The 69,720-nt window shown below is 60.5% G+C and overlaps 1 protein-coding gene across 1 annotated transcript; it reads right to left on the bottom strand.

Moving 5' to 3' along the window:
* Window positions 1-7,079: 7,079 nt before the first annotated feature.
* FOXO6 (forkhead box O6) lies at window positions 7,080-35,801 on the bottom strand. Its single transcript, XM_027444080.3, has 2 exons — window positions 34,672-35,801; window positions 7,080-11,642 (listed from the first exon to the last, which is right to left on the bottom strand). Exons 1-2 carry the CDS (start codon window positions 35,116-35,118, stop codon window positions 10,230-10,232), a joined length of 1,860 nt encoding a protein of 619 aa, XP_027299881.2. The 5' UTR covers window positions 35,119-35,801; the 3' UTR covers window positions 7,080-10,229.
* Window positions 35,802-69,720: the final 33,919 nt, after the last annotated feature.

Genomic DNA, 69,720 nt, shown 5'->3' on the forward strand with positions numbered 1-69,720 from the left:
GTGCTCGATTCCCTGAGCTGCTGGTGCTGGAGATGAAGGCTGGGAGGAGGGAGGGTCCCTCTTCACTCAGGTGCTGCAGAAACGTCTCCTTCGATGATATTTCACCTTACCTCTCCTTGCCACATCTGTCAACTTCTGCTAATTACCGAGTTTGCTATCACCCTCCGCACTGATGTGAAGGGTAGGAAAAAGAGAAAAAGGAGGTTAAGGGATTCTACAATTATAAATGATGTCTGGCAGGCTAAGGTACCATATAATGCATTATAAGCACTTAAAAAGCTAACCCATTCTGTCTTCTTTCTTTGGCATAAATAATGGCTTTTTTATGAATAAATCATGCAGCCAAGGTCTCTGAAAATAGCAGGAACCTGGAGCAGAATGTCTCCATCCTCATTTTTGCTAGGACAGCAGAGAAGTCAGCAATCCACTCCATCACCGCTGATAAACTGGGGCGAGCGCAACTCCCAGTAATGAAATAGTGAGATAAAGTTTCGGGAGGGTGAGCGGGGCAGGGGGATTTTTCTGCCAAAGCACCGATCGCACCCGGGCTCCAAATGAAGCATAATGGACTCTTAGGAGATAAGCATTTTTTCCTGCCCCATGAATAAAGCAAGACCTCATAACTCATAGACAGGCAAAGCTGCCAGCAACTTAAAAGTGCTTCCTTCTGCTTCTGGTTTGTGTTTCCTTTTAATGAAGCTCCTCCGAGCCGAGGGGGGGCTTAGAAGTGGGGCTGGAAGCGCGCCCTGCCTTTGCGTGTGTGCAGTCCGGCTGGCGGCCGGCACCACCCGGCCCTCGGCACCATGGCTCGCGGCCGCGGCGGGGGGCTGCCAGCCTCCAGGGGGGCAGCGGTGCACAGGGGGGGACTGCAGACCCCTGGCTCTCCAGGGGTGGGCACGCAGGTGTCCCCCTTGCCAAGCCCTGCCTGGCTCCCTGGCTGGGGGTGTCCCTCTCCGGCCACCCGCAGGGGCGGGGGCACGGCACGGTGCTGGGGAGGTCTCGTGGCCCCCTCCTGAGTCCCAGCTCAGGTTCCCAAGAGCACGCAGCCCACCAGGAGCCCCCGGGCAGGGGGACACTGGTGTAAGTCTTGCCCTGTGCCTGGAGGAAGGTGGCACAGTGAGGAGTGGGCACTACCCCCAGGATGCCGGGGGGGGTGGGAACATGGGTGTCACCCCTCAGTTTGCACCCAGACAGGAGCAGCCCACACTCCCTTTTCGGGACATTTTTACTGCTGGCTTCACCACCCCAGGACTGGGGACATGTGTGCAATCGAGCCCTTGCCATGCAGGGCAGGGCAGCTGGCCAGGAGGAGCAGTGAGAGGGGCTGGTGCTCGCCGTGCAGAGCAGGTTTGCTCCTCCTGCAGGTGCTCTGCAGCTGCCAGGTGTGTTCGTGGCCAGGGGCTGTGCACCAGAGCTGCACGCACAGGGGCTGAGCACCTGGACACAAAGCTGAATGCCAGCAGAGGCTTCTGCCTCGTCCACCTGGCTGTGGCCCCGCAGCCCCCCCGGTTTGGGAAGGGCAATGCACTGCCACAGCACCAGGCACATCACCAGCACTGCTCCCCAGCCCTGTGCAGGCAGCGCTCTGTGGTTCTGCATTAAAGTCTGCGCCACGGCAGCAGCACAGGGCAGCCAGGAAGGCCATGAGCCCGCAGACTCACTGGCTATTAATCAGCCGGCCACAAGCCCCGAAGCCCTGCTCTCAGGTCTGTGGATTAAATTACGGCGTGGTGAGGAGCCGGAGGGCACCAGCCCCGCTGCTGTGGGAGCTGGGGCTGCGCTCGGGGCAGCGCTGAGCAACGCTGCCGCAGCCAGCACGGGCAAAGCTGCCCTGAGAGGAGGACTTGGGGTCGATGGAGGGAAAAACCGGTGGAAAAAAAAAAAAAAAAAAAAAAAAAACTGTTAGGAAAATGGGTAGGGCTGTACTTAGCAGGGACAAAGCCTGGCCTGTGTCCTTGGAGGGGGATGGAGATGCAGCACCGCAAGCTGACGCTCCCCAGGGGATAGCGTGGTGGGGACAGCAGAAGCCTGGCAGGGACAGCAAATGGGCACCGAGCGGCCAGACCTGACCCAAAGGCCGCTCGTGTCCCTGCATGGGTGGCCCCGGGGTGCCTGTGGCACTGCTGCTCCTGGCAGGCTGCGTCTGTCTCTGCACGGAGCTGAGGGCCCCTATCGAGCCCCCCCGGGGCGAGCAGCCCCCGCTCTCCAGGCTCTGGTGCCAGGGGACACCTCGCCGTGCCCCATGCCCTGCACCGTGGGTGCACAGCGCTGCCGGCACCAGCTGCCAGCCAGGCTCCAGCTGGGGCTCGAAGGGCTTCGAGCTGCCTCTGACCCCACTGGGCTTTCCCAGCAGATTTCTCCCTCTCTGCCTCCTGGCCCTCACTGCGGGGGTTTTCAGGTTTCCTGGGGACAGCCCAGCGGGAGGCTCCTCGCTCCTCCTCCGGGTCTCCCAGCCCGCAGCTCACTGTCAGCAGCGCTCGCGGCGTTCCCATGCCGAGGAGGCGCAGGGGAGGCTGCAGCAGGGGAAGAAGCTCGCCTGCCCTCCCGCTGCCTCCTCCGTCCTGCCTGCGCACGCAGCCCCCGGGCCAGGTGGTTGGGTTGCTTCCTTGGGCTTAATTCAGCAAAAGCAGCTTGTGATGTTTCTCCTTCTCCCTGGGGTGGGCTGCTCATTTTTGCCCCATAAGACAATGCCCTCTTTGAAAAACAAAGAAATTATAAAGTACATATGAACATATGGTAACATATATTCTAGGCTGCCTATGTGGCCAATTTTCTGTATGTTACCATATGGTGCCGCGTATTTAGCAAAAATATAACTTGACTGTTTCTCTTTCCATATGGGGATTCTTTTGCCTTAATTAATAACATTGAGCAAAAACTCTTTCTAAGGTTTCCAAGATTTCTGCAAGGGAATATCTTATGACAGACACATGCTCCTGAAGGCTTTCCTCCTCGTTTGTCTCTAGCCTTCTGTCCTCATCCTCTTCCACATGCTTCGAGGGCGGCTGTGGATACATCTGCCCGCGGGATGCGGATCTGCGCCCAGCCTCGGCTCTGCCCTGTGTCCCGTGGGTGCCCACAGGCACCACTGTCCCCTCCCCAGGGCCTGGCACTCAGCCCTGGTGACAAAGCAGCGCCGTGCCTGGGTCCCCCGGCTCGCCCAGGGGCTCTGAGGAGCTGAGCTGACGATGCACGGGGGTAGCGGGGAGGCCGCTGGTGCAGCCGAGCGAGCATTCATGGCCACGCGGGGACTGCTTTCTTCACAGAGTAGGAAGCAGCACACTTCTGCAGCTCTCCAAGTAAGCCTCTCAAGTGCCAGTTATCTCATGCAATAGCAAAATGTGTCAAAGCATCCTCTCAGGACAAGCCTGCCGCCAGCAATGGTGAGCAGGAACCAGTCCCAGCTCCACCGTGGCACCCTGGCTGCCTGGTGGATGAAGGCAAACCTGTCCCCAAGGCTACGTCCCAGGCACGCAGGGCACTGAGGATGCTCTGCTCTGGTGCCCGCAGCCTGCCCCGACTTCCCCTCTCCTGGATCCACGAGGCCGATATCCCCGTGCCACTGCCTGGTGCCACCGGGCTGCAGGGAGGGGACGGGGCTGTGGAGACCCCTGGCTGGGCGTGAGGGAGATGGGGGCACAGCCCCTGCGGGGGTGTTTTTGTGGCAAAAAATGAAGGCTTTGGGGTTAGTGGGAAGCACAACCTCCTCGCTGGGCTGCCCTGGGACCCTGGCTCCTCACATCTCAGTGCTCTGCCTTGGAACAGGCTCCCCAGGGAAGTGGTCACTGCACCGAGCCTGTCTGAATTTAAGAAGAGATTGGACTGTGCACTTAGTCACATGGTCTGAACTTTTGGGTAGACCTGTGCGGTGTCAAGAATTGGACTTGATGATCCTTAAGGGTCCCTTCCAACTCAGGATATTCTAGGATGTGACCAGGGGCTCCTCCAAGCCCTCCTGCCCCTGCTCCGTACATTTCCCCATTTCCCATCCTGTTCCCCCCAGCACTGCCCCCACCCACCCACGGCCCTGCAGCACTGCAGGATGCCCACAGGCCCACAGGGAGGGGATGTTTTTTGAGTCCTTTGGAGGGCAGGGCCTGGGCAAGGATCGCCGAAGAGCGATCTCTTGTGAACCCTTCCCAAGCTGCAGGAGAGGCAGCCGTTCTTGTCTCTCCTCATGCAGAAGGAAGGGCTCTCATGGACCTTGTGCTTCTTACAAGGTCTCGGAGGGCTCCCTGGGTAGCCGGGGAAGATGTGCGTGCAGTGGCCACATCAGCAGGTGGGATAGCTCCTGGTCTCTCAGCCTTTCTCGCTATCCCCAGAGCTTTCCTCCTCATGACCCTGGGCTTAAATCCCGCTCAGACTTAAATCCCACCCAACCCACTGCCATCTGTCGTGCTCTTCTTGTCCACCCCAGGTCCATCTTGGCTGAGGGTCTCCATGGTGGTCCCTGCAGACCAGGACGTGAGGAGAGCATTCGGAGCCGTGGTCCCAGGAGCCGTGGGCGCAGCTCCCCCCTGCCACAGCCACGGGAGCCGGGCGCCGCCAGCACCTTGCCTGCAGCTGCTCCCAGCTCAGGGCCGTGCAGCTGCTCGTGGTCCTCCTCCAGCATTTCCTTCCGAGCCCCAGAGCAAGACAGGGGGTGGGACATGTGCAGAGCATCTTCACAGCCAGATGGAAATCATGCATAGCCTGAGAGGGGACCGCTGCCTCCCGCCAGGGACTGTGCGTGGTCGGCGGCCCCTCCATTTGCAGCAGGGCTTTGAGCTCCTGGCTGGGAAGGCACAGCCACAGCCAGGGCACCGGGGCATCATCAGCTGGCTTCCTAAACCTGTGTGGTAGCTGGCTGCATCCCCACGTGCCATGTCAGAGGTACCAGGGATGCTCCTGGGATCAGCCTTGCAGGGAGGAAGCCACCATCCAGAGGCCTTGGCTTCTGCACTGCCGTTGAGTTTTGGTAAGGTGCCAGGCACACGGGGGTTTCCAGGGCCCTGGGAGAAAAGTGGAGGTTGGCCCAATATTTTAAAAGGGGAAACAGGACGACGCAGGTAATTACAGGTCTGTCATCCTGACATTGATCCCAGGCAAAATAATGGGACGGCTGATACGGAATGCAATGAATAACGAATCAGAAAGGGTGATATAATTAATGCCAATCAACAGGGATTTATGGAAAATAGATCCTGTCAAACCAAGCTGATGTCTTTCTTCCTGTTTTTTGTGTGTGTGTTTTTTTTTTTTTCCCCTTTCTTTTTTAAACTGGGTTTACAAGTTTCCCTGTTGAGGTAGTGGGGTTTGCTGAGGACACGGGTAACAGCAGCAGGGCACCTGGGCACAGCGTGAAGCTTCCTCACAAGGCTATGAAAATGTGGGGGCTTTGGGTGAGGCAGTGCTGGGCTGGAGAGCTCCCAGTTTGTGTGGACACCACAGGCTGTGCATGGTCCCACGGGGGACTCTTCTCCTCGGCAGGTCCCACTGGATGCCAGGGTCCCAGCAGCGCCCGCTGGGGTCCAACCATGCTGCAAAATCCGGGTAGGGACCCTGGGGCTGGCAGCCTGAGGGTGAAGGTGCTGCTCGTGGTGAAGGTGCATCCTGGCTTCATGTCTCTGGAGCAGCAGGAGCACCGGTGACACGGAGGAGCTGGTGCTGTGCCCCTGACACGCACTTCTGCTGGGCACCCCTGGGGTCCCCATCCCTTGTGTACGAGTGGGAGAGTGGTGCTGGAGGGCAGCCTCACCTCGCGCAGCACACGGAGGTGCTGCAGCACTCCATGGGACACCAGGGGAGCTTGTGCTTGGGCATTCGGTCCTGGTGGACTTTGGTTTGGATCAGGATTGAACCAAAGTTTTGCTCTGGCCTTGGAGCCCCTTGCTCCTGCAGACTGCTGAGCTCCCCCTGCCCGGCAGAGACCTGCACCGGCTGGCTTGCGGCCACCACCACGTCCTCACCAGGCCCTGCAACCCCTGCGGATGCCTTCAGTGGGCACCGGGAGCTGCAGTGCAGGGTTCCTCATGGGGCACGCTGGGCAGCTTTGCCTCAAGCAGTTTCCTACGGAAAGCTGTGAGAAGAACACAGCCCCATGTGCCCCCCAGATAACACCACGGGTCTGCTCCTTCATGTCCACCCAGCCGTTCAGCCCCGTGTGACAAACGGGTCCCCAAGGTGGCACTGCGTGCTGTGCTGGAGCCTGTGAGCTGGGGACAATACTGGACCCACCAGAGCAGAGTGGAAGATGCTCGACCAGCAGCCAGTGGGGGTGGCTGAATGTCACCTGGCTCAGGGACTCGGAGCAGGGGTCCAGGTGGCCTGGCCCATCCCTTGGTCCCCAGGTGCTGCCCTCCCTGCACAGCCCACGGAGAAACCACCTGAAAATCTGCAGGAGGAGGATGGGCACGGGGTTTTGGAGGGGACCTCTCAGCTCAGCGGCAATGTTCTGCTTTGGGCCTCTGAGAGACCCTCGGATGGGTTTAAGCTTCTCCAGCCTGCTTGGATGAGTGGTGAGGAGCCCCTCGGGTGGCTGAGTCCTGCTTTTGGGGACAGCTGAGGGGTCTGGGAGCAAAGACCCACCCCTGAACTGAGACACATTGCCCCAAGACCCTAAATCACTGCCAAAACCAGGAGCTGCATCCACTTGGGAAGTTTCAGGAATTTTTCCTGGGGCAGGAAATGAATTCACCCACTGAAGGGGAAGTTCCAGCCCAAACTGCCCAGGCAGCTGCACAGAAGGGGATTTCTGGGGCTGCACCCAGGGAACCCCCACACGGGGCAGCGGGTGCAGGGTGTGAGCATCCCCGTGTCCTGGGCAGGGCAGGGCTGGCCGTGACGCTGCAGCTGGCCACTAGCCTCAAAAAATATTGGCACATTCAGTAAATGGATCTATTTGCAGGCTGCCAAGGAGTATCTCCAGAGGCGTTGTCCAGCGAGGATTGCCTGGACCCCCCAGAGCCCAGCGGGGGGACAAGCCCTGCTTCCGCAGACATCGCGGCTTCTCTGTGGGTGTCCCCAGGTCCCTCCGGTCCAGCACAGTCCCCGCCATCCCAGCCCAGACACACGCAAGCACCGAAGCCAGCAGCCCAGCCTTGTAATATTTAAAACAATTTTATTCATGAAAATATGCTGTACAATGCACTATACACAGTTCTTTACATTGCCACATACACAAACTCTAATAGCACAACCAAGAAAGTTACCATTGCCTACGATAGATGCGTGGTGAGAGATGACGCCTGTCAGAGACCCTCCCCCCCAGTCTGTACAGTTATAAATACGAGGGAAAGGACGGACCGAAGCCGCCATATGAAGCAAACCGGTGGGCCCCCCCCCAGCGTCCCCTCGATGCCGGCTCCTGGCTCCAGGCAGGGCTGGGGCTCGGTGGGCGCAGGGCCAGGAGCAGCAGGCGCTCCTTGCCCCATGGGCTGTCCCGTGGGGCATGGACGAGGCTTGGGGGACAGGAGAGGCTGTGGGGGGGAGGGCTGGAGCTGGGCGAGGTGGGAGGCGATGGGCTGGTGCTTGGGGAGCTGTTGGTGGAGGTTCCAGAGCGAAACCCAGCCCTGATTTCCATCCGGCAGCAGCACAGGCCGGGGGGTGCTTGGAGCATCCAGGCTTGCCAGGGCTCTGCCGGCCCCATGGGCATCATCAGCTCCCCCCACGCCGTGGTCCAAGCACCCAGGTCCAGCCCATCCCCATCCCCTCCACCCAGAGCCCCCCAGCTCCTGCCCACCCCTCCCCGGGATGCTTTTTGGGGGCCCCACTCCCCGCCGCCCGCTGTCCCTCGCACCGCACCGCACGACGACTGTACACACGACGCTTACCAACACGACTCCACCGCACACACGACAACCCCACGGTCACGAACCACAAAGACAGCTTCGCAATGGGACCTGCCCCGGGGGTGCACGCCCGGGGCCACCGCGCCGCGGGGCAGAGGGAGGCGAGCGGGACCGGGGCTGGGGGCTCTTCTCTTCCTGCTGGTGTGGAGGGGGGGTCCCTGGGCACGGGCACCCCCGCCTGCAAACGCCCGCGTGCCAGGTGCTGGTGAGCTGCTGGGTGTGCCCATCATGCAGACACCCCCCCTGTTTCTCCCCTGCTCGGGGGGCACACGGGGCAGGACCCCCACTCTCTCCCATGGCAGCCCCAGTGCCTTCCCTGCCTCTCCTCGCCAGCTCCTTCACACCCCCATGCAGAGCTGGGGGGCCGGGTACTAAATAGCCATTTGCAATCGCAATCGGTTTCTGATGATTTAAATACGCCTGAAACAAGAGGTGGTGTATAAAACGAATGATCCTGACCCAAAGAATAATTCTTTTTAAAAAAGCATTCAAGAAAGATTATATATAATAGAATATATTAAATTCTGTACATGATCAAATAATGTAAACATAATTAATTAACCTGTAAGAATGTCTTTAGAGACTATGCCCGCTGTGTGCCCAGGGCGGACGTGAGCGGTGGCACGTGGGGCTCCCCTGGCACGCTCTGCCACAGACCCAGGGCCAGGAGAGGAGCAGGGGGTGCCCACCCACGGGTTCCCTTGCCCCAGCTCCAAGCAGCCATGCTGTCCCTGTGGCTCGGTGGGACCCAGCACCGACACCACGGTGGGAAGGGAACAGCCTGGCTGGGAAGATGCGCTGGTTCCACACAGCAGCCCTCGCTGCTTCCCAGGGGCAGGGTGTACCAGAGAGCCTGCAGTGCCCAGGAGGAAGACAAATCCCATGGGACAGAGCAGCGGCTCCCACTGCCCTCTCCTCCCAGCCCCTCCATCTCCCCTGGACCATGCTCCTGCCTGGCTGCCCCCCTCCAGAAACCTCACTGTGCCCGGGCTCAGCAGGGCAGGACGCAGCGGTCCAAGGGCTCAGCCCTGCTCCGTTCGAATTGTGGTCCCTGTCCCCACCGAGCACCAGCCCCTGGTAGACTGGTGCACCGGGGCTGACCTCTTGCTGACTCCTCCAGCCCGTCTGCCCAGACCACCTCTCCAGCACCAGCGAGCCCTTGGGGTAGGAGCTCCTCCTGAAGCCAGTAACGACCCCAGGAGCTCCTGTCCCAGCTGTGAGCCCCATGGCACCTCCCTGAGCTCTGTCCATGGGGCCAACAGTGTGGGTCACACTGGCCTGGGAACCTGGAGAGGTGAGGGCAGGGTGAGCATCACGTCCCCCCTCTCACACACAGACAGAAACACATCCAGGGTGACCCACACCACAGCCCCCTGCTTCTGCCCACGGCCCCAGCATCCAACACCACGGCCGAGCCAAGCTGGGACGTGCGATGGGCGCAGCCCCCACTGAGCACGCGCTGCCCCTGGCCTCTCTCCTTGCCCTAAGCTCGACCCTTCCTTCCAATGCAATAACTCAATGGCAAAAGAGTGCATGAAATCAAATAAATACGCCCCCCTCCCCGACCCTGTGACTCCCCCTGGCCTGCGCTGGCACAGGGCACGTGGCTAGCAGCACGTCCTCTGGCACAGCCACTGCGGCACAGCCCATGCCAGTGACCATGGCACTGCAGCACAACCACGGCACTGCAGCATGACCATTGCATTGCAGCATGACTGCGGCACTGCAGTGTAACTGTGGCACTACAGCATGACCTCTGGCTTGCACAGTGCACATGTGCTGCTGCAGCTTGCACACCCTTCCCTCCATCACCGACCCTTCCTGTTGCTTGGTAGACAAACCTGCCAGAAGTGCAGCAGCGGAGGGGGCCTGGGCGCACGGGTAGCACTCAGGTCCCCAGAAGGGTTTTGGGGGTGATGAACTCCCCGGCCCGGGGCAGGCTCCCTTCTCCTGACACTTCTACTTGGAGGACTCGCTTCCTAAGGTGGTTCTGAGAAAAGGGTCCCCTTCTGGAACATGACATGCACAGAGCAGGTCCCTGCACCACCAGCTGTCCCCGCTCCACCACCCAGCCCCAGGACCTCTGACACAGGGCTGAGCCAAGCCGGCACCGGTGTTCGGACCCCCTGGAGAGGGCTTCCCCTCCCACTGCCCTGCCCGCCCTGGGACCGCCTGGCTCCACCACTCCTGCCTGCCCCGTGTCCCCTGGCGCCGCCGTGCCCATCTGGGGCCGGCCCCTGCCCCGTCTCAACGTTTGACCCTAGGGTTTGTGTTTCATCGCAAGTTTGACCCGATGGCTCTAGCCCATCTGAACAAATAAAGGCAGAAGAGAAAGGAAAAAAAAAAGTTTGTCTCGGCGTTCCCCTCGCGACGTCTCGGTGGCGGGCGCCCGGGCGGGCATCACCCGGGCACCCAGCTCTGGTTCGTGGGCTGCGGGCCCCCGGGCAACACGGGCACGTTGAGCGCGTTCTGCGGCGGAAGCGCCGAGTCGAAGTTGAAGTCCATCTCGTCGCTGTCCATGAAGTCATTCAGGATGATGGACTCCACGTCACACTCCAGGCTCCCGTTGAACATGTCCAGGTCCAGGTCTGCTGGGAACCTGTCTTGGCCCAACACGGGGGGGTGGACGGCCCCCGGGTAGGGGCCCTGCAGCGAATCCAGCAAGCTCATGTGTGCCCCTTGGTTAGTAGCGTAGGAATGCAGGTGCCCGTGGTGCGGCATGGCCGTCATGCTGCACGTGTCACTGGGCAGGCTCATAAGGCTGACAGGATTGGCTAAGGCACTGGTGTTGACCGCAGGGTGGTGGCTGGCTGGTGACGGGTGGTACAAAGCGCTGCTCTTCATGAGCGAGGCCGAGTGGGCCGGGTAGGAGGACAAGCCCTGCTCCCCGCCGCCACACAGCAGCGGGGTCTGTCTGTGGCCACGGGCCGGCACCATGGGGCCAGCCTGCGGCAAGGGCAGGTCCCCCGGGACCATGCTCTCCTTGTGCGCGTAGGAGATGGAGGAGAGCAGGTCCTGCAGCGAGGCGTTCCTGTAGGAGCTGACGGGCGAGAAGGTGGCCTGCTTGTTCTCCTGGATGGTCTGCATGGGCAGGCGGCGCATGAGGCTCATGGCCGGCTGGCTGTAGATGGTCCCGCAGTACGTGTTGGTGGCAGCCCCCATGCTGGAGCACTTGGAGTTGAAAGTGAAGCTGGAGCTCCGCTGCCGCAGGGCGGCCGGGGGCAGCTGCTGCGAAGGGCTCATGTTGTAGCCGTCCTGCAGGTCCTCCAGCAAGCTCTCCCCGAGGCTCTCGTTCAGGCTGATGGTGCCGGTCAGGTCGGTCAGCCGGGGCAGCTCCACGGAGCAGCGGGCGCTCAGGGAAGGAGACATGGTGCTGGAGGGGCTGGGGTACATCAGCGGGGAGGACGGAGTGCCATCGTCCTCCTCCAGCTCATCAGGCTCGTGGTTGGACATGATGGGCGAGAGGCGCCCACTCAGCGTGCTGGCCGAGGAGTTGGCCCGCGTCCTGAAGTCCGCCCAGGCATCGTACTCGTCGCTGGCGTGGGACGCAGGGCTCTCCGACCACTTGGCCTGCTGGGAGGACGGGCTGTCCTCCCCGCGCTCCTGCGTCACCTGCAGCTGCTTCTTCTTGCTGGCCTTCCCCTTGATACGCAGGAACTTGCTGTTGTTGTCCATCGAGACCGCCCGCCGCCGGGGCGTCTTCCCCGTCTTGCCGCCCTCGGGGTTCAGCATCCACCAGGAGCTCTTGCCCGTGCCCTCGTTCTGCACGCGGATGAAGCGGGTGTGCAGGGACAGGTTGTGCCGGATGGAGTTCTGCGGGGACACAAGCAGAGGGGGTGGTCAGACGTGGCCGGGGGCAAGGGCAGCTGGGGGGGGGGGAGTAAGGGCTCCATCTCCTGGGGCTGACTGGGCCAGAGGGGCAGAGGCAGCTGCAGCAGGTGCCCTGCACTGCACCGAAGACAGCGAGGTCCATGCAGGGGTTCCTCTCTTCTCCATCCCCCCTGCCCCTACCACCCACATGCCCAGCAGAGCCCAGCGGCACTCCCAGCCCACAGGGAGCAGCAGCAGCAGCCGCCTGCTGCCCCCACCACCCCACACCCTGCACCTCCACCAGCTCCATCAGGGATGCCCTCCACCGGGCACACCCTTGGGTGCCAGCCCCCTGCACCCTGCCCGAGCCCGCTCCCAGCAGTGAGCTCCGAGAGGCGCTGGTGCCACAGCGCGGGGGCTCTGCAAGCCCAGCTTCATCCCCACGGGCACGCTGTGCCCACATCCATAGCCCCTCAGGGTGATGGGTTGGGTGGTCCTGGGGCCTTCCTAGCGCCGGGCAGGGGAGGAGAGGGGCCAAGGACACGTGCTGGTTTTTGCAGCCCCCAGGGAGCCACTGCAGCTCCCTGCTTTTCCCAGGAGGACAGAGGGATGCGGAGGGGGAAGGAACCAAGGTGCTGGGGAGAAAGTTTGGTGCCGTCGCCAGCGTACAGTGGAATACTAATGAAGAGGCGAGTGAGCTCCAGCCTCATCTATCATATTATGTAATGGCTTACTTCTCTGCACTTCATTTATTTGGAGATTGCTCCCAGGCTGGCTCCTCGCCAGCAGCCACCAAATCCAAGTCTACAGAAATCAATCTCGCGCTGACTGATTAAGCCGTGTTTAGAACTAATTGCTCCTTCGTGTGTGGGGAGAATAAATTACGGGCTTTAATTTCACATCTTTAAAATGCAACTGCAGGTATGGGCTAGCCATTAACCCCTTCCTGCATGGCCCCACGCGCAGCTGGGGAGGGGGCAGGCAGTGGCTGGGACAGCTCTGGGACAGGCTGGGACGCGGCGGTGGCTGCCCGCACCACCCACCAGCACCTCCAGCTGCAGCAAAGGGAGCAGGGCAGAGAGAGCTCCCCCTGCCCCTCCTGCCCCTCCCTGAGGACACCTGATGGCCCAAGCTCCCCTCCGTGTAACCGCACCGCAGTGCAAGCTGCAGGGGAACACAGTAGAGCATGTGGTTTTCACCAGGTTTGCAGAGCCAGCAGCCAGCTTGGCCCCGTGGTGCCACCTCGCACGCACATGTGGACACCTGGGGACGGGGACACCTGAGGATGGGGACACTTGGAGTTGGGGAGCAGGACTGGCTGGATGCTCCCAGGGGTCCCAGCATGGCCCCGCTTCTGCCCTGCCAGGCAGGTGATGTAGCAGCCCTCAACTGCCCTGCACAAAGCAGGGACAGGGACCAATTTCTGGGGTCCTTGCCTTCCCCTCAGCTGGCCATGGGGGACAGTCAGCACGGGGCCAGCCTCCTCCCCAGCTCCTGCCTGCCTCCTGCTCTCAGCTCAGGGCAGGACCCCCAGGGGCACCTGCACCACCCGTGCCCAGGCTGGCATCAGGCAGGGACCTGGCTGGAGGGAGGAGGCTGGCAGGGGGAGAGGAGGCGAGGCTGCTGCCTCTTCTGCAGCAGAGCTTCATTAAGAGCCAAAAGACAGCAGCAATTAAGCGCGAGGCGCAGCGAGTCCGGCTCTCTCCTCATTAGCACCCCGACGCGCCAGGCCCTGGGTGCAGGGCGCAGGGCAGGGGCAGGCAGGAGCTGATTAGCAGCGGTGGGCAGGGAGCTGCTGCACCAGGGGCAGGGAGCTGCTGCCACCTCCCCGCTGCCCCCACCACCCCACTGCCACCAACAGCACCCAGCCCCGGGCCTGATCACCTGCCCCAAAACGTGGGGCTCAGCGAGGCAGGGATGTGCAGGGGACATCGCAGCCTGCAGGGCCGGCAGCCTTCATGTCAGCACCTGCCTGGGGCGTACCGGGGCTCTGGCAGGTTTTGGCAGGGCGCAGGGGTGCATGCAAAGGCCAATGCCATTCGCAGGGACCCCACTGTGCCCCCTGCACTGCTCTGCCCTGCTTTGTCCTGTATAACCTCTCTGCCCAGCCTGCGCCCCCTCCCTGTCCCCACATGTGCCAGCTACACCTTTGCACATCCAACACCCCATGCCCCTCGCCAAGGCTCAGCATCCTGCCCCCCAACAGCCCCACGGCAGAGGGCAGGGACCCCCCATCTCCAAAGCTCATCCGCAGCATGCCAGGGCTCCCCCCGGCCACAGCAGGCCCCTGACATCTCGGGCAGCAGCCTGGAGGGGCAGGAGGCGCCCTGGGCTGTGCACCTCGCTGCCCAAACGCTGCAGGCAGCCCCAAGCCCTGTGCACCCCGGGGGGGACGATGCCGGGGGCTGCCCCAGCGCCGCAGAGCCCCGAGCCCGGCTGCCGGGGCTGCTCCCTGCGCCCTGGTGCGGGGTGGGTGGGTGCTCCCTTGGAGCATCCTCGCCCCCTTCTCCGCCGAGCCTCATTGTCAGGGGAACAGGCAGTGTGAAATCGGTCTGATTAGCAATTAGTCCCATTGTAAAAGGATTAGCCGGACCCCATTGTCTGGATGAGTGACTCGACTGGCAATTTGCATCTGGCAGCGCTGGGAGCGTTTTCCCCGCGTCCTTTTGACCGGCCAGGGGCTGCCTGCGGGGGGCCGTGCCCGGCAAAACCCGGGGGGCTGGGGAAGACCTGGGGGGGACTCCCCTTGCAAGGGCCCCCAGCACCCAGCTGCTGCCCACATGCCTTTTCCTGCCCTGCATCCCCTCCAGCCTTGGGGGGTTGCAGGCTTTGGGGTGTGGGGGTGTGGGGGGCTGACATCCCACAGGGGTGCACAGGGTATGGCACAAGTGCAACCCAAGAGAGAGCAGGAGCGCACAAGGCCCAGCTAGGCACAGGGCTGGCACTACCAGGCAGGGCCCATAGTGCCGAGGGTGCCACCCCACGCCCCCATCCCCTGTCCCGGGAAGGAGCCGCTGGGAGCCAGCACTTGGCTGCCAGGAAACCCAGCAGAGACATCGGCTGCGTTGCAGCACCCTGAGCCATGCCACAGCTCTGCCAAGCCCCTGGGAAGGCTTGATCCAATATCATTTGGGGCGCCCACCCTGCAGGACCCCAACTTGCTGACTTCGGGGTCAAGAGCAGATTTTGGGCACTTTCCCCCATGGAAAGCTGGGCAGCAGGCATCCGAGGGACCTCTCTGGAGCCACCTGCGAGTTTGCGCCAAGAGCTCGGGCAAACTGGGGCTCATCTGCAACATGCTCACTTGCCCTGTCCCTGCCATGGTTCCCGCTCCTGTGTGCTGTCCCCAGCACTGTCCCTTGGCCTGCCACCCTTCCATCCATCGCCTGGGGACGTTCTGAGCAAAACCTCAAAAGCCCAACAGCACAAAAACCCCAAATCCAGCCCTGTCCTGCATGTCCTGCACCCTCCTGTGGCCCCACACGCTGGCCACATCTGCCCTGTCTGCAGCTGCAGCCCACTAATGAGCCCAGTGCCTGGTGGGGCCTCGCACACAGGCTATCGGGAGGAAGCAGCGTAGGGCCACTAACGAGCACTCTGCCACCCGCTCTCCGGCAGCATGAGTGTGGCTCCGGGGGTTAATTGATGCTTATTTACTCCTCACATACAAAAATTGCCAGTATTGGAGGAAATATTTGCAGGGGCAGAGGCTGCTGACAGCCTTGATGGTGCCCTGTCCCGGGGGGGTATGCCACGGAGGGGTGACGGAGAGACTGGAGGTGGCACAGGGCACTCGCTGCCAGGTGCCAGCAGCACAAGGCATCATCCTCCCGTGGGTGACGGCACAGCCCACACCAGCACTGAGGCACCGTTATGCCCAGGGCAGCCACCAACCTCCTGCCACCATCCCCTGCGGACTGCCACCAATGTCACCATGCCCCCCGCTGCCCCAGTGTGGGCACAGCCCCTGCGCTCAGCCCACCAGCCCTGGCACCGCTGCGGTGCATCCCGCGCGCAGCCCACGCCTGCCTGGCGAGCAGATGGCAGCAGCTCGGTGCGGCAGCTCCGTGTGCCAGGGGGTGGCTGCGCCCCCGGTGCCCGCGGCACCTCCTGCCACCGAGCACTGCTAGGTGCCGGCATGGAGCAGGGACACCACCCCTGTCACTTCTCCCTTCTTCCATAATGAATTATCCAGCCTCTGCCCCATTCTCCCAGTGCCCAGCTGCTGGCAGCCGGCAGCCCCCCATCAGGTAGGACACGGCGTGGTTGCAGGAGCTCCGTGCTGCCCCATAGCAGCCACACAGCCAGCCCCTGATGCTGCCCCGCAGCACCCCAAGCTGTGCCCCGCAGCTGTCTCTGCAGAATCCTATAGCACCCTACAGCCACCCCCCGCAATGCCCCACAACACCCCCACAGGGACCCAGGGCCCTCCCCAGCCCGTCCTTCCCCCAAGCACTGCTCCTGCAGCCAGGCAGGGCAGGGGGGGCTCAGGGGGGAATGGGTGCCCCCGGGAAGGGCACTGGGGGGGCAGAGCGAGGCCGCCAGCCTCCCCGGGGAGCCCCACGCCGTGCGGGGGCAGCCGCCCACCACGGGGGTCTCGCCGGCGGCTGACGAGTGGAGGCGAGCGAATTCGGGTCAGCGCACCGCTGAGCAGAGCCGGGCTGACTGCTGCTAATTGAAGCAGGCGCCCATTAGAGGCGTGACGGGCCGTGGCCATCCCCAGCCCTCCGCCGCAGGTGGCTGGCACGCGAGGAGGCCGGTGGCAGCCTGGAGGCCATGAGCGCGGCCAGCACTGGGCCTCTCCTGCCTCCCGTGTTATGGGAAGTGCAAGGATGTCAGGCAAAGCCCGGCCGGCATCTCGTTAGGGGCTGCTAATCACCCCTGGGGGGGGCAGAGGGGCAGCTGGGGCTCGGGGGGGGGCCCCAGCCACCGGCCCTGCCGTGCCCTCCTTGCTACCCCATGGGCCTGGCATGGCCTGAGCCTCGTGGCTGGCTCCGTGCCTCCCTCCCCTCCTGGCCACGAGCGGTGCCAGCTATTTTCAAGCCATCAGGAGAAGGCACTGACACAAACCCAACCACGGCCCCCACCCACCCCACATTGCCCCCTCACAGCCTCCATCAGCAGCCTCCACGCAGCGCGGGGACACGCTGGGACCCCCAGGCGGGTGCCGAACCCCCGGACAAACGGCACAGGCTGCTGGGTTCGGCCCTTCCCTCACACCAGGGCTGCCCAAAGGGGATGTGGGGGCAGCGGGGGGCAGGTCGGCCTCTGCCAGCCTCGTCACGGGAGGCTCCTTGCAGCGGCAGCGGCAGCAGCAGGGGAGGCAGGAGTGGGGCAGCCGCGCATCCCCCTCCCGGCCCTGGTTACTGCCGCTGCCAAACAGCTGGTTGCTACGAGTTGTGCGGTGGGAGTGTGTCCGTCGCCATGGCAGCCGATTTATTTTATTTTAGCCAGCTGCCGCCGCTCCGTGCCCCCTCCAAAAAGCATCCTCCCCGTGCCCCCGCCTCGTCCCCAGTGCTGAGAGCCCCCCGTGATGGGGCAGCCTCTCCCCACTGCCCCCAGGACACAAGCACAGCGCCAGCATCCTCCCTGCTCGGGGATGAGGCTCAGGGGACAAGGTTGGGAGCAAGGGGACAGCGCCAGGTGATGCTGGAGGCAGCGGCCGGGTGCCCGAACGTGGGGCTGAGGGTGCCTGGGGATGCATGCGGGGGTGCCCTGGGGCTGGTGGAGCTGCCCAGGAGCTTCCCAGGGCTGGGACAGGGAGGACCCAGCCTCGGCCAAGGCAGGCACAGAGGAAGCTGAGCCCACCCCGGCTGCCACCCAAAGAGTCCAAGTGAGCGGGTGACCCCCCCAGGGCAGCTCCTCCAGCCCGGCCCAGGGTGTGCTCCGCTCCTCCTTTGGCTAGCACCTGGGGCTTCTCCTGGAACAGACCCAAAACCCACCAGGGCCTCCCCAGGGCCACCACCTCCAGCCACATCTCTCCCTGGTGTGTTGAGGCCAGGAGGGGCCAAAATAGCCCCCATGCTGCTGGGACCATCCCTACACTGCTGGGCTCTGCTGCGGTGCATGCTGAGGGAGGAACCTGTACCACCACTATCCTGCGCTGCTGCACCACCTCTGATCTCCGAGCACCTCGGGGCCTCCCCATGCGTTCCCTGAGGGCTCGTTAGATCACTGCAGGACAGACTTGGATAATTAACGTGGTGCTCCCGGGGTGGCTGGCACAGGGCTGGGTCCCCCAGGTGTGTCTCTGAGCCCTGGCTGTGGGTCCGTGCCCACAGGATGCAGCCCGGTCCCGCGGTGATGCTGTGGGGTGAGCAGCAGCAGCAGGGGTGGCTGCAGGTGATGGGGCGGGCATGGGGTCAGGCCACGCTCCCCTTGTATCCCCCTGGCAGTGCTGCCCACCCAGTCCCACACACAGCACCGAGCCAGCCCCAGAGCAAACCACGTCCTCCCCTGGCGCCCCACAAATTCCACACGCTGGGAAATCCCACCGGCACCGCTCCCCCAGGGACCCAACACACAGAGCCGTGCTTTCACCCCGCAACAAGACTCCCCAGAGCTGGAGAAGCCCCGGTGCCTCCCTCCGGGGTCCCAAGGGCGCCGGCACCACCAGGGACGCCGTGCACGGCGCCTGCCTCCTGCAGGAGGCAGCGAGGCTCCCAGCCTTCAGGGTCTGCTGCATCCCCACCAGCGCCCCAGCCCCGGCCTGCCCGGACCCCTCCATCACGCTACACCGGCTGGGACGCTTTGGAAAGACCCTCTCCACCATCAGCCACTTATCCAGTAATACTCTAATTACACCCCAGAGTTGGCCACCAAAATAGCTGCAGTAAATCACACGGAGCTGCCATGTAATTTTTGCATGAAATTACAGTATTTTTTCCCCTGGGTTCAATTTCCTCCACACCAAGTTCTTACCGCAGCCAAATAATTAAAGCAGCCACGCTCCCTTTTCCTCGGGTACCGTTTCAACTCCCCGCTGGCTGCCCCCCAAGCCAGGTACCAGGGCACAGCTGGCTGGGGACAGAGCTGCAACCCCCCCCCAAAAAAAAAAAAAAAAAAAAAATTGGGGGGTTCTCCAAAGGGAACCACAGGACCCAGCCATGCAGTGTTCCTGCTTTCTGGGCTGTGATCTACTCCGGAGCTGGACTGCACTCAAAGGTGGCCCAGGAAGCTGGGCACAGGGCCATGCACCAGGGCACACAAGTCTCCGAGGACCTATAGGAGGGAGCCTGCCCTGCTCTGCATCTTCCCGGCCTCACCACAGCCCCTTGGTCCCCTGGGACCCCCATGGTGGAGATGCTCAGAGCAGCAGCGAGTCCTTGCTCCTGCGGAACCAAACCCTCCTTCTTCTTCTCCATCGAAATGTCCTCCTGCTCCATCCCTGATGTCCTCCCTGCACCGTTCCTAATGTCCCGCTCCAACCACGATACCCTCCTTGCTCCATCCCAAATACCCTGCTCCATCCCCAATGTCTTCCTGCACCACCCCTGATGTCCTGCTTCTGGAGGCGAGGGGATGGCTTGGCCATGCCAGCAGGGATTGCCAGCAAGCTGGGAGCAGTGGGAGCACTGGGATCACCATCACTGTCAGCCTGCGGCAGGCAGGCACCAGGCAGGTGGCTGGGGCCGCGGGGACATCCCTGCCTTGGATCCCTCCTGGTGAAACACATTCTGTGCCCCAGCCTTATTCCTGTTAAGATGACCTGGTTTTTGAAGAGCCTGGAGCCGATACCTGTGTGGGTCTGAGCCCCGCAGGTGTGCAGGGGAGGGCTGGGGATGCCGAGCCTTTGGGTTAGAGGAGAGAACGTTTGGCACGGGGCCTGGCTGAACGGCGCAGAAATGTGAAATGCTGCAAAAGGTCCCTATTTGACAAATGTCTGTGAAAATCACGCGCAGTTCCCAGCCAGTGGCAGTGCCGGGTCCCCCTCCTGTCCCCGCTCCCTGCCCAGCTCCGCCTGCTGCACGTCGCAGCCCCGGCACCCTGCGGGCTGGCTGCGGCCCCAGCCGGTGACAGGGCTCCAGAAAAGAGCGGCGGAAAAGCTGGAGGCAAAATGTCACCGGCAGCCCCGCTGCAGCCGGCACCCCCAGCATGGCCCCATCTGCCCCATTTCCCCCCCACCTGCACCAGCCTGACCACACATCAGCCCCGCCAGCCAGCCCCACGCCCACACCGGCACACGCAGCACCGCAGGTAGCCTCCACCAAAAAAAAAAAACACAACACAAAGTACATCCCCCCAAACCCCCACATCTCCCTTTTTTCCATTTCTACCCCTGGTGTGTGGAACATGGGGGGCACAAAGCCCCATGCCACCACCACCGCAGCCCACGCAGGATGGGCAGAACGGGGCAGGCAAATGTGGCACGGGTGAGCTGTCACCGAGCGCGGTGCCACAAGGACCCGAGGGACATCGAGCGTCTCCCAGCCGCACGCAGCCCCTGCTGGGAGAGGGGGCGACACTGGGGGGGTCCCAGAGCCCCCTTGCCGCGAGCATCCTGCCGGGACGAGACAGGCGACACGCTCGGCAGGTCAATGTCACCTCAGCGGGTCAAGGCCACTGCGGGACCACAGGGAGATGGGGACGCTGCAGCCTCAGCAGCCCTGGGGAGGTGGGATGTCACCCCCGGTGCCGGGGATGCCACTGACCGGCAGCGGGACGTCACTGCGTCACCCCACGCACGTGTGCCCCTGGCAAGACCCCCACGTGGCACACCCCCCCCCCCGTGCACCCCCTTCCCACCCGGCCCCCCCTCGCCCACGTGCGCGTGCACAGGCGCGCAGCCGGCGGTGCGTTGCGGTGACTCAGCTGCCCCCCGGCAGCAGCTTGCCTTGCACCTGCTAATTGCGGCCCCCCCGCCGCCCCCGCAGCTCCTCGCGCCGGGGTCTCGCCAGCCCGCGCTTACTCACGGCGGGGGGGGGGCCTCCCCCATGCACATCAGCTGCCAAGCCCGGGGCGGGCGGGGGGCTCACGGCCCCCCCCATGACCCCATGAGAGCAGGGAGCTGTGACATTTGTTGTGCAGGCACTCTGCGCAAGGTGGGGGCAGCACCACAGGCTCCAGTTTCCTCCCAGTACAACCAGCCTGGGGCTCTGGAGGGGGGGTTGCTGCTGAGGATGGAGCCCCCCCCAGTGCCCTTCCTGAGGCTGCTGCTCCGGACCTGGCTGCAAGCAGGCACACACCGGTGAACACAAAAGGGAAACACCATTGACCCAGACCCTTTTTTTTCAGCCTCTTTTGGCTTTTCACCATTTGGGAACACCAACTCCCCACGAGCCCAGCGGTGCCAGGATGGGACATGGGGTGGGACACGGGATGGGCACCACGTCCCCGAGCCACCTCTCCCCTTCCACCTCCAAGCTGCCGGACCCCCAAGCACGAGGCAGAGCCGCTGCCGGGCCACGTGCTTCATCTTCCCCCCGGGTCCCAAAAACACAACCCTGGGGCCTCCCAGCCCGTCCCCACCACGTGGCCACGGCGACCCACGGCCCCCACAGCCACAGCCCGGGCACAGCCTGGGCACTGCCCTCACCCCTTGCTCCTCACCCCTCGGCCCTCACCCCTCGCCCCTCGCCCCTCGCCCCACGTTGGGGTGGCTGTGCCGGGTGCTCCCCGCACCGCCCGCCCGGCTGCGGATGCTGGGTTGCCCGGGCAACGGCTGATGACATCGCGGGATGCAGGGGAACTCTGCTCGAGGTGCTCGGGATGCCATCGCTGTTGCCAGGGAAACGGCGGGGCCGGCGACATCCCGCAGGTACCTGAGGGTGACAGGGGGGTCCCCCTGCACGAAGTCCCCCGGCACCAGCACATCCCACAGTGCCCGGCTGGGGGCTTTGCTCCCCCCCCCCAGCATCCCTGGACTGGGCTCAGAAGTACCAGGAACACCCCAAGATTTCCCCAGATGCCCCAAACTTCCCCAGCTGTAAACCCCAGATGCATGTGGGTGGGGATGTGCCATCCCCCCAGGCAGGGTGTCACCCCCCAGGTGCTACAGGGTGACAAGAAATCCACAGGGAAGTCTCTGGGCTGCACTCGCAGCCACGCAGGGACGCAGCAAAGCAGAAGGGGCAGGGGAAGAGCTGTGCACAGCCCTTGCTCCCCCAGAGGAGCCCCCGAAATTCCCCTCCAGGGTGAACCTGCAGCATCAGCAGCGCGAGCAGGATGCGGACACACCTGGGCAGGCGGCAGCATCCCCGCGGGATGCTGCAGAGCAACAGGAGCACAACAATTCCCCTCCTGCCGCTCCCGCAGGAGCTCGGCAGCACTACCTGCCACGGCAAGAATTGCATCAGCCCGAGCCTGCCCGAGCCGCCGGCCCTGCCCCAGCCCCATGGGGCCGCCCTGAGCTCTGCCGTGGGTGCTGCAGTGGGGCCAGGTCCCCCTCGCCCACCTGGAGGAGCCAGCGCCCTCGGGGCTGTTCCCGGTGCAGACAGGGCTCTGCAGAGCACAGTACCCCAGAAACCTGCCCGGCCTCTGTGTGGCACAGCCCGCCTGCGAACCAGCACCAGGGGTGACAAAATGCCTGGCAAAGGGACAGGAGGAACCAGAACGGGGCCACGAGGAGCACGCAGGCCCCGGGGTGCAGGGAAAGGCAGAACCACGCAGGTTTCAGCCCCATCCAGCCCTCGTGGTCGCTAATTTGGGCTTTAGGGTTCTGCATGGTGGGGCAGGAGGGGGGCGAGTGCTGCAGTAGGGCAGGGGGGCAGTTGTGGGGCAGTGGGGGCTGGAGAGGGGAGGGCAGTGAGGAGGAGGAAGATGGGGCTGGGATAAGGGGGGAAGCCCTGGAAACCCCCCCAGCACTGCGGGGAGGCAGCTGCCACCAGGGCGATGCCACCCACTTGCTCCTGCCCAGCGCGCACCAGGGGATGGCCATGGGGGGACACGGGGACCCCGACCACTGGGGGCTGGGGGGGAGCCCGGTGACATCCGGGCGTCTCCCGGGGGACCTGGCAGCCCTTCAGTCGGGCTCCATCCCCGCGGGGGCCCCCACCCGCTCCCACGCGCTGCCGGCCTCCCGGCTGCGTGACACCGAGCTCTAATTGAATTAGACGCTGCTGCCTGGGCAGAGCAGCCTGCAAACCATCCTCGAATTCCTGGGCACGGCGCCCGCTCGCTGTCTGCGAGCCGCCCCCCCTCCTCCCCCTGCAGTGACCCAGAAGCGAGGAGCCTGCGGCCCCCCAGGGCGGGCGGGAGAAGGGGTCCGGCCGGCCTCAGGGCGGGGGGCTCGTTAAGCAGACAATTAGCGTGGTCGGAGGGCGCAGCACCCGTGGCCCCGCCGGGGTCAGATGTGCGGGGCTGGCCGGCGAGGCAGCGCGTCCCCGCGCCAGCTTCCTCCACTACAGAATGTACCGAGGGCTGCGGCGGCCCCAGCCAGGGACACGATGTGCTCCCCGCTCCCGGCCCTGTTTTTCCTGGCCGGCCTCCTGCTCCGCTGCCGGCGGGGCGGCCAAGCGCCGGGGCTCAATGCAGCCTTTGTTCGCCCCGCCGTTGCCTCCTTTCACACCTCCGGCCCCCCGCCGCCTGCCCCCCACGACCATCCCCGGCCACTCGTCCCCTTTCCGAGGCTCGGGGTGGAGGTGCTGTCACTGGGGACGCTCGGCATCTCCGAAAACGCGGGCAGCACCGCGCCGTGCCGGAGCCCAGCGGCTGCAGCCCCAGCAGGGGAAGGCAGCACCGGGCCCCTGCTCCTGCCCACGGCCTCATCCTGCTCCAGGCCCCCTGGGTCCATCCAAAAGTCGCCCACCCGCAGCGGGGACCAGTGGGAGGCTGGGTGCACCCCGCAAGCCCCCAGACCCACAGAGGTGCAACACGAGGTCGTGCACAGCAGCTGGTGCAGCTCCACGCTCTCTGCACACTTCCTGAAGTCAAATCAAAGCGTGGCCCCAAACCACCACCCCCACCCCATCCAACCCCACAGGGGCTGCCTCCTCTCTGCCCTTTGCCACTTTTCTCTCTCTCTCTCTTTTTTTTTTTTTTTTGAAAATGGGCCAAATTTGACCCAAATTTGCTTTTCCTACTCAGAAAAGCCTCCCCACCAGCAAAGGGTCCCCAACTGGCTCTAAACCCAGCTCCACGCCCCCATCCCTGCATCTGCCAGCTGGGCACAGTGAGGCCGGGCACAACCCCCCCAAACATGGGGGCACAGCTGCCCCACGGGCCCTGCCAGGGGGTGCAGGGGTGGCAACGAGGAGGACCCACACCCCTGGGAGCACCCCGGGGCACGCCAGTGCAGGAGGTGCAAGGACACACTGGGCTCGTGTGGCACCAAAACCTCCATGGGGCTGGCACCGAGCATCCTCACTGAGCCTTGCAGACAGCCTGGAGGCATCCCTCCTGCCCCCCCAGAAGCCCCTCTCTCCCCATTTTGCTGCTGCCGCCCCCCTGGCAGGGGGGGGCTTTCCTGCAGCCGTCTGGCAGCTAAGCCCCTGTCGCCACGGGGGCATTAGCAGCAGCGCTGCAGGGAGCTCCCCGGGGAGGAGTAAGTGGATCAAAGGGTTTTAGCAGCAGACGGCTCCCAGACAGATCTGGATTGTCTTCAAGGCGGCCACTTGCGGCTACAAATGCACTTTCTGCCTGCAGCTCCCGAGCCAAAAGTTTCACACCGGCTTTATTTCATTTAACCCCTGGCGGCTCCCAGCCTCGCAGATGCTCGGTGCCAGGAGCCCCCCCGGCCCCACAGCCAAAACTCAGCCTCAGCCTCCCCCCGGCACAAACCCGGCCCTGCAGGGGCAGCTCAGGGTGCTCAGTGCTCGTGCCAAGACCCCCAAAGAGCCCAGTCCCCGTGCCAGTCACCCCGGGGACTGTCAGCAGCACCATAACAAGGAGGAAGAGAGGAGAGGGGACAACCACAGGGACCTCTCCGGGATGGAGACAGCCTGGGGACATCGTCCCCACCTCACCACCCTTCACAGCACCCCCCAGCCCCAGCCGGCGCTTGCCAGGCGGTGTAGGGGGAGCTGGGGCAGGGAGAGGCTTTGTTGGGAACGACCATGAATTATTCAGAGCGCACGATAATTACAGGAGCCCCCTGGTCCTGCTCGCTCAGGCAGGCAGGAGCAGGATTTGTGCCACGGGGAGGGCAGGGGACAGCATCTGGGACCCCGAGGCCATCGCTGCCCCACACCTCCCCATAGCAGCAGCACCCCACACTTCCCAGCCCCGCACCCCACACTGCTTGGTGCCGTACCCCAAACCTCCCCATGCCGTGCCCCAAGCTTCACACAGTGTGACCCACACCAGTTGGTACAGGACCCACATCTCCCCAAACCCCCAAACCCAGACCTGCATCCCCCTGCCCTGCACTGGGGGTGACCAAATCCTGTCCCCCCTTCCTCTGAGAAGCCACAGGCAGAAGTGGGACCAGGGCCAGGCCACGTGCTGGGACACAGCCAGGACTGCACTGTGCACCCTGGGGACCCCACATGCCTCTGTCCTCAGCCCCCCACCACTGCCATCCCCCCCATGGCCCCACAACCAGCGCAGGGCCCTGGGCAGGAGCTGCCCCACGCAGCCACTCCTCAATAGTGGGCTCAGGCTCCACAGAGTGAAAACAAGAGCAGGACAGCCACGAAAAAATGTGGGGATGGTGAGCAGAGGCCAGCGCCAGCATCCCCACGCAGCCTGGCCGAGAGAGCAGGGAGGACGCCTGAGGACACGGCGCCTGCATCAGGGCTGCATCAGAACGGGGTGGGGGACGCCCCTGCACGTGGGGTGAAGGCAGCCAGGCCACATGGGGCTGGCCCCCTCCGGGCAGCGCCGCAGGAGGGCTGGGGGCTGCCCCCGCCGTGGGTCAGGGAGGGCACATGGCGGGGCTGGGTTCGCCCCGAGCAGCCCCAGCTCTGACGCACCCGTCTGGCATCTTCTCATTACACTGAGGGCTTCTGTTCTGCTGCCCGCGTTTGCCACAGCGGTGGAAAAACTCTTCTGCAGGCCTGGCAGTGCGCCGTGGGAGCGCGGGCTGAGCGGGAGCGGCAGCAGCATCCCCACAGCACGGGGCCCCCCATGGTCTCCAAACACATCGCACCCACTGGGGCTGTGGGCAGGGGTGTTGGGGACCCTGTCACACCCTGGGGGTGGCACTGCAGTCCCAGATCCCTGGGCATGGTCCAGGCCAGGAGTGATGGGGTGCAGGATACAGCAGGCATGGGGGGACAGGAGCTTGCCCCCAGCTGATGCACCCTGCAGTGACCCTGTGCAACCAAAGTGTCCCAGGCACATCCCAAGGTCCCAACTGTCCCCTCCAGCACCCCCTGCACCGGGAAAACAGAGCTATGGGTGGGCAGGAGCAAGGAGCAGGTGGTGGGAGATGAGCTCCAGGTATGGGGTGTGCTGGGTATGGGTAGGAGGGTGGTGAGGTGCGGGCACAGGGTGCCCAGTGAGCACAGGTGGGTTTCGGGGTGTGTGGGTTTAGGGAGCGGGGTGTACAGGGGGGTTCAAGGTACGGGTTGCATGAGGGGCGTGGGTACAGGTTTGCAAGGGGTAATGGCTGGTTGGAGGGCTGGGCAGGTGGGGTGCAGGGTTCTGGGTGCTGGGTTTGGGGTCAGGGTGCACAATGCAAGATGAAAGGTGCAGGATAGGGGTGCACGATGCAAGACAAAGCATGCAGGGTGCACGCAGCAGGGTTTGGGGTGCAGGGAGTGGGACTGCAGCTGAAGCCTTTGAGGTGCTGTATGCAGGGTTTAGGGTGCAGGGAGTGGGACACAGGACAAAGCATGCAGGGGGCGTAGTCTGGGGTGCAAACTTTGGGGCAGGGGGTTCCAGCACCACTTCACAGCTTCCCCGCCGCGCTGCTACAGCACCCGCTGCCCATGGGCACTGCAGCAAAAAGCATCAGACGGGGCTGCTGCTGTACTTCTCCCGTCTGTCTTAAAGGTCTGCAGCCCAGCAGGCAGCTGGCCCCACTGACCCCGTGCCACCTGGTGCCCCTCGGAGCCGGCCGAGCCCCCCGGCACCACGCGTGCCCAGGCCAACGCGGCCGGGTCAGACTGAGCCGCGATGTGCATGTCCACGGCACGGCGTCCCACAAGAAACCTAACCGATGGGACCTGCAATTAATACCTGCAACATAATAGAGCTGATTACAATAATTGGCGTGATAATTGCGTTACACCTAGGGAAGGGTGTAAGCAGAAAGCCCTACAGAAGAGACTCTTTGTCTTTGCTTTTTTTTTTTTTTTTTGTGTGTTTTCTCTCCAGCTCGCAGGTAATAGCCAGGAATGGGCAAACCCTCTTTTAATGGACTCTTAATAATGCTGTAATTTCCCTTTGCAGGGAAAGTTTTCCAAACAGTCAAAGATTCAAAACAAAGCAATGATTGTTCCTATTAGCATTAAATTCTACTCTGGGAGAGAGAATAAATCAAGCAAGGGGATTCAATTCAAAACAGAACTATAAAAAATCCAATAATGATTTTTTAATATTAATAAGAAAAATATATTGTTATGCACCCTTAGCATTTAAACTTCTAATCCAATCAGCGCAAAGTGCAGAGATAAATCACGGCAGCGGAGGAGAAGGGAACAACCATCAAGCAGGCAGCAATAAAACGCTGTCTTACATCCCTGGGACAGACATAGGTTTGACAGACTCGGGAAAAAAAAAAAAATCCAAATTTATGAGCCTGTCGCTGCTCGAGCCTGTTAATTCCCTGCCTGCTTCTCCGCACGCACCCTGCACCTGGGGCCGGAGCACAGTGCTGCCAGCCCGGGACATGGCACCAAAAACCCCCGGACCCAAGCACGGCCAGGCGGCCCCGCAGCAGGGATGCTCGAGGCCTCGCCGGTGCAGCAGCAGCAGATGCTGGATGCAGCCGATGGTCGCTGCACGGCCCCGATCTGCACACGTAGGGTGTGGAAGTGCACAATCCCCCGTGGGGCTGGCCGTGCACTGAGCCAGGAGGTGTCCTGTCCGGGTCACAGCCCAGGAGCAGCCCCGGTGCCACCCTGCTTGAACTCATTACCAGCAACAGCCCGCGACTCCCCGCCGACGCACCGAGCAATTCCCCCTGATTTATCGGCCCCGGCAGCCAGAGCACAGCCACGTGGGCCAGCACCGAGCCCTGGCAAGCGGCGGAACTCCGTGCAGCACGCGGGAAATGCTGGATTTTGGCATTCCCGGCCCAGCAGGTCCCAGCTCCCCCTGGGTCCCCTCAGACCGTGCTCTGCCAAAAACCCGAAAGCAGCCACGTCCGGCGGCCGCGATCCCGGCCACGCGATGGCCGAGGACAAAAGGATCTCAGAGCCGCGGGGAGCTCCGGGACAGCTCGCGAACTGCTGACAGCACGAAGCAGGGTGAGGAGAGAGCGGGGGCGTTCAGGGACAGGCGGACAGACGGACAGACAGGCTGCACCCCGAGCTTCCATTCGCACTGGCTCCTTGCGGCTGAGTCCCTGGCAGGGGAGGCTGAAGGGGGACAAAGTGCTAATTACAGCTCTCGCCTCGCTGGTACCCCGTGGGGGGTTCTCCTCCTCTTTCCGATGCTCCGGTCAGGGGCTCAGGGAGCAGGTGCCAGACTCATCCCCGCGCTCCCTGCCCTGCCACCAGCGACAGCTCGGCTCCCCAGCAGAGGAGCAGCCCCATTGGTGCTTTGTGATATATTTTAAGCTAAAATAATAATAAAAAGAGCTGAATTAAACAGTGCCTGTTTTTCGGGCAGCCCCACCACCAATGGGAGCCCCATAGAGCACAGACCCCGCTGTGAACCAACTTGCGGCACTGGGTGCATCGGGCTCAGCAGCCGACCCGGAGGCTCAGCCCCCACCATGAGGGCACACCACGAGCACGGGGGGGACCCTGCAGATGGGGACAGTCATCAGCATCCCTGCACCACCCTGACAGCCCGCAGGTCCCCGGGGGGCACCGCTGGGTGCTCCCTTGCACCCACATGCACCTGGGGCCGCAGCCGCCTCCTCTGCTGGCAGGACTGGAGCCAGGTTCTGGGGGCAGGGCACAGGCTGCCCAGGGGGCATGGGGGGGGCCTGGCCATGCTCCGGGAAGGGGCCACGCTCTCCAGGAGCCCCCGGCCGGGGGGCAGCAGTGTGGGGTGGGTGAGCCGGGGGGGACACGGTGGGGCTGAACTTTTGAACCAGCAGGCTGGAGATCAGTGCATTACCTTAACGCGAGTTAAAAATAACCGTCTCGTCTCTTGAAATGAGCCTGTCTGCAATTACAGCTTGGCATGTCTGCTCCGGAGCGTCCCCGGGCTGGCACCGCGCCAGGTGGCAGGCGGCTTCGAACAACCCTCGCCTTTCTTTTCTTTCCTTTTTTTTTTTTTTTTTCTCCCCCCCCCCTCCATTTTTTTCTTCCCAGCAAACCAAAGGTGGCTTCTCGGCTCCCCGCTCAGCTCCCCATGCCCGCCGAGGCGCAGCCGTGACTTCAGAGAGCAGCCCGGCCTCCGCCACCCAACAGCGAGGCCCTGACCCCTCCCTGTCCCCCGGGGACACGGGGACGCTCCCGACAACCCCAAATCCCAGGGGGCCGGGCTCCAGGGGTGCCCTCCCGGTCCTTCCCTGCGCTGCCCTTGCACGCACGACGCGTGCCCGACTGCAACGTGCGGGCGTGCACGCACATGGGAGCGCACGTGGCAAGCCCTGCGCACGTGCACACGCGTGGCCGGGGGACAGCGGGGCTGCACGTGCACCACATGTGCACGCACATGGGTGTGCAAGGGAGGGCGTGCAAGCCGAACTGCTGCATGTGTGCTCAAGCATGTGCAGATGCAGCGGGCACCCCACAGAATCGCTCACTGTGCCCTGGCCATGCCGGAGCCCAGGCAGCAAAACCAAGCACCCATCCTGCATCACCGCATGTGTCCCCACTGCCAGCACCCCTGGGACACCTCCTCTGTCCCACAGCCACGGGAGCTGCTGCATCCCTCCCGCAGTGGGCACAAAGTGCTGGAGGTGGTGGGGACTTTGGAAAAATCCCCCCCCTACAGACCCCACTGCTCAGCCCCACTGCGGCAGTCCCAAGGGCCCAGACACCCCTGGCCAGACCACAGCAGGGGGCAGCTCAGGACACCCCGGGGCTGGGCAGGGAAGGGACCAGCCCGCTCCGGGGGTCCCCACCCGGCACCCACGTCGCCACCGCGCCCCCTCCCAGCGCCGGCCGCCTCCGCCCCCCTGGCGGGTGAAAGCAATCTTTGTGCCGTGCTTTCAGTTCTCCTTGCTGGCGGGCGGCCAAGGCAGCACATAATAATGAACAGATGCTGTCCAAAATGAGCTTCAGCGGCAGACAGGCAAGCCTCTCCGAGTGTCCTTCCGTAACCCAAAGTGCCTTTCACCTCGGCACTAATCAGGCACCTTCAGCGGGAGAGCAGAGCTGGCGCACAGCGTCTGGCTAATTAAAAGTAATGCGGGCGGGGAGACCCCGGCAGAGCCGTGCCTGGCTCCCGAGCATCCCCGCGGCCACGTGTGAGCCGAGGGAGGCAGCGGGGCTGGGGGATGACAGCAGGGATGGAGAGGTCAGCGTGGGGCTGGGGGTGCCCCCATGCGTGACAATAGGCATGATGCAGAGCTCCCCAGCCAAAAACTGCACCGAGGGATGGGGGCCAGCGTGCGAGTCCTGCCCCTGCCTCCACACACTGCAGGGAAGAGGCCGCCATGGAAATCCCCTGGGTTTTTAGCAAAGCGTCCAAAGCAAAGCTCCTGGTGGCAGCACCCTGCCCAGGCCCCCCCGGGGCAGAGGAGCTCCCGTGGCTCCAGCCCGCTCCGCTGGGGCACGGCATCCACACAAAATATTTATGAGGCCTTTTAAGTACAAAAGCCAAGCACCAGGAAATTCGTTTCCCAGCCCAGGAATCTGGCACTCACGTCACAGCACCGGGCTGCGGACAGCGAGCAGGAGGGAGGGACACACGCATGGACACGCACGCGGGGATGGACGGACGGATAGACAGACAGATAGCGGGCGCCGGGCTGCGAGTGCTCGTCTACTCCGCAGGATCTTAACTGTAGTTTATATTCCAGCGGTTATTAAAAATAAGGTGGGGGGGGGAGAAGCTAAGAGCGGAGCAAGCTGTTCATTTGGAGCCTTTCCCTTGGGTTTAATAAAGCCCCACTCACTGCTGTAGTATCATTTTTATGCTATCATAAAGCCGGACCATTTAGCAGGTTTGTGTTACTTCAGCAGTTAGCGCTGCGTGAAAAGCGATTCCAGAAGAGAGGGGGGAAAAAAAAATTAAAAAAAAATTAAGAAAGGGAAGGAAGATGAAAATCTCCAGAAAGAGATAGAGCAAGGTGGGAAGGAGGAGCGGATCCTGGGGGATCCCTCATGGCCATGCCCCTGGCACTAACCGTGGTGCACGGGAGCACATCACCGTGGCTCGGGGCTGAGTGAGCTGCCGAGCTGGGGACAGGGGCAGGCGAGGAGCCCCCACTGCATCCCTGAGATGCTCAAAGGGCTTGGGGTCCCCCATGTGTAGGGGGGATCCTGGCCCTGTCCCCACTGTGGGGGCTACAAGGGGGCTATGGGCTCTGTGGAGAGGAGGGGACCGGGAGCCAAGCCCCCTGCACACCCTGACCTCACAGCACAGGGTCCCCGGGCCATCCTTGCGTCCTAACGCCCTTTCTACTCCTTTTTCTCCCCATTTCATTCCCATCGCATCCCACGATGGGGACAGCAGCACCGGGGGTCTCTGCAGAGGCCCCGTGCTCCCCCAGGCCACCAGGACCCCGTGTCTCCACACCCCTGCCCGCCGTCACGCTGCAGCCCCGGTGCCATAGAGGAGGAGGTGGAGGGGAGGGCTGGGAAATTAAGGTTTGCAGCGCTGTCAGAGCCGCATCAAACAGGCATCCACCAGCTGATTGCTTGATTGTTATATTTTGGATGTCAAACTGGAGCGAGCAGAACCTTTAAAATGCATCCGTGCCGCTGCCTTTTTGACGGAGGGTGTTGGTTTCCCATTAACAAGTGGAAAGCGTGAGCTGGAGCAGAAAACTTCAAGCGCTTTGGAATTGATAAAATAACAACTCCCTAATTAAGCAGAACTGTCAGTCACGGGCGCCTGCTGCCCTGCATCGGGAAGCAGCAGCAGCAGCTCCCGGCGCACGTGCCCGCGGCGCCAGCCCAGCCGCTGCAGCACTCGGAGCCCTGGGATCCTCCACGGGATCCACCCCTGCCCCATAGGGTCCTGGTCCCACTGCTGAGCACGGCCAAGCGTTTAGGTGCTGTGCCTCGGTTTACCTCGCAGTAAAATCACGAAACACACCCTGTGCTGGCATCCTTCCCCTCCGAGGTACGGAACCAGCCCGAGGGAGCACAGCCCCGATGGACACATCAGACACCTCTGCCGGGTGCGGACGCAGCGTCCCCACGGCCGGCTGGATGTGGGATGAAGTCCTGGTGGCAGAGCCCACCCTGAGGCCCCGCAGGGAAGCCAAGCCCTCGGCCTGGCTCTCCGACCTCCGCGATTTGCTCTCCCCAGCATGGGGAGGCTGAGAAGGAGCTAATTAAAGAAGCAGCCCATTACCCGAGACCCCCCTCCGATGCCACTGTGCTCGGTAATGAAACGCTTTAAATCCGTGATGCTTCTCCCAGGCCTGGGGCAGGAGGGACGTGGCATCTCCAGGGGCTCTTTAATAAGCTTCGAGCAGCTCGTTACTACAAAATTGACTGCCCAGCGCTGCAGGTGCTCCCGCGGCTTCACCGAGCTGCCAGCCTGCCCTGGGCAGGGCACAGCCAGCAGGGACACGGGTGCTTAACCCCTGGTGCAACAGTGTCCAAGGCAGTGACAACCAAGTGGGAGGGTCCCCGCACACCGCTCCAGTGCCAGGACAAGGGAGGCAGCACCGCAGAGCGGTGGGGGGCAGTGGGGGGACAGCGGCAGAGGCATCGTGGAGCCACTCTGGCTGGTGATGGGACTCCTCAGGACGCGTTGGAGAGCGCCAGGTCCCGGTCCTGCAGAGCCACCCCAGCACACAGCTCGTCCCTCGGGCACATCACACACCGGGAGCACAGCCCCGGGTCCCCACACCCCCAGCCCCATGAATCAAACCACCATTTGCCACACATTTGCCCCCCCGGCACACCCACACAGCCCCTCTGACCAACACAGCCCCCGCACCAAATCCATGACACCCCGTGCAGGACGAGTGGCTCGGTTGGCACCAGACATCCAACAGCCCAGCCGCCATCCTTGTCCCATGGGACAAGGGACACCAGGAAGGGTGTGGGGGACAAGGGACAGAGCTGGGCGCCCGGCGTTGCTCCCACACGCTCCCTGCTGGAGGCTTCCCTGGGGGAGGCCCATGGCTGGGGTGCCGGCACTGCTGGTGGCCATGGTATGAGCGAGGGGACAGCCGGGTGACAGCTGGCAGAGGGTGAGGCCACACCACGAGGGTCCTGCCTGCAAAGTCCTGCCTGTCCTTGCTCAGAGGCCAGAAGTCAGAGCTAGTGCCGGTGGGCACCAGACGGGCATCCCCGGACAGGCAGCCCCCACCGCCTCACGCACCCACACCAACACACCCACACATCGCCACCATCCCCTTGTGGCCCTGTCTGAGCCCCTGCACACCCAGCGAGGACACCGGTCACCCCTCTGCAGGTGGCTTGAGCCCCAGTGACAAGGGACAGGGAGGGTTTTGCCAGTGTCTCCTTGACGGCACTTCCCACCTCCCGTGTGCCAGCACCGGCCCCGAGAGGCACACACGGCCCCATCCCCATGTACGGCTCAGCACATGAACTTATTTCCACACACGGCCCCAGCCCCTCGTCCTGCTCCTGGGGCTGCCCTTTTGGGGACACCCTGGGGACCCCCACATGCTCCACACCCCAGTGACTGGAGCTGCTGCCGGGAGCCACCAGCACACCCAGCACTCCCAGCCACCAGCCCAGAGCCACAGCGAGCACCCTGCTGCACCCCAGGCCCACTCAGTGCGTGTCCCCCACGCTGTCCCCAGCGGGTGGGAGCCCTGGGGACACCCAGCTCCCCCCACACATGCCCGAGGCCGTGCTGGTCTCTCCAGAGGCACAGGCTGGAGCAGAACCACAGGACCAGTGCCTCCTGCTGCCTCCTCCACAGCTCCCGACAGCGCAGGACGGGGACACGGCTGCTCCGGGACCGCTGCCCCTGCACACCCAGCAGGAGCACAGCCTCCACCTGCACCAACAGCTCCCACAGCCCAGCTGCAGGTGGCACAGACAGACAGCATCTGGCCTCGCTGTTCCCTAAAGGGTCCTGTTTGCACCCAAAAGAGCCCCCCGAACGGCCGAGCCAGGCTGGGCCACCTGCAGGGGACGGGGGCGCACGGTGCCAGCACAAGGTCAGCCCACCAGCGCGGCAGGGCAGCATTAGAGCCCCCGAGCCTCGTTACACACTAATCACGCTGGAGGTGACAGGGCTTAGGGGAGGGCTTAAGAGAAACCGTCTCCTTTTTACTGACACCATCTGGACACAGGCGATCTCTTCCCCTGCCCACCACAGAACTGGAGAGCAGCAGTGTGCCAGGGGGGTGGTGGGGGTCAGGGCAGCCCCCCCAGCCTCCGGTGCCCCCAGCCGGCTCCGGTGCGGCACAGCCAGGGGAAGGAGGCTCGCAGACACCGGTGGGAGAGGGGTCAGGGGACGCGAGCATGGAGCTGTGGGGTCTGCGAGGGGCAGGAGACACAGCCCCCGTGCTGCCACACGCGGGGTGCGAGGCAGCCTGGGGACACCTGCCCGGGGACACCAGGGGACCCCGCGCACTGCACACCCCGGTGGGCTGGGAGCAGGCTGGGAGCCCCCAGCACCCCCAGCACTGCCGGCCTCCATCCCGAAGCCGTCCCCCCCGGAGCTCCCGGTGCAGGGGGGCGCTGGGGTCGCCCCTCGCCCCGGTGCCGCCGTGCCCTGTGCGGGGAGGAGCGGGGCGCCCCGGCCCTGCCCGGCACCGGCCCGAGCGCAGCCGGCGAAGCGGGGCCGAGGCGCACGGAGCCGGGGCACGCAGCGCTCCCCTGCCCGCAACCCGACCGAGCCGCGGGGCCACCGAGCACCGGCGTGAGGGGGCACCGGGAGCGGGGCAAAGTCATTCAGCGGGGCGGGTGGAGGTGGTCGCGGGTACCTTCCATCCGGCGGAGCTGTTGCTGTCTCCTTTATCCTTAAAGTAGGGGACGTAGCGCACCATCCAGTCGTAGATCTGCGAGAGGGTGAGGCGCTTCTCCGGGGAGCTCTCGATGGCTTTGGTGATGAGGTCGGCGTACGAGAGGTTCCCCCAGGCGTTCCTGCGGGACGTCTTGGCCTTGCGGAGCTGTCCAACATCCGCACCGGGCGGCGGCGGGGCGGCGGCGGCGGCGGCGGCTGCTCTGCGCTCGGCCGGGGCCGCCGCCGCGTTCTCGGTGCCCTCGGCTCCGCCGGCCGCCAGCGCCGGGGGGGGCCCCGCCGCGCCCCCATCCTCGTCCTCCGCCGCGAAGTCGGGGTGCGGGAGCGGCCAGGTGCAGGAGCGGGGCCGGCTCTGCGGCTCGAAATCCGGGTCGATCTCCACCTGATGCGCCTGGAGCTTTTCTTCCATGGTCCCCCCCCCCGCCCCAGCTCCCGGCGCTGCGCTCCCACCCCCCCCACCCCCCGCCCCCCGCCCCAGCAGCAGGTACGGTCGGTTTCCACCCAAAAAAATTTTTTTTTAAATCTTTCAAAAAAATAAAAATTTAAAAATTAAAAAAAAAAAGAAAAAAAAAAAAAAGGAGAGGAGCGCGGAAAGGGCTCCGGGGCGGGGGGAGACGGGCACGGGGGCGGGGGCACCGGTCCGGGTGCGGGTGCGGGGAGGCACCGGGTCCGTGCGGGCTCTACCGGGCGGCAGCGACCGGCTCTGCGCTGGGGAACGGGCGGCTAACGGGGGCGGCGGGCCGGGGGGGACGCCGCATATTCCTCGGGGGCCGCCAGCCCGGGGCCAGACGGGGCTTCAGCAGCCGCGGGGCGGCTCCGGAGCGGCGCTTCCCGGGGCCGCGTCCATCGGCTCGGGCGGCGGCGGCGGCGGCGGCTCCGGTCCCCGGTCCCCGGTCCCCCCCCCCGGCCCCCCGGTCCCCCCGGTCCCCGGCTCAGCGGCCGCGTACCGGCCGCGCACCTGCCCCCCGCCGCCGCCGCCGCCGCGCTGCCGCCACGGGGCGGGCGGGCCACATGCTGGGGCGGCCCCGCTCGGTGCCCGCTGCCCGGTGCTCGGTGCCCGGTGCTCGGCGCTCGGCTCCGCCGCGAATGCGGGCGCCGCCGTGACACAGGGGGAGGGCCCGGGGGGGGGGGGGGGGGGGCGGGGGGAGGGCGGGGCGGGGCCGGCCCCGCTCCCTGTGCCCGCGCCCGGCCCCGCCCCGCCCCGCCCCGGCCCCGCCGCCCCACGTGGTGCCCCCCCCCCTCCCTCCCGTTACCCCCCCCCGCCCGCCCCCCATTGTTGCCCCGCTCCCGCCGCCGCCCCCTCATTGGCGGGAGGCGCCCCGCGGCCACGCCCCCTCCCCCTCCCGCCCGCCCATTGGCGCGGTGCCGCCGGGACGCCCCCGGGGGTCGCCCCCCTTCCCGCCGCGCCCCGCCCCGCGGGTGACGTCACGGAGCCGGCCGCATCCGCGCGTCGCCCCGGGCAACGCCGCCGGGCCCCGCCCCTTTACTACGGGCCCCGCCCCCGGGCCCGCCACGCCCACGCCGGAGGGGCCGGGGGAGCCCCCGCCGCCAGGACACGCCCCCGAGGGCTCCCCGCGGCCTGCGCGCAAGCCACGCCCCCCGGGACGAAGCCACGCCCACTGCGCGAAGCCACGCCCCGAGGGCTGGGCGGGAGCAGCACGTGCGGGGCCCGACCCGGAGCCGCGATCCCCGACCCCCGGTCCCCGGTCCCCGACCCCCTGTGCCCGAGCCTTGCTCCCTGATCCCACCGAGCCCCGAGCCCCAGTCCCCAATCCCGCAGCCCTCTCCCCCTCCTCCCGCCCCGTTCCCAGCCCTCCCGCTGCCCCCCAGCTCCCATTCCCGTCCCCGTTCAGCCCCGCGGTGCCCCCATCCCTCGCCTCGCACGGGCAGACCCCTCCGTGGCTGCAGGACCCGGTGCTGGGGTGCGGGTGCCGGGCACCTTCGTGGCTGCTGGCACCTTGGAGCCACCCGAGCTGCCCAGCGCTGCCCATCCCGGCATGCCCGGGGTCCCGGCCCAGGCTTAGCAGCCCCCAGCCCCACGGTGACGGTGCCCAGGGCGCAGCGCTGGGAGGGACAGGGCCGTGTCCCGGGCAGGGGCAGCGCGTCCCAGCTGAGGCTGCTGGCACCGGCAGCAGCAGCGCAGGGCTGGCTTCCAGCATCACCTTCCCCAGCACCTGGTTAATTATCACTTAACCGCCTGGCACCAGGCGGGAGCATCTCTATTAAGCCGGCTGCACGCTGCCACCAGCCCGTTAAGCAGCAGGCCCGGCTGCTCGTGCATTGCTGCGTGGCGAGAGCGGCCTCGGGAGCAGGGCTGGGGGCACCCAGTGCCACCATCCCAGTGACAGCAGGGCTGGCAGTGGGGACACCCCGTGGGCATGCCCTGCTGCCCACGGTGTTGGCACCACGTGGCCGTGCTGGGGGAAGCAGGGGGGTGAGTGCTGGCATTTTGGGAGGCCCTCCCCAGCCCCGTCCCACGCCGGCAGGTTCCCAGCCCCGCTGGAGGTGGCAGCAGGGCCGGTTAGCTCAGGCTGTGCCAGCATCTCCCCAGATTGCACAAGCGGCCGGTCCGGGATCACGCAAACCTGTCACCCCAGCTGCCCTCCTGTGTCCTAACCTGACAGCGCCCTGCGGCACCGTGTGGCACCCTGCGGCACCACCCGGCACCACCCCAGCTGCCAATGCAGCTTGGTGGGACCAGGGCTGTCACTGCCATCAGAGCCAGGTTTGTGTCCCCAGGGGCCACCCCCCCCACCTGCCAAATCTGTTCTTTTCCTGCCAGCTTCCAGCAGCATTTGGGCAAACCCTTCCCGCTGGGGTGTGGTGCGCCCCCCAGCTCCACTGGCTCCACCTTTCTCTGGGTGTTGATGATGATGATGAAGATGATGAAGATGATGACGATGATGTCACTCAGCAGCTTGGGTGATCCCATGAAGCTGAAGCTCCAGGAGAGGTGTCCTGTGTTTCTCCAGCCTCAGCGAGGTGCCTGCCCTCTCCAGGGTGGGAAGAACGAGGCTGAAAGGGGACACAGAGCTCAGTGGGGACAGGGTGAGCAGGGCCAGCTCAGTGACCTCCTGCCCTGCACACGTGAACTGCCCCTTGCAAATGAAGGTGGCAGAAGGTGGCTGTGACTGCCCTGTGCCAGCGCTGCCCCCAGAAAGCACCAACCAGGCCTGCGACAGCCGCCAGCAAAGGGACCCCCCAGTGCCGGGGGGCTGCGGGGTGCTCCGGGCCTGGGCACCTGCAAGGCACCCGTGAAGCTGGGCTGAACCTGCAGCACGAGGACCCCCGGTACCCCCAGGACCCCCAGAATCTCCAGGACTCCCAGGACCACGCTGAGCCCTGCAGCGTTTGTTCCCTGGGGACAAAGCAGGGCAGCGGGGCTTGGGCACAGAGCCACCAACAGCCGAAGGGACAGGGACCGTCTGCGAGGCAGATGGGGGCGTCTGCCTGTGCAAGCAGCCCGCCCTGTGCTGAAGGGCAAAGTCCGACGTTCGGCATGCCCCACAAAATGAAGGTTTGCCCAAGTGCTGATCGGGGCCTTTGAGGAGTGGGTGTGTGATGGGGAGATGTCTCCTCACCACGTCCCTACGTTGCGGCGCTAAAGGATCTCAGGCGGCGCATATTAAAAAATGCTTTCACGGAACATAAACTGGGAGTTAAGCGAACAAAATGATAAAGTCAAAATGAAATATTTTTACTTTCCAGAAATGAGCTTGGTGTTTTGACATGATCGGAATAAACATTTTGACACTGCTGAAACAAGAAAGTCAAAGTGATTCCGCTAGACTTCTTCCTGGAGAAAATGGCAGCAAAATCGACAAGTTCCCAGGAAAAGGCTTGATTTCAATAAAAACCTGTTTTCTGATGGAAGACCCCTCCAGGCAGTGCCTTCCTGCAGCCCCACTCAGGGCACAGTGCTCCAGCAAGGCTCCCAGTCACCTCCTGGGATGGAGGCTGGGGGCTCCCCGGGGCTGGGGTCCCACAGCCCCCTGAGGGCTCTGCCAGGACCGGGAGCACCCCAGGGCGCAGGGACCGTCCCCATCCCTGCCCACGTCCTCTCCCATAACCACATTGTACCGGGTGGTACATACCTCTGGTCAGGGGGCACGTCAGGAACAGAAGTTTTCAGTGGAAAACCCAAATTTTCATTTTCAAAGGGCTGAAAAACCAAGCGGACAGTTCAGGAGCGCTCTCGTGTAGCTGATAGCTCCATTTTTTGTGAGACATAGCTGGGGGGGAACGTTTCTTACCAGCCTATGGCGTTCGCTGTCAGTACTGAATTTTGCTCCAGAACGGCGCTGAGGGAGCGCTCCGCTCTTTAATAATAGCAACACTTAATAACAGTTTTCAGTGCTAATTCTTGGGACTAATTCCATGTGATTAGATGTATCTTTGCTCAATAGAGACCTGTGTTATGTCACGCAGCCAGTTCAGGAGCCCTCTAACCTCCCCTCCTGGCCCAGCCACCGTGTCCCAGCACCGGGCAGCGAGAGCGCCCGGCACAACGCTCGGCTCCCCGGCCCCGCACAGGCACCGCCCGGATCCCCTGGCACAGCCTGGTGCCGCCAGCTCCCTGCCTTGTGCCACTGCCTCCTCAGGGGATCCCCATCCAAAGCAGGGACCATTTGGCAAGAGACCTGCGTGAGATGTGGCTGGCTCCTGGTGCTGGCTTCCCGCAGGTAAGGGCACAACACCCACCCTCGTTTCTGTGCTCCCCGGTCAGGCTTCGCCCTGCTTCCAGGCACGGCTGCACCCAAACCAGGGCCTGGGTGCCCCCAAAGCTGCCAGCCCGACTCCTCAGGCTGAGATCAGCCACGGCTTCTTCCATAGCTTCAGCCCCTGTTTGCATTTAGAGGTGAAAACATCCCTCTCAGAGGGTGCATGGTAATGCAGCATCCAGGAGTCCCTGCATGAGAGCTTCCTAGTTAGTCTCATCTGCCTGAGTGAGCTGAAAACTGCTAAACACATTGAGTGTGTCAGACCAGATATTATCAGAAATAAGACTACCTTTCGCTGGCACCCACGGCTTGCAGACACACAGCTACGAGCTATTTAAATCTTTTCCAGCTGTCTCCCCTGCTTCCAGAGAGTCTCAGCCCTGACGGGCCGTTTAACCCTTCCCTTCCTCCAGGTGATGTGACTTCGGCTTGGTTCTCCTCTGCTGGCCCTCAGGAGCCGTGGTGCTCCCGGCGATGCGGGTCTCGGCGTCCCCGTGGAGTGGAGGCAGGGAGGACAATGCCTTCCCCCACCTGGCACGGGTCACTTCTGGTCCCCACCACCAGCCAGCAGCCACCTTGCCCGGCTCCCCGAGCTCCAAGCAGGGGAGCTGCCCTCGGCTGGTGCCCGAGCTGTCCTCCACCGCCTGCAGCCCCATTCACACAGGGACAGTGCAGTGCAGGGGGTGTCTAGCTGCACCCCATCCCCTCCAGCCCCGGACTTTGCCCTGTTCTTTGCTCTTCCATCAATGACCCCGAGGCCTCCTGTGCTGGCACACTGTGCCGCCCGTCCCTGTGCTGCCCGGCCAGAACGGCTGACAGGGGCCATCTGCCTGGGCTTGGCGTCCAAGCTGAATGTGCCGGCTGGTTTTGAAGGTCACTGAGCAGGGACTGAGCGGTATTTTCATACTTCTGTGTTTTCACACCGAGATACCCGCATTGCCAAGGCGGGGAGGAGGAGCACCCACCTGCGGGAGGGGTGTGGGGGCTGCGTGCACGGCCCCCGCCCGGCCGAAGGGGAGGTGGGCAGGGTTCCAGGTGGAGACAGAAGGCGCTAGGAGGTGGCCCAGTTGGACATCCCAGTGCAACCAGTCTGCAGGGAGGTGGTGCAGGGATGAGCACGAGCATGGGTCTTATTTGCTCTGAGCATTTCTCTGCAGCGGTTTGCTGCAAGAGGGAAATTACCTCCACCCAAGGCACAGCCCCTGGCTCCTGCAGTGACCGTGGGCATCATGGCCCCGTCACAGCCCCAGGTCCCGCATCGCTGAGAGCATCACTGCTGGGGGTGCGTGAGAGCATGGGGCTGGGCTGCACTGGGAGCCCCCCGGGGGGGTTGGCAGCACCCTGCACTGCCGGCTCTCTGCACCCTGCTCCCCTCTGCTCTTCTCTCCTCCAAATCCCCCCTGGCTCCTGCCTGCCCCAGGCAGCCCGGCAGCGGGTGCGGGCAGGACGGGGCGTGCAGGGGAGCCCAGCTGGAGGCAGAGGCAGCTGGACCAGCTGCAGCCTCGGGCAAGCCTGCGGAGATGGAGCTGAGCTGGGGCAGTACAGGGGGCTGGGTGCTGGGAAGCTGGGTGCCCCAGGGCCCCAACACACCTGGGTAAGACGGAGGGCTGCATGGCAAGATGGGGACATGCACAGCTCGGTGTCTGACCTGGGAGATGTGTGGCCCTGCCCCTCCACTTTGTGCTCACAGCTGGATGTCCCCAAAGTGGGGGCGTCCTCATGGACTCAGGAACCTCCTTCCCCTTCCAAACCCCAGCCGGGGTCAGGCATCCCAGCCCGTAGGAGCCCACCCGAGCCCTTCCCCGCTGCCTCCCACCCCAGGGGGTGGTGATGCTGTGCAGGACGAGCACCCAGCTGTGCCAGTCCCTTGCTGGGAAGCCCTGGGTGGGTGCTGGCTGCACCCTGCAGGAAGGCAATGCTCGCCCCCGCCCCAGGCTCTTGGCCCCATGAAACCCTGGCTGCGAGCCCCGAAAGGGTGGCCAAGGGTTGGGGAGGCCAAAAATGTGCCTTAATTCCATGGAAAATTACAGATGCTTTTTTTTCTTTTTTTTTTTTTTTTCTCCTGAAGGGCTTGGTGGTGTGTTTTCCCCGGCAGAGGCTCGCTGTTTGTGCTGGGGAGGGAGGCAGGTGCTGGTCAGAGGATATTTTTACCCGAACACAGCGCTCACAGCACGCCGTCTGACCGCCCCGCGCTCCTGCTGACCCCGAGCAGAGGGCGGCTCGGGGAGGACGGCCAGTTCCCGGCCCCTGCCCGCAGGGAGGAAAACCCTTTCCAAGAGCGCCGCAGGAACGCGCGGCTCCTCGCGACGCCCCAGGCTGCTCGGCCCCGTCCCGGGGGTGCCGGCTTCCAGCATCAGGGCTGGGCCCCCCGCCCCATGCGCTCACCCACGGAGCCTCTCCAGCGTCCGGGCTAACACGCAGCACGGGGCCCTCCCTGCGCAGGGTGGATGCGGTCACCTGCTGCTGGCTTGCCTCGGAGACAGACAGGTCAATTGGTGCTGTGTGTATTTTGCTTCCAGTGCTCCCCGGCTGCAGCAGTGCCTCAGTTTCCCCTAAGCCCAGTGGAGCATGTGGGAGCTGAGCTGTGCAAGGGGCAGAGCACGAGGTGCTGCTCCTGGACCAGCCACCTTCAAGACCTCGGCCTCAGCCCAGGCATGCTCCACACCTGCACCAGCACGCGAGCCCCTGCAAATTCTGCATAACCTCAGCCCCCAGGCTTATGGAGAAGTCCTGGAGCCCCTTAGGATGAGCTGGAGCCCAGGTTCTGCTCCCCACCCGTCCGGCCCCCATGCAGCAGGACATTGTTGGTTGTACCTGGGTTTGGGGGCTGTGGCCAGGGACCAGGAGAGCTGGGACTGTCTTTTCCCAAATTGTGGTGGAAACCCCAAACCCTTTGGTGGCTGGGCTTTACATGCCATGTCCCCAGGGCTTTGTCTTTCTGCAAGGCTCATTGCAAAGGCTGTGCTTCCCTGCAAACACTCCTCTTGCCCATCATGGGTTCATCTGGCTTTGGCAATGAGCTAGGGAGACTGTGTCAAAGCCTGTTCTTGTCAGCAAATGTGGACAAATTATCTAATCTTCTGCGGGCCTACAACAAAATATATGTCTCGAGCCTCCGATGCACTGCAGACATGCCAATAGCTCTGCAATTAGCTGCTTAAAAGCTGGACAATCTGCACAACTTTTAAGCACCAGCGAATACAGGATGGAGAATTTCAGTGCCAGGCAATCTGCACTCAAACACTGCGCGCACCACTGCCCCGCCACGAGAGGTGGGGACGGGGCTGCTGCGCACAGGCTGGTGAAGGAACGCTTCGGCGATGGAAGCTGGCAGCGAAATCTTCACAAAGTGCACCGAAATTCTGCCCCAGCACTGAGTGCTCAGAAGAAGGCCTGGCCCTGGATGGAGCAGGACAACAGCAGTGCTGGGTGCCTCACTTGTGTCAGAAGATGTCAGGATGGGAGCCCACGGGCACACCCCAGCCCACGAGCAGGGTTGACACGAGCCATGTCCTCGCTCTCGGGGAAGCCCACCAGCTCAGGCACGGGCAGCCCCCTGTTGGTGGCATGTCCCAAGAGGCTGGCCAGTCCGTCAATGGAGATCTGACCATTTTTTCTTAGAAAAGACCCAGAAACACACATTTCCCTATTTATTGTAACAGAATGCATCTGATGGTGCCAATGCAACCTCATTTATGGTTGCTCAACACAGCGGAGGAGGAACTCTACACCATGCAATTACTACCCCCTTGCAAGCTGTATCACACCTAAATGATGTCCAAATGCAGCAGGACCTGCCCCGCGCCCAGGCGGTCCCAGCAGTTGGTGGGTACACGCAGAAATGGGGGCACTGGGAGCAGGGGGTGTCCCAGAGCCCCATTGTGCTGCGCGTTGCAGGCAGCACAGACAGAGGGGCCTGAAGGAGGTCAGTGGGAAAGCTCAGCAGATTTGGGCCTTCAGCACAGAGAATACCTGAGAGGAAGCCACCAAGGGGTTATGCCTGCTGAAGGTGGTGTTTGAATCTCCAGACAGGGCTACAGAGAATGGCAGTGCCCTGTGTTTCACCCTGCAGGCACGGGGTGAGCTCTGCACAGACCCTCATCACCATCATTTCCCCCTACACAGGACAGACTTACAGGAACCCCACTTTGCACTGGTTTAGGGAGGTTTTGCCACAGCTGCTCCATAAGGATAGATATGGTGTGTTGAGGTGGGAGCACTTCATCCCCCAAAACCACTTCTAGAAGCCCAGCACTGGCTGTAAAGCCACACCGAAGGCTGCTCATTGACACCTCGAGCACTCCCACCGCAGCTGGTGCACGCCACCGGTCCTCTGCTCCCCCAAAGCACCGAGGGGTCACCCCATATGTTTCCTTGGAGCTCGGGTCCGTGGCCACCACAGACGTCCCAGGCCGACAGGCAGCAGCTCAGCGCGCTGAGCAGCGTCCCTGCAGCACGGGGTGTGCTGCCTGCCGGGGCAGGACGCGCTGGCCCCGTGCCCGGCACAGGGCGGTGCTGCACTTTCTCCTTTCCACGGGGAGGCTGCAGCCAAGCCGACTTCCCCACCCTGAGCATCCCCACCCTGCCCGGCATCGCCTCCTCCCACCTCCCCGGGGAGCCTTCGGGAGGGGTGGCAGGCGCTGGGGCTTCGCTGCTGCCCCACAGGGGACGAATCCTCCCCCTGGGCTGCTGCTTCCTTTGGAAATGGTGGTGCTGCAGCACCAGCTTCGGTTGCTGGTTTGCCCAGCGAGCCCCCAGATGATGATTTTGATCCCCTCCTGCCTGGGTTTTCACCGATTGTCCTCAGATCCCCTGGGTAGCCCTCGGAGGCCACCTCCCCGTGTGCCCAGCTCTGTCCGGATGGCTGAGGCCATGCCCGGAGATGCAGGACATACGGTCAGGGTGCTTGGGAAGGAGATGTGCTCCTCTCTGCACAGCACGCATTAGACTGCACCCAGAGACCCCACGTGTGTTGGGTCATGGTGGGCACCACAAAACTGGAGGCAGTTCAGGGGCTGGCACCACGCAGCCCCAGGGGCTGGAGGGTGTTTGGGGAGAGGCGGAGGGCAGTGGGTTTGTGCAGCCAGAAAGCTCTGGGGAGCTTCGAGACCGCCTGAGCGGGGGTCACTGGGAGGGTGGGAGGATGAAAGGCAACAGGCACAAGCTGATTTGGGATCAGTTCGGACTGGATATGGGGAAACACGTTTTCATCACAGGGACGTCAAATGTCGGAGCAGGTTGCGTAGGGAGGTTGTGCAGTCTGTGTCCTTGGAGGCATTCAAGACCTAACCGGTCTTGAAAAAAGTCCCTGAACAGCCTGGTCTGACCCTGCTTGGAGCAGAAGCTTGCATGTCAGACCTCCAGAGTCCCTTCCACCCTGAATTTTCCTATCATGCTGTGTTGCTGCAGGTGGTGGGGTTTTCTTTTCCTGTACAGCTTTTCCCTTATTACCTCTTCTGTCTGAATTCCTTAAAAAGCCATTTTGCTGGTGAAGGAATGTCTTGGGAATGGCTCTCTGCTTTCACTTCAGGAGCATTCAAGATTGTTTCCATTTTCTGGTGGCTTGGGGGACTTTTCACACCCGTGATTGATAGCGAGCCGCATACAGCCAGCCCTGCGTGAGCGCTGAAGTTGCAAAGCAAAGCAACTCTAACCCACAGAAATGTCACAAGTGAGATAGTCCTCGGAACAGTAACTGTGCCTTCTTATACATATTCAGGCTGCAGGGTATTTAATTACGAGATCCCGGATTATTAGCACACGCTCCTGCCTTGTTTGGAGGAGGGATGATGCATCTGGAATGACAAAGCTGCTCAGCACCTTCTGTTCCCCAGTCAGTGAGTCACAGGCTTGTCCACGTCCACGTCTTGCACCGAGCAAGGCAGAAGGGGCCCGTGCTGCTCCTGGTGTGCTGAGACAGCAGGCACCAGATGTACATTAACCAAGGAAACCTTCAGATGTAGCAGCACTACCTGTGTTCTCCTCCCTCCATCCCACTATCTCCAATTGCCTCACCTGCTCCACACATACATCTCCCTCTTGAAAGTTGTCGTTTAATCCCAGGGGCAGGTCCTAGGAAGAAGAGAGGGGCAGGGCAGGAGAGCAGCAAGGCTCTGGCCATGTTGATGGGGGGACGCAGCCCCCAGGCTGCCTGCACCAGGACACAGCCAGAGGGGAGGGAAGTCACCAGCGCCTGCCCAGGCCGGTGCTGAGCCCCTTGGGCAGAGCCCAAACCCCCCCAGCAGCTGCAGCCAGGGCTGAGCTGACCCTCTGCAGGCAGAGCCGTGCCGGTGAGGGGCTGTGCTCCCCAAGCAGCCCCAATGGAGTACCCAGGGAGCTGGGCTCCCTCCGCCGACAGCAGCTCCAAATCTGCTGGCATGCTTCCATTGCAGAAAATAAATAAATAAATAGATAAAAAAAAAGTGTCAGTGAAAACTTGTTCAGCCAAGCGGGCTTCCCTGGCACGGGGGCTGGGGCTGGGCTGTTCCCCCTGAGCCAGGCGGGCAGGCACAGGCAGGGAGCGGGGCTGGCAGCAGGGATCAGCCCTGGAGGCTGCGCAGCTCCCACAGGGGACGGGGAGCAGGGGACCTGGCTTAGCCACGGGCTGCAAGCGTTTGCTGGGGCTCAGCATCCTCCCAGCAGCAACGGTGGATGGAGAGCAAGGACACAGCAAAGAGCTGTCATCCCTGCAGTTTTTCTGCTGCCACCACCTGCTTGGTGCCCCCAGAGCTGCAGCCCCTGGGGGCCACGTGGAGGACAGGAGGCTGCACACCCAGGGATGTGATCCTGAGGGTCCTGAGCTGCCAGCTCCATCACTGTGCTGCTCTGCGGGGGCTCAGAGCCATCCCAGCCTGTCAGGCAGCTCAGGGGGCTGGTTGTGACAGCAGCTGGGTCTTCTCTGTGCAGGTGGGGGATCTCCTACCTGTTCCCACCCTTTTTCCCCAGTGATGCTCCCACACAAGGTGCTTTCTGGGACACTTTCCCCACACCCGTGCTTTTGCACCCCGATACTCCCTACACCCAGCCTGGGTTTCATCCTGATGACTTCAGGCCATGCTTCACCCTCCTGTCCTGAGGGGTCTGCAAAATCCTGCCACCAGCTCCACCAGCAGTTGTCCACAGAAGCAGCGAGCCTCCTGCCAGAGCCCTCAGCCCCCAGTGCCCCCAGGCTTCGTGACACCCACCAGCTGCTGGCAAGGGAAGCATCCTGCAGGGAGCTACAGCACAGGACCCCCTGCCCCGGGGCATCGTTCCAAGCAGCCCGGGGGTGTGGGCAGACCCCGAACCAGCTGAGCAGATGGGCTTGGGTGCGAGCAGCCAAGAAGCCATGCAAATACATGCCGTGTTTGGAGGACAGGGTTCCCGTCAGTGAGTCTCTGGCTGGCTGGCTGCGCATGTTTTGTAGGCAGGGGAATGCTCAGCTGCTAATCCACGTAATCCTGCTGTAGGCTGGATTCGTTTTAAAAAATAAATAAGTTGCTGAGAGCAGTTTTTTTGTCCATCTGACTCAAGTGCTGGGCTCTGACAGGGAGAGGCAGAACCACAGGAGCCTTATTTACATTGATTTTCCCTGAATGTGCTGCTTGGATCAAGGAATTAGAGGACTACAAGGCAAGAGCAACCTGCAAATCAGGCGAGGGCATCCCAGTCAGCACACAGGGTGCAAAGGTCTGATTAGCCACTTGCCTGTACTTCCACCCCCGTTTAGTGCACCAATTTCGTGTTTAAATCCAGTGCCCAGACGTGCATACAAATGAAAAAGACTGCTGTGCCTAATTGCTGAGATTTTGGTCCGAGAGCCATGAGATGCTGCAACAGAAGACCCAGCCCTATCCCCGCACAGGGGGGGCACAGGGGAAGACCCTCTGCCAGGCTCCTTCCCTGCCATGCTGCAGCCCTGGGGGCCAGAAAATCTGCCTGGTGCTGGAGCTGGGGCGGCGCTGGCAGGGGATCCAGGGTCAGGGAGGGTCCTGCCCACCCCAGCAGGTGGAGGGTGCTGAGCAGGGACCCGGGGCACAGCAGAGGGCCATGGGCTGGTTGGTGACACGGCTTTGGTCAGCCTCTCCCCACACAAACACCCGTGCAGGGCAGCACAATTCCTGTGTTACAGAAAATGTCGCACAGCAGCTCTTTGCTTCCAGGAGAGGGGCAGCTGTGACCCGCGGTGCTGTGCGGGAGGAGCTGGGGCCTGAAGGGACTTGCACCCACGGTGCAGCAGGCACTGCGGGCAGGAGCCAAGTTTCTGTGCCGATCCCGGGGCCCGACGCGCAGCTGCGGCTGCTCGCAGCCAGCGGGGAGGCACCCAGCCCGTGGAAACTGGCAGCAGGCAGCAGGCAGAGCGCCCCGTGCACAAGTTTCCCCATGATTGTCGCAGGCAGAGACAAACCCGGCCGCCCTGCCTCGTGTCTCCAGGTTCCCGGGAAGGTGCCCGTGCCCGCGTCCACCCATCCCCAGTGTGGGAAATGCCTGACCCAGATTCGCTGCTCATTAGCAAGTCAAGTTCCTCATGAAAAGCAGGTTCTCGATGCCGCATCTGACCATGAGTAACTCCGCGGGGTTGCACAACCTCTGCTTGTGCCATCTCGCTTCCCCTTCCACCCTGATGAAATCTGGGGCCTGGGCAGCACCCTCATTTTGGGCTGGCAGGTCCCCGTGGCGCGTGGCTGATGCTGCAGTGCAGGCCCCTGCAGGACTGTGGCCACCAGGTTTCCCAGACCAGGAAAAGCTGTTCCCTAGGTAGAACACCTTCAGCCTGTAAAAGAAGGGGACCTGACCCTAAATTCTTCTATGCCTCAGCTAGAACCGGTTGGCAGACCTCGCCTGCTCTTTGCTCACAGGCCAACCCCTCACCAAAGCCCACAGACGAGCCGCAGAGCTGTGAGCTGCACGTGGGTGTCTGCACGTGGAGCGAGGCGTGAGGTGTGAGATGCAAACCCTGCCCCTTCGGGAGTTTCCCTGACTTCTGGCCAAATAAAACCCCGCAGCATTCAGCCACATCCATGTCGGAGGTGAGTGTCCATGCTTGCCTTGGGCTGCTGGCACCTACCAGAGATGTGCGAGGCACAGCCCGAGCTGCTCCCCATCCCCAGGTGGGGAGATGTGGTGTTTGCTCCCCTCCTGCCCTCCTGGTGCACAGGGACCTCCAGAAACCCCAGGCTGTCAGTCTGCCTCCTCCTGACACCAAATGCACGCCCCTTCAGTGAAGCGTTCACTATCACCACCAGGCAACGGTGCCACTAACAACCCCAGGAAACGTGTGCGCTGAGCCAGCAATATGCAGGTGCACAGCACATTCTCGTTTAGCACCATCCCACCACAGGGACATGGGTGCCCTAAGCCAGCCCAAACCCCCTAACCAGCCCCTGCCCTGCAGAACACATATCGTCTAACCTCGACAAGGTGGAGCACACTCTCAGAGCAGTGCTCACCCACCCTCAGGACCCCAAAATGCTGCAGGAGCCTCCCCGCTCACCATGTTCACCTTGCACCCCCGTGCCACCTCGCAGACAGGACACCTTGCCAGAGACATTCATCTCCTCGCACAGCAGCGCCTGTCGACTGCAAACCTTTCACTGCCTGGTGATTTAGCTTCCCTTCTGCTTCAAATTAGGGAATAAAAAGCAAAAGTTTTAATGTAATGGAAGTCAGTGCATTGGCCTCGCAAGTTGTTAAAATTTAAAAAGGCAGCAATAAATCTGCTGAGATGAGAAGAGCTCTCTCAAAAAAAAAAAAATGAGAGATTTGTTTTCTCTTTATTATCTTCCAGGTGATTTTCAAGGCTTGCTGATATTTTATTTCTTGTTAATTGTTCTCCTGTTTGAAGGAAGGACTCCTGAGCCACCTCCCAGCCCTGGACCAGGAGCAGCAGCAGGGCAGTGGCAGCAGGGACACCGATGCCCAGCTGCCTTCCCCAGGGAGTCTGCACCATGCTGCTCGGTTGGGTGCCTTCTTTTACCTTCTTCCTCTCCCCAGCTCAAGCTGAAAGGTCCAAGGTCAGGCATCCCCACTGAGTGCAGCTCTCCCAGCTGCTACCAGTGGCTGCTCTGAACCCCGACCTTTGCTGAGCTGCAGAGCAGCACCGTGCTGCTCCCCTGCCCCAAACCTCGCCCCTCCTCAGCTGGAGATGGGGACAGCTGGTGGGAAGGGGCTCAGGCTCCGCTTGGGGTGTCACCCAAGGCTTCCAAGCAGCAGGAAGGACCGATGCGAGCTGGGAAGGGGAAGGTGATGCTGAAGGCTGTAGGCACATCTTTCCCTCACCAAGGGGTATCTCGTGCACACAGCTGTGCTATTTATTGCTCTGGAGAGGTGATGGCAGGAGCTGGAGCATGGTGCTCAGCAGCAAACCTGCAGAGACTACAGAGAGCAGGTCCAGGACCGGTCACCTCAGCCCTGGAGAAGGCAGAGGTCTGCAGTGAAGACGGGGCTGCAAAGCAGGGAGCAGCCCTGGAGGTGTGGTGGCAAAGGCAAAGTGACACAAGGAGCTGCTCCCCACACACAGCGGGTTTTAAGTCCAATAATGGAAAGGAAATAGCGAAGCCTGCAGCACAAATCCTTTGAGGAACTCAAAGCTGTAGGAGGCAGGGATGGAAAACCAGAGTTTGAATCAGTCTGGGAGCAAAATTTGGAGTTTTCAGGGGGAACTGGTCTAAAAGGAGGAGGAATCATGTGGATCAGGAGCTCAGGACTTTGGCGTCCCTCGTTCCAGCTGTATGGATGGAGAAGTGGTTGCTCACTGCACTACCCAAAACCAGCAGCTGCTGCTGGAGTGCGCTGAGGTGAGGTCACCCCCAAACCTTCATCTTCTTGGAGCTGCCCATGTGAAACCCTGACAAGCTGTTAAATAATAACAGAAAGAATTATTAATCACAGCCCCAGGGATTTACGAGTGCTCAGCTCACCACAAGCACCAGAAGCTGCCAGCAGCCCCGGGTTTTCCACCCCAGAGAGCCCCAAACACCAGCCCAGCACGGGTGAGTGTTACTGGAGATGCAGTGATGAGGCAGGAACAAGCAGCAAGCCTGGCACTCCAAGCATGTGGCCCATTTCCACCCTAAAATCCCCCACAAAAAACCCCTCTCTGCAGGAGTGACCCAGGGAGCCCTGCTGGGGTGCAGGCGCTGGGGACGTGGCTGAGCTCCTTCAGAGGAGGCTCCATGTGAGCCATCCCACAGGGTGCTGCCCACCGGCACCTGCCTCTGGGGGCCGTCCTGCAGAGTCCGGACTGTTGCAGGCACAACCTCCCCTGCCCAGGGTCCAGGGGCAGGACAGGGGGCAGAAGGTGCAGCCTGGCCAAGGCTGTGGGTTGTGTCTGCAGAAAGGCAGAGGTCAAGTTAGAGGTGGGCACGGCCAGAGGGTGAAAATCAGTGCTGGGGGGCAGCTGGGCAGGCTGGCTGCAGGGCTGCAGGTCTCCGTGCTCCACCGGCTGCTGTGGCTCCCTGGGAAGTTCTTGGGGACGTCACTGAGCAATGGTGAACCAGGGCATAGCGTAGGGCAGTCCTGAAAGATATCAGGGGGGTCTGAATGGACAGGAGGCAGGGGACAGGGTGGGGAGGGGTGGCTGAGGAGGGCAGAAGGACAAACGAGCATGCAGGAGTGAGTGGAGCAGCACAGGGGACACAGCAGAGCCAGCTCTGGGTGGAGGAGGCAGATTTCCAATGCTCCATGAGGATCCCTCAGCCTGCGAGCAAGCCAGAGCTGCCCCAGCCCTGTGCCCTGGGGACACCTTCAGAGAAGCAAACCCCAGAGCAGCAGCAGAGCAGGGAGCAGGGGCAGTGATGTGTGCTGAGCTGTGGCTTCCATCGGCTGCCCAGCTCAACCCAGCCAGATCCCCACGCGGTGACCTTCTCACCATCATGGGAGCTGTCAGCTCCTGGGCATGCTTCTGGGCATCTTTGCAAAGCCGGTCTGCAAAAGTGGTGCCGAGGACCTGGTGCTGTGTGCAGCTGAGATCAGGACTGGCCGGTCTAGGAGCAGCTGATGCAGGGGAACAAAGAGCATCTTCTGGTGGGCCCCCGAGCCAGGCAGGCTGAGCAGTACCCATATGCTTAGGACTTGTTACAGAACCATGTCAGGAAGATGTTGAATCCTGTCCCTGTGGGAACTCTCTCTCCCCTCGGTGTCCCACCCCATGCACCCCTTGCACCCGACTGGCTTTCCTCCACCTGTACCCTCTGCCTCCCCCCACAGATGTCAAGGAATTGGGTGTCCTCTGAAGGACAGGACCTCAAGGCCTCCCCAGGTAGCAGCACATGCCCTGATTCCAGAAGATGGCCTGAGATTCCCACTGGCTGCCCGAGAGTAGCTCCTGCTCATCGCAGCACCACATCCCCTTGCACCCCAGAAGCAGGTGGGGACCACCATTCCCCTGATGGGCACCGTCCCCTTCTCCTGCTCCACCACCCACCTCCCGGGGGAGGAACCACGCAGTGAGACCACCGCTGGCAGGGGATGCAGGCAGCAGCCTCCTGGCTCCTGGGGCCCTGTGGGGGTCTCAGCTCACAGGACCCTGCCTGGAGCTCTCCACGTGCCGAGAGGCAGCGGTGGGAGACATGAGGTGTGCCCGCAGCTCCCAGTGCCTCAGCCAGCTCCAGGGGCTGAGGTCCTCCTCTGCCCACAGCTTTTAGGAAGAACCACACACTGCAATCTGAACATCGAGGTCCCTGTACAGTCCTCATCCATCCCGTGTGGATGACAGACCAAGTCCGGCCAGGAAAGGGCCAGGGGCAATGCGTGCTGTGACATTTTCAGTCTGTGCATTAGCCAGGGTCTCCTAGTTTTCTTTTTTTTTATTTTTTTTTATTTTATTTTTTTTCTGCAAACCCAAGTGAGATTATATAAAGACCTTGGCAGGGCTGAGCATTCATCACACCACAAACCAACCTAGATTTTTACATTTGTATGAAAAATTGATCAGCTCCTCGCTAATACCGCAAAGTTAGAATCTAAGACTGAAAAACGCACCACCCTTTATTTTACAGGGGTTATTTCCATTCACAAGCTGTGTCATTAAAAGCTTTAAAAGCTGACAGTGAGACCTGGTAGCTCCTCCGCAGATAACAGAGTCTGTGCTGCTTGGAGGCAGCTGCGCCTCTTAACCTGCCTTTCCCCCGCGATCTCACCGCGGTGTTATCTGAATTTCCCCCAGCCATTCAGCTATCTGATGAGAGAGTCCTGAAGCTGGTACTGTTGACTTCTTAAATAATATCCAGAGCTGCTTATTGATTGTAATGTCCCCCCCACCCGCTGAAGGACTTGGGTGTAATCAGCGGCTCTGCTCAGTGTCACACGAGTGCTGCTGAGTGCCAGCGGCAGCTCCTGCCAGCCGTCTGGCTCGAGCATCTTGTCATCAGCCGTCTGCAGCCTGCGAGCATCCAGACGAAACCCTGCGTCCATCCCTCTCCCCCTGCAAGGCTTTCTCCTCCCTGCACGGGGGGTGTGAGCTGAGGATGCAGGGCAAGGGGAAAGCTGGTCTGCTCACTGGCACGCCAGCCCAGACAATTAAATGCCACAGGTGAAGAGCAAGGGTCCCTCTGCCACCAGCTGTGGGCAGCCAGGGCTGAGGTCTGCAGAGCTGCCCAGATACACAAGCCTCCCTCCTTCACCCCGGGGCACCCCAGGCACCAGCCTGCTCCTGTTACCCCATTGTCTTTGCGCTCTCCCTTCTCGCTGCCCTGTTTCTGGGCTGGGAGGAGGCGACGGTGAAAGCTGACATTGCCACGGAGCTACCTGACTCCAGAAACCAAAGCTTTGAGTACCAAATGTCGCAATGCAATGGGAAGGTTTTGCCCACGTGTTTGCTCCAGGAGCACAAGAGCCTGGGGGTGTGGGGGAGATGGCAGGCACAGCAGCAGGTTAGCTGGGACCAGCCTCCCCCAGCACGTAATGGAGTGGCACGAAGGCAAGTGAGCTAAATATTAAACCCTGGCAGATCAAGCCAGGAAAGACTTGGAGGAGCAGCTTGCTAATGGTGTAAAAGCTGGTAATAAAAGCTTTTTCAAATACATCAGAAGCAAAGAGCCTGCCAAAAAGTCTGCTGGGCCAAGAGATGGTAAAGATGTAAGAGAAACACTCTGCGAGGAAAAGGTCACACGGATGAATTATCTGCATTATTGCTCACCGGGAGAGCTTCACGCAGTCCCTGCGCCAGAGCTGGTCTTCAGGGATGGGGTCTGGGAAGCATTTCAAACTGAAGCATCAGTAAGAAGCATCGACAGGAGCAAATCACCAGAACCAGGTGGATTTAACTGGGGAGATTCAAGGAGTCCAGTTACGAGACCACGGAGCTGCTGAGCAGCAAAGTTTGGGGAGCGCAGACGTGCCCCCTGGAAGGGCTGGAGCGATCGGGGCAGGCAGAGCTGAGCCCCGCTTTGTGCTGGGTGGAGGACTTTGTGGGAAGGTTCAGCATCAGCTCGCTGTGCTTGCTCAAACAGGCAGGTTTTCAATGCAGAAAACTGGAAATCTGCTGTCAGCATTACAGGACTCCCTTCTCATTGCCTGTTTTTCACGTCCACCCCACATCTTGCTCACAGACCCGTGTGCCCAGAGAGGGTGACGGCCGGCCAGCAGCCAGCAGCCAGCAGCCAGCAGCCAGCAGCCCTCCTGCTGTGCTGGTCATCAACCTGCAGCCCCTGGGGGCAGCCCTGCCACCACTGCCCACCCTGTCCAGGATGCGTCCCTCTGATGAGCTGTGCCCGGTGCTGCTCACCGCCTCCTTCCTAGGGAGACCTCGGTGGCCAAGTGTCACACAGCAGCCTTGGTTTAAAGAGATGAATCCAACAATTAGTAGCTAGGAAATAAAACTGCAGATGAAATTCAACACCAGTGAATATAAAGCAGCGTGCATTGGAAAGAACAAGGCTACATACATCTGTGCAAGAATGGGCTCTAAATTTGCTCGTATTACTGAGGGAAGCAGGCTGAGAAACACTGCAGAGTTTGAACCACCAGCTCAAAGCTCAGAGGTGGACAAAGTGGCAAACCAAGGTAGAGGGGTGAAGAGCCCAACACCACACACCACTTTGCAGCCTTGGACTCCTGCAGCTGACATGCACCAGGCATCCCTGCATTGGTGAGGGAAATGCAAGCGATGAAGGCACCAAAGGCAGACCTAAGGATTAGGGAATGAAATATCTCTCATGCAGGTGGAAGGAAGCCACGTCTCCTCCAGCGTGGGGCAGGTGAGAACCAGGGGTTTGGCAGCGGTTTGTAAAACCATCGGCAGCACCAGGAGGGGTGCCTTGGTGTGTTCCACATCACAGGGGCTGAGGCTACCCCACAGAAAGGTCAGGTTAAACCAAACCACCTGTAATCACCTTGAGATTCATGGCCACTGGTGCTGTGGAACTGAAAATGGTCTTTGGGCTCAGATTAGGAACCACAGAAGCAGAGGACCACGGACAGGTTTCAATGGGAAGAGTTGTCTGGGGGTCACCAGTGCAACCTCCTGCTCCACGCTACACCAGGTTGCTTGTGCCTGGTCCACTCCGTTTCTAAAAATCTCCAGAGCTGGAGTCTCCATCTCCTTGGTACCTCTGTTACAGGTCTGTACTGCTCGTGTGGTGACAAATATTTTCCTCATGTCCCTTTTTGTAATTTGAGTCCAATGCCTCTTGCCTTTTCCCTGTACACCTCTGAGGTGAGACTGGCTCCATCTCCTCTAAACCACTGTTTTCAGTAACAGCAGCAGAAATTTACTCCCTCCTCCCCCCATCACCAGTGCCAGCAAAGGTCCACTCCACAAGATGGTCCAGATGCAACCACAGTTGCAGGAAGCCCAGAAAATTGCTGCTAGATGAGTGCAAAAGAAAAGGTTCCTGTCCACATTACCATTTCCCCAGGAACCTCTCCTTGGCTGTAAGCTTGGTAAGAGACCAAACACCTGTCCACAGAGTGAGGGTCTGCAACTGGGGAAGATCCAAGATCTCCAGTCTTATTAGCTTGAGGGTCGGAGAGGCTGCTGAGCAAATGGACGAGTCACTGGGGTTCTTTGTTCTTCAGGCTCGTTGTCTTGAGTGTTTCACAGGACACTGAGACAGCCCTGCCCCAAGAGGTTAGACGTGCACCGTGACATCCACACAGGCTCTGTGAGCACACGGGTGAGGTTTGTGTGCACACTCCCATCCTCAGGGTAGCAGCAACAAGGTTTTGAGATGGGCTTTATCTCAGCATGCCTGCACTGAGCCACAAAAACACTCCCGTGCACCTGGAGCAAGCACGGGCTTACCCCAGTAAGTCTGTGAGCCCAGTGGAAAAAAGGCTCTGCTGTGCCCCTGTGGGCAGCTCCAGGGCTGCTCCGCCGTCAGGCTGGGGACATCCAGCAGGCTGGGGCTGAGCAGAGGCCAGGACCGTGGATGTGACCCGGAGAGCCAGCCCGGGACCCAGGCTGCTCTGCCAAAGAGCTCAGCTCAAGGACAATGAGCCGGTGCTGAGAGGCGCCAGTGCAAACCACAAGAAAGCCAGGCTGGGCATCTTTGTAGCACTCTGAGCTTGACAATTAATGCACGCAAGCCACTGAATTATAGGCTGGAGACACTGGGAGCCCAAATGGCAGCTAACGAGTGTTGTTGATTGGCTTTCCGGAGGCCATGGAGACACAGACACTTATTCTTGGAGAGATGGATCCCAGAGGGACCACGGCGGACACCGGAGTCTCTCCGCAGCGCTCGCATCCTCTCTGTCCCGGCGCTGGCAGCAGGCACATCCCCCTCCATCAGCTGGGAGCAAGGCGAGGACGCGGGGAGGAGGTGCAGGCAGCCCTCACCCCCACTTCTGCCTTCAGCCTCCAACAACCTGACCAACTTCGTTCCCTCCCTTCAGGCCAGGTGCCTCCACCCTAACGGCATTGCCCCTGGGAGGGACGGGGTGCGAGGTGCAGGTGCCAGTCCTGCGGCTGTGGGCCTGGGAGTGCGGGTAGGTAAGGGCAGGTGGGGCAGCGGGCGCTCCTTGAGGCAGGTCGGTGTTGCAGAGAAAGGACCACAGCATCAAGAATTCAAATGCAAGCATCACATCATCACTGCTGTGCAAACACTCATGCATGTCAGTGCTTCCAGACACATGACCCAGCGCAGCAACGTTTTTACAGTCAGCGCATGCTTCTCATCACACAACCAATTAATTGCTGGAACTATTTGAATCCTCCGTTTCAGAGACCATGCTCTGCTGTCCTTCCTCTCATCTCCACTCTGCCTTTTTCTTCAGTGCATGCAGCTCCCTGGTTATTTCTGTGCTTGTGCTCGCCAAAAACCAGCCAGGTGTGTGCCTGGCACCTCCTGCTGCAGGACAGCTCCAGCGTGGGCTGGAGCAGCCAAGGGCAACCGGATGGAAAATCGCTCCCCTGGCCCCACACCACCGCTTCAAGGTCAGGGCCCCGGCTCCAGGGTGACAGCAACACCTTGGAAGCTTGCCTGGTGCCCCTGGGAGGAAAAGGCTCAGATGCTGGACCGGAGTGGACCCCGTGGGGTGTCCTGCACTCTGGGGGCTCCTGCTGGGCAATGGGCCTGGGACCCTCACAAAGGATGAATAGGCATGTGTGTAGCAAAGCACTAATGTGACGATGCAAAAAGCAAACACACAAATGCCACCACTGAAAGGCGTGACTGGCCCTCTGAGAGCATTTCCAAATGGGATGCCACATTGGGATGACCCAACGCGAGGACTGGTTATTGCTGAGAAGGCTGATTTCCGAGGCTGGCAGAGGATCAGAGGGCAGGGAGGAGGGCTGTGCTGCTGGCCCGGGGAGGAGGTGACTCCAGGTCTGTTGTGCCCTTGGCTCTGACTGGGGCTCAGACCCCATCCCAGCTGGGGGCACAGCAGGGACCTTCCCCTTCCTGGCTCATTGGCACCTGGCTCTGCCTCCCTGCTTCCATCTTTGCAGTTGCTATTAAAAAAAGGCAGTTTGAAATGTGTGAAAGTGAAATGAGATTTTCTTTTCTGTTTTTTTTTTTTTTTTTTTTTTTTTAATTTCCTGGAAATTCACATTCTGAGTAGGCGCAGATTTCCCCGGCATGCCAACAGAAAGCACAGATACAGGAGGCGAAATCCCGGAGGCTTCCCAGAGCTGAACCAAGGCAAGCAGCGGGGGGAGGCGAGCACAGACACCCCCAGCCCCTGCCCCTGTCCCGGTCATGGCCAGGGTCAGCACCCAGGTGCGGGGCCGAGCGGGGTCTGCAGGGCACTGGCCTCGGTCTGTGCAGGACAGGCCCCCCAGACACCCCCAGCCCCCGGTGCTCCCAGCAGTGACAGGGCTCTGCCAGGCTCATCGCAGCCCTCTGCCTCCCAGCTCCTTCCACCCTGGTCAAAGTCATCTGCAAGAGAATTCGTTCCCTTGGCCATGCACCCATTCCCGTGGCTGCTGTAGTGGGTTTTGGCTGGTGGGACCTCAAAAGAAGAATGTGCTCTGTGATGTGCACACACACACGTGCCTGTGTGTGCTTGTGTTCTGCAAAGGTTGCACAGAAGCATCCCACACAAAGCAAGGTTATTGCCTGCTGAATGATGAACAAGGTGGCAATATTTGAGCACTATACAATTTAGTCAGATGCGTTTACTCACTACACGTTAGAAAATAGAAAAAATGCCCACTGCCTGGTCAAGGACCTCATAATGCTCTCTTACAGCCCCTTCCTGAGCTTGCCACGCTAACAAGCCTCCAGCAAATTGCACGGTGATATCGTGGTTGAGGTTCATGCTCATGCTGGTGGGGATGGACCCCACTGCGCCACGCATTCCAAAAAGGCTGCACTGCCCTTCACAGCCCACCTGGGGCCCATGGTATTGGTGTCACCGGGTACCCCTGAAGTCCATGGTTTTGCCTCACAGATTTTACATTTACCTAGTATCAAAATCTATCCTTTCTCCAAAACAAACAAATATGGATGTGATTTTCTTTAATTCTCCATTTGTCGTTGTCAAAATTATAATTTACCTTTTTCTTTTCCCCATTTCAATTTTTTTTTAGCAGATTGCTATTGTCCATATCCTTCTGTCAGAACCCAGTTACCCTTGGAAGACGGACACTGACCTTGCTCCTTGTTTCCTTTTCTGTAATTTTCCCCTTGCTACCTAATTTTGCAGACCTCTGCACATTAGAAAAGGACTGTGGGAACAGAAAGAAGGTGAAAAACTAAAATAAACCCACAGTCATTTAGAATTCTGGGACAAAAAATATTGGCATTCTTTCATTAGCGGGTAAATTAAAGAAATAAGGAAGGTGGAAACAAGGATAAACAACCCAAATGTCTCCCAGGTCACAACTGTTTTAACCCAAGAATTAAAAGACATTTTTCCTGCTGGAGAAGAACACAGAATGAAGACATCTGGGGCTTTTCTGCCCCAGTGCTATTGCTCCCCCCTCAATAAATTCCACACCCACGAGAGCTCAGTGCTGCCAGGTTCTTGCGGATGTCTCTGGAAGTCCCAGAGGCTGCACTGACTGGCCCAGGGTGAGGATTTTAGAGGGATGCTACAGGTGATGGAGGAGACACAGAAGGGCAAGGAGGGTACGAGCCTGTCCCGTGCCTTGTCCCCACAGCCAGCCCCAGCCAGCCCAGGGGTTCTGCCCTGTCCCGGCATCAGCCCTTTGGGGTGTCAGTGGGAAAAACTGGGAAAAACCTCCAGCCACGGACAGCAGTCATAAGCAGTCCCAACACCAACCCAAAGCCAGGACGGCCCTGCCTGGGGTTCGTCAGCACGGCCAGGAGCAGACTGGCTTGCAGAAGCCAACAGCGATGGCCATGGTCAACACAGAGACATCTGGGCAGGGTCTGCAGAAGCCGCTCTGCTCAGGGGGATGTCACGGGGTGATCCTTGTCTGTGGGGCAGGTGGGGCCCACAGCAGCACCCCCTTTGTAACCCTTGTCTGACATTTATATGGCGCAAGTTGGAATGCTCGTCCCTGCCTTCTGCCTGCTGCCTCCCCTGGCACAGGACCTCTCGGGGCAGGTACTAAATCCCATTTCTTCTCCATATCAGGAGTGCGTGTCTCTAAAGCAGAGTCTCCAAACTACTTTGGGGTAGTGATTAGATTGCTTTGGGATGACAAAGTTCCCTGGAAAAGTTACAGGGACGGCTCATTGGCACTTGGTCAAAGCTAAAAAGCACTGGATTCAGCAACGTGGACAAAGGAGAAAGATCCTGGCTAGCACGTATAAATCAGACACGACAGTTATTTCTAAGAAGATGTAATTCAGACAGCCTGACGTTACAGTATTTCTTGGGATAGGCTGACTGAAAGGAGTTCAGGAATCTGAAGTATGGGTGATGAGAAATTATCTTGGAAGCAGCATATTCACTTTATTGAGAATAGTGGTAAGATGCCCATAAATCTTTCTAAGAGCATTTCAGGTACTTTTATGACTCTTGCATGGGATTTATTGCATATTTTCAGGAAAAAAAATATAATTTAAAAGGACATTGTCAAGCACTTTTTATGGCTTTTATTTATTTTTTAATCTCCATTGTTTGCAAACCCTCCTCGGAGCTGGAAAACGCAATTCTGCCCTGTTACATCTATCAGACAATGAATTTTTCTTCCTCCCTGCTCTGCTGAGCAGAGGCAGAGGCAGTGTGTCCCCCGTGCTAGGTGCCCCCACTGCTGAGCATCCGCAGCAGCACCAGGCCTGGGCAGAAGCCCTGGAAAATCCCTGAGGAGCCCTTGGAAAATGGAGTAGATAAGGACTGAATGCGGGGTCGTGCACCCAGTTCAGGAGGAGGGGGCTGCCTTCTGCCTGGTTCCTGCAGCACCTCCTCTCAGCAGTGCCCGGATCAGACCCGGGCTGGATGCTCCCCAGCTCCAACCACGACTTTTTCCAAACCTGCAGCACTTCTGGCCAGAAAGACAGCCCTAGAGCTTTGGCTACCGCAGCCTCCTCTGGAAAGCTTGAGTTTACTTAACCTTCCCTGGCTTTCCTCTCGCTAATTGCAGCGCTGCTCCTGACGCCAGCCACAGGGTACTGGTGTCTCCCCTGCCCGACACCTCCTGGCAGCCACCCGCGGCACGATGCTGCCAGTGCTGGGGGCTCCTTGTGCTGCTGGGAGGCACCAGCGAGCGCCACTTCCAGCCTGACCCTTCCCAGCAACACTCCCTGGAGGCTCTGCAGAGGGGAAAAAGTTAAACACATGAATCAGACAATTTGGCTCCCTTTGCCTTCTTTGACATCACTGCTGACCCCTCCAATTTTCTGATTTTTTTTTCTCGTTCTCTCTCCCATAAAATATTTTTCATTCAGTGGTTGTTGTTCCTTTAAATGCTTTGTGTAAACTTATAAAACCATGTAGGAAACTAACAGCAGTTCTCTTAGAAAGAAGCTTGTGCCAGCAAAGCAGAAAAAATCTTGCTCAAGTGATGCAGAGAAAAGGAAGGAATAAAGGAAGGAAGCCAGCCAGCAGGGAAGGCTGATTTTCAAGCGTCCAGAACATTTGCTTTGCCAGAGACAATGTGTCCATGAACATCAGGATTTTCCAGGCTTGTTCCAGAGAGCCCTTGGTCACCACATGAAACCTGAATGACAAAAACAGGTTCTAAAAGACGTCAAGAAGACGTCACTGGCATGGTCCAAGCAGAGAGAAACCTGGGAAGCCCCCATCCCACAGGCTGTCCTGAGAGCTGTGGGCAGGTGGCAGAGGAGATGAGCCCGAGCACGGGGCCACGGGGGGGACCCCCTGGTGCCTCGGTGCCTTTTTGACCGCCCAGCCCGTGGGGAGGCTGACTGCTCACAGCAGTGCCTGCAGCCTCGCCAAGGAGGTTGGGACTGTTCGGTCTCTGCACCGGTCTCCAAAGCACCTCGAATGGTCGCATTGGACCACAGCCCTCTTGCCAAAGTGAGGGCAGGTGCTGCTACCACCACCTCCATCCCAGCCCTCCGGGGCTGGGTCTCAGAAATAAACTGCATGGAAGGAGGTGCCCAAACTCAGCTCATGGATTTCTCCTTTCCCAGGGCACCATTTCGGAGCTGCAGGTGTTCAGCTATATGGGGAAGTGGCCCTGATCCACTTTCTTCATGATCTGTGTTCCTTAGGTTGCTCACGCTCAACTCCTCCTGGCAGAGGAGCCCAGGAACTGGTGGCATCCATCTCCCAGGCGAGGGAAGTGTCTCCTTGGAGTAAAATCACAGCAGCTAAAAAGCTTCCTCTGCAGGTTCGTGAGTTTGTTTATTTCTGTTGCCTTTTATCTAGTAACTGATCTATTTTCTTGCATTTTCCAGTGTCATTGGAAGCTGAAGCTCACAGTGGGCTCAGCAATTAGTGGTAGCACAGAAATATAAGGCAAAAACAAGTATTGCTAATGAGCTGACACATTAAACAATGAGTCACACTTCCATAAGGAGCCCAAATCGAGTTATAACCCTAAATAAACAAGCTGTGAGAAACAGTTTACAAAATATGAATGTGTTACTTATTTAACTGCTGTTGAGAAGCTGTGATCTGAACCCTGAGATGTATTTAAATATCTGAAACAAATATTCCATGTGCAGTTTATCAGAGCGGCATGGTAAGGCTGGCACAGACGAGCTGGCCAGGCCCCGTGGCCGGACGGGGTTTGGGTGAATGGGGAGGTTTTGGGGTGGCTGCCTCCGTCCTGCACCCCCCCATTTCTGTGTCACCAGGCAGGGGCTATCCAGCGCCAGGCAGTGATACGGCGAAGGCTGAGAGCCAGGAGGTGCTGCCAGTGGGAATTCTGCATGATTTGGGCACCTGCAGAAAGTCATCACAGGGTCTGGCTTTTGTTCTGGGACCAAAAAGCCAAACACAAGGCAAATGATTAGTCTTAAGCCAAATTAGTAACTTTCTGGTGTTCTTTTGTTTATTTGCTTGCTTGATTGATTGATTTTATTTTTTTTCTACAGCAATATCAAAATGAAACATTATGAACTAACCTGAAATAAATCTCCACTGCAAATAAAGTATATCTTTTCTCTTCTTGGTTTTCTTTTCACCCCCATGACATGGTCAGTTTTAGAAGAAAAACAGTCATAGAATCACGGAATGGTTTGGGTTGGAAGGGACCTTAAATAACATCCAATTCCATACCCCTGCCATGAGCAGGGATCCCTCCCAGCAGCCCAGGCTGCCCCCAGCCCCATCCAGCCTGGCCTTGGGCACTGCCAGGGATGGGGCACCCACAGCTCCTCTGGGCAGCCTGGGACAGGGCCTCATCACCCTTACAGTAAAGAATTTCTTCCAAATATTCAATTTAAACCTACCCTCTTTTAGTTTAAAGCCATTCCCCCTTATCCCATCCCCACACCCCCTGACACAAAGTCCCTTCCCAGCTGTCCTGCAGCCCCCTTTAGGCCCGGTCAGGCCGCTGTGAGGTCTCCCCGGGGCCTTCTCTTCTCCAGGCTGAGGAACCCCAACTCCCTCAGCCTGGCTCCATGGCAGAGGTGCTCCAGCCTCTGCGCATCTTGGTGGCCTCTGCACTTGTTCTAACAGCTCCATGTCCTCCTTGTGCTGAGCGCAGGCTCCAGGCGGGGTCTCACAGAGCAGAGCAGAGGGGCACAATCCCCTCCCTGCCCTGCTGCCCACGCTGCTGTTGGTGCAGCCCAGCACACAGCTGGCTTTCTGGGCTGCGGGCTCACATTGCCAGCTCACAAGGAACTTCTCACCTCTCCAGCCTGCCCAGGTCCCCTGGGTGTCATCCATCCCTTCCCTCTGGCATGCTGACCGCATGACACAGCTCGGTGTCATCTGCAAACCTGCTGAGGGTGCACTCAGTTTCACTGTGTCACCAACAAAGATGTTAAATAGTGCTGGTCCCAGAACTGACCCCTGAGGAACACCACTTGTTACTGATCTCCACCTGGACACGGAGCAGTTGCCCACAACTCTTTTAGTGCAACCATCCAGCCAGTTCCTTACCCACCGAGTGGTCCATCCATCAAATCCATGGCTCCCCAATTTGGAGACAAAGGATATCAAGGGGATCAGTGTCAAATGCTTTGTACATTCCGCACATACAAAATGGAAATCTTACATTTTCTTTCCCATGCCCCATTTTGCTTTTAGACAAAATGACTTGCCAAGGTTCAGCCAAATATCAGAGCTTTCCCCACAGAATGACACTGAGAATTTATTATCAGCAGAAACAGCTCATGCAGCCCTTGCACTGGGGGACCACAGGCTTTCGGTCACTCCCTGCTCAGCCATTACATTTTGTCATCGCCTTTATAACAAGGGGTAAAACCCTCTTCTGCTGCTGCTGAATCTCTGCACACTTAAGTTCTCAACACGTGAGCTGTATCAGCAGCTTTTTGCAAGCTCAGAAAACTTCATATAACAGTGCCTGGCTGCTACTTGTGGAGGAGAGAATCCCCTTGGACATCCTGTGCTCCATGGCACGGCAAGGAGCAGGGACAGTGACCCCAAAGTCGGCTGCAGGTAAATCTCCTCCCAGCTGTGTGCAACCTTCCCTCTTCTCAGCTCTACTGGATTGGCGTGGTTCCCCTGAGAGGGGACATCCGTGGCAGGTTTGCCAGCTCCGTTACCAGGCCCTTTATCTGCATGTCTCTCTCCACCTTTGCAGTGTGACAGGGCCACCACAAGCAAGAGACCAAGAGGCTCCATGTGGGAATCCCCCGGCTTTGTTCCTGCTCCCAGCCACACCAACAGGACTTCACAGATGGGATTCAGGGAGGACCAGGCTCTGGCACCAGGAGAGCCCCGTCCCCTGGTCCTGTGCGACAGGCGTGGGGTGGCTGGCAGAGCCCAGGCAGGTCTGTGTCAGGCCTTCCCTTCCCCCAGGGTGCACAAAAGGCTCAGGACCCGAGCTGGGTGCCATCCCCAGCACAGCTCAGGTAGAAACTGTAAGACAGACGTGTCTCCTCCATCCTCCTCTCCCGTTTAAAGCCCCTGGAGGAACTGGGAGCACAGCGGTCTGGGAGGGAATGGTCCTAACCCAGAGCAGGGATGGTATGCAGAAAGGAGCTGGTGTTTATCCCGAAGGGGACAGTTTCATCCTGGAGAGGGATCCTATTTCCCTAGAGAGGTGTCAATGCATGCCCCAGAAACCTTTGGGTTTTCCTGCAGCCACAGCAGTGTGGTGGCACCGTGCCCTGCAGGAGGGCTCAGAAACATGCTCAGCTCGGGCTGTTCCCGTGCCCTCCTGCCATGCTCCCAAGGCACTCAGAGGTTTGTGCCTCCTCCGCTGCCCTGAGGGTGACAGTGGTGAAAGTAGGGGGACTAATTCCTGGGCTGGCACAATGAAGAGGTTTTAGAGTATATTAGGAATAAAATAAACCCTAGTGATGGCAAAGGGTGCTACTGTGTGGAGATGGCAAAATTGCTCATAACAAAAGATAAGAGGCAGACGTGATCAATAAGTATTTCTGCTCTGTATATTTGGAAGGAAGCATTTGCAACATGCAAGGACAATGAAGTGCTCTTCAGTCTCTTTGTATCCAAGGAGAACGTCAAATAACATCCATGCAGGACAAACATTTTTAAATCACCCTAAAAATACTTGTAACCTCAATGATCAGTCTAATTTCACATGATAAGGGTCTAAAAAGATCTGGCTGGTTGTTTCTGCATTCCTCCAGTGTTGATGTTAAATGATCCTGTGACCAGAGAAAGGGGGTACATCATTCTGGTCAGGACTGGAGCCCAGACTCTGCCTGAGATGTCTCCAGACATGCCAGAAGAGCACAGACCGGACTCAGCAGTGGCTGGAGAGAGACACAGCTGGGGTGAGCAGGACCATCTCACCAAAACTGGCATCCAAGAGGCTGAACTGCCCTGGTGGACATCTGTCTCCTCTAGGCATTTGCCGTCCCTCCACCAAGCACCTCCAGATGGAGGCTTGACACTGGATGTGGTGTGTCCAGACCCCAGGGACAACCCTACAAGCTTTCTGCAGAGCACCCATGTCAGGGGGCTTGGGGGGAGGTCTGTGGGCACAGTACCAGCTGTGCTGCTGGCTGCTTTCCTCAGCCATCGGGAGGTGGCTTTGGATCATCCTGTGCATGACCACTGGGGAATGCAGGAGGGGGAAGTGATGGGGAGCTGAGTCTAGCTCAGAGCTGCTCACCTGCTACAGCAGCAGGAGCCCCCGGAGTGGGCAGGACTCCTGCAGAGGGGACAGCCACGGCCGCTGTCCTTCTCCCTGGGAGCAGCAGGGCACCCAGGTGGTGCAGGATGGTGCTGCCTTGCGGCTCTTCTTCCACCCCTGCAGGTCTGCAGCAAGGAGAACCAGCTCCAATGGGAGAGATGTCTGCCTGCTTCACACGAGAAGCTGAGAACAAGCTGATTCACGTCCAGGAAATGCCCCTCTGTCTCCAGGGTCTACAGAGGTGCCTGGGATGAGCAGCCCAAGAGACCCACCTGCACGGGAGAAATGTGTTTGGCCATCTGAAGCTTCTCTCTCCACGTACCCAGGGATGTTGGAGAGGCTGAGCTGTGCCAGACCCAAGCTCCATCCAACCCCTGGACCATCTCCAACCAGGTCAGCAGCAGATGCTCAGAGATGCAACGCCGGCACTGAGCCATCCTTACCCACGGTGTTTTTCCCAGCTTCTGACAGCAAATGATTCAGGGACTCCCGGCACCACACGTAGCATTCGGGTCATTCCTGCAGGTCCTGCGGCAGTCATCGGTGGCCCGATTGTCCAGGAATTTGTCTAACCTGCCTTTCCAGACATTTTCTCTTTTGGTCTTTGTGACATAGTGTGGCAGTGAGTTTCATGGCATAATTACACACCGCATGGAGAAGCGTTGCTGAGGCACATGCTGGAAGGCTGGATGTGGTTTTGGTGTCTGGGATTTCTGTAGGTAGTGGAAATTTTGTAGGTGCAGAGGAAAGAGCCACAGAAATGATACAAGGGCTGGAGAAATCACCTTGCAGGGGAAAACTCACCAAGCATGGCCCAACAAGAAATGTGGAAAGCTGGAAATCGCCAGGGGATTGACTTGCATGTCTGGCAGAGCTACAGAGACAGCACGTACTGGGTTAGACACCCAGCTAGAAACACTCTGGCTGGAAAACAGACAAAAGTTGTTATCACAGGAGAGTTTAACTAAAAATCTGGAAGTCTCCATCTCTGGATGCTTCTGCAGACATGTTTCAGCTACAATTTTTGGGTCTCAAATTGCAAATCAGTATGGGAAAGCCTCTGATCTGGGAGGCAGTGGAGACCAGATCTTGCAGTTTCCAGCCTATGTTAGTAAACATCACTAGACCAGCCAGAAAATTCCTAAAGGCAACCAACAAGAGCCTCAGCCTGCCAACAGGGCTTAAATTACCCATTGAGAACATGCCCAGTGATGGTTCACACCAGGAAAAGCTGAAACCACCAGATCTAGATGGCCCGGTGGTGTCTGCTCTCCCCAAACCCAGTGAATCACAGCCATGCCCCATTGCCAGCAGCAATTCCTCCTGTCCCAGGGCTCTCCCACTAAGTTCAACTTGTCTTGCTGCCCAGCGCCTGCCCAGCACAGCACACGGGAGGGATTTTGGCCTGTGCCCTCCAAGGGCGAGGTTGACCCTGTAGCAGGCAGAGTAAATCAAGGAGCTGTGCTCTTCTGAGTCTTTGCCCTGGGCTGGACACCATCTTTAAAGCCACATTGCTGCATGGGTCAGTCCCTGTGGATGAACAATGCTCCAGAAAAGTCCCACTCATGCTCTGGGAAGCAGAAGAAGTGGTGGGACTCCCCAGGTAATGGCATCAGGAGGCGAACCCCAGCCCTGGGCTGGGGCATTTCTACCTCTCCTCCCTACCCCCAGACCCACTTCCAAGCTCCAGCTGCCCCTGAGGGTGATGTTTGCTCAGCACAGCCCCTGGGTGGTGCTGCCCAGCCCCACACCATATCCCGCTCTCCATCCCCGAGCAGTCAGCACAGAGCTCTCACCGCGGGCAGCCTGCCTCTGATAATTACTCCAGCATACACCTTGGGTCTTAAGTACATGGTTAGAAACAGATCAGTGTGAGACATCTCCTTAAGTCTCATCTGGGAATCGCTGCTATCAACGAGTCCTGCTTTTCCAGTCAAAGATGATTTACTCTGATCTGCACTATTGATTTTATTGTGGGAAATGTGGTGATACCTAGAGAGAGAGAGAGACAGAGATTTGACTTATGGGAGCGTGTGGGGAAGACTCCAGTCCCCACCGTACTGCCTGCCTTTTCTGCATCTGCACCAGAATTATTTGTAGTGTTTTATGCACCCATCTGCTCCCTGCATGCTCTCTATAAATCTCACTGGCTCTCACACACACACACATGTTTGCTTTCCATGTAGATTACTTATGATGAGAGTCTAATTAGACCCGGGGAAGCCTGCCTACAGAGCGAGCCTGGGGAGAGCTTAATTAAAGTCAATGGAGAAAATTATAGGTGAAAAAAAAAATTAGGGCAGCAAGGAAAAAATATCCAGAAAGAAACCAAGAAAAAAAAAAAAAAAAAAGGCAGCAGCAGAGAAGTAACAGCACCAGGGAGGGAGCGTGTGCAGCCGCCAGGCAGCCAGTGGGGAGCCCGTGGGGTGCCCGGGAGGTCCCGAGCCGCAGGACGCGGCTTTGCCATTGGGAAGGGCACAGGGACGAGGTGGATGTGCGAGGGCAGAGGCTGAGCCCTCCTGGATGCGTGTAGGCATCCAGGTGATGAGGCTCCCACCCTGAGAGGGGAGTGGGGATTTGGGGTCACCACAGTGCCCCAGAGGGGTCCCTCAACACGGGGCATGGATCTGCCCCACACAGCAATGGCTCTGCTGAACTCGGTGACTTCTGGCTGAGGGAGAGCAACTCTTTAGAAAGTCTTGATTTAAAGACCACAAATGATGGAGAATCCGCCACATCTCTTGGCAAATTGCTCCAATGGTTAATTATACTCCCTGTTTAAAAGATGCATCTTATTTCCAATTTAGGTTTTTCTAGCTTCAGCTTGCAGCCATTGAATCTCATTACATTTTTTATCTGCTAGATTAAAAAACCCTCCATTATCAGAAATCTCCTCCCTCCGTAAGTATTTATAGACTATGATCAAGTTGCCTCTTAACCTTCCCATGATAAACTAAATAGACTTGAGCCACTCAGTCTCTCCCTGTCAACCAGGCCTCGCGAAACCCCACTTGTTCCTGCCACCCTTCCCTGAGCCCTTCCTGGTCTCTGCACCAAGGGGAGAGTCCCCAGGGCAGGACAGGTGAGGAGGTGATGTCCCGAGCACCAGGACTGCCGGCTGTGCCACTGCCCTTCTGCCCGAGCTCTTGGTGTGGGCAAGGCTCTGTACTCAGAAATCCTTAAAAAACCCAACGGGGGGCAGGATGGGCTGGGCTTTGGGAACAGAAACAAGGAGTTAGGACTGACATGTTTGCAAAAGGGAAGGCAGGAGAAGAGATGCACGATGTGAGGGCAGCTCTGGCTGGAGACAGTCACTGCAGCAAGGTGGCTGCAGGAGGGGCACAGCCACACCGCCAAGTCAGCTGCTGGAACAGCACAGCAAACAGAGCCGGGCAAATGGATCCATGCAGACGGCAGGACGGGGGCTGTGCAGTGGCCCGAGGGGTGAGTTCAGGGGCTCTGCCAGCTCCTGGGGTGGTCAGATCAGGTTTGGGGTCAGCTGCACCCCTCTGCAGCCCGGGAAATGTGCAGGTGAACTGAGCAGGGATGGGAAGACCTAGGGAACCTGAGCTGGGAATATCACTTATGTTGTGGGTCCATGCTGCTGCCAGAGGTGTGACGAGCTCCCCCAGGACCATCCTGTCTGGGACAGCTTGGCATCAGCAATGCAGACATCTGTCTTCAGGCAGCTGCTTGTCCTGCAGCCGTGCCAACAACCACAGCCTCCTGCTGCTTGGTGCTCCAGAGGTCCCCGGGCGGTGCAGAGCATTTCCTACAGCCCCTGCTCCACCCCTGGCTGAGCGCGGTCAGAAACAGCTGGGGGGAACAGGGTGGGCCAAGGGGCTGCTGCTGGGGTCGTTATCATGGAGCCCCAAACTGACGTGTGCCCCCAGGACATCATTGTGACAGTGCTATCGCTTCTGCCACCCCACCAGGCACCTTCTCCTGGCTCGGAGCTGTGTCCTTGGGATGACGCTGACAGTCTTGGCAGGAGCTGGCCCCAAAGCGCTGGCATCTGATGGGAACACTGCAGCCTCTGAGCAGTGCTGGCCACGGGCTGGGACACATCTACCCCCCGTGGGCTGGCAGCCCTCTGTGCTTCCCACTCTGCCCCCTGCCCTGTATCTGATTACAGCCCCTGGCCGCTGGTGTCTGACAAATCCCACAGCTAATGGGTCTGCCATAGGGGACCGAGACTCCTGGCAGGCTGCTCCTTCCTCTTCATTGTGTGACAGACCGTTAAATCCTC

Source organism: Anas platyrhynchos, chromosome 24 (assembly GCF_047663525.1).
Source record: "Anas platyrhynchos isolate ZD024472 breed Pekin duck chromosome 24, IASCAAS_PekinDuck_T2T, whole genome shotgun sequence".
NCBI classification, from domain to species: domain Eukaryota; kingdom Metazoa; phylum Chordata; class Aves; order Anseriformes; family Anatidae; genus Anas; species Anas platyrhynchos.

What these genes read in the sequence shown, in the direction of transcription:
- FOXO6 (XM_027444080.3), bottom strand. Translation starts at nt 35,118, where the DNA reads ATGGAAGAAAAGCTCCAGGCGCATCAGGTGGAGATCGACCCGGATTTC. An exon ending in ACAGCTCCGCCGGATGGAAG is followed by an intron (nt 11,643 to 34,671) that starts GTACCCGCGACC and finishes GTGTCCCCGCAG; the next exon opens with AACTCCATCCGGCACAACCT.